Here is a 60,948-nt window from a genome sequence, read left to right on the forward strand (position 1 = left end):
CAGGCCGTGGAGATCTCACTGGACCGGCTCCTTCTCTGGTCCTTTGCATGGGAAACACTGGGCCCAGGTGTTTATGGGACATACTGCTGAATATGCTGAATATTCCATTCCCTGCAGAAAGAAAATACAGTAGCAGCAAAGAAGGGAAGCAGAACATTGTGTATATCAGTATATTCTAATTCAGTCCACTGTTACCTTGTTTTTATACAATTTATCAGGGGAGAGCGCGAACGCAGTCCCCCACTATCACAAATTATGCAGTCGAGATTTCTACATTTGAGAAATTCGCAGAGGTCAGCTCAGCCAGAATGTGCAATGGCTAAGCCTCGCCCTGGGTGAACCACCTTTTTGATCATGGTATCTCCCCTGCCAGGTAAGTATGAGTTGTACAGATCCGAGGCAGGAGAGTCTTTCACAGACATACCATGCTGACTGCTGGTGCTGACAACATAGATATTACCAAAAAACAGATACTCTAAGAACCTACAGGAATTTAATATATAGAGGAACGTCATGTGTAATAGGGTTGATGAAGAATATTTACATTTTACTTGAAACATAATAGTCACATTTCCCATCATGCGATGCTGTATTTTCACATCAAAAGCCAACCTAAAATCACCAACTGTGTCTATTTATCTCCAACAAATCAGAAACAGCTCAACAGAAAGTTTAGATGAGACGAAGCTAAATCAAACTGCAATCAAAAGTAGTTTGATCCACATTTGAAATTCAGAATAAAGAATAAAATCACACAAATGTTTTCTCCATTGACTGTAGGTTCCCTCACATTCCAACCACTTCCTGTTTCTTTGTTTACTGCTGGTGCTAATGACATACTGACATCTACTGGTCTGGAGTGTGAACAACACTAGTCTTTTAACAAATATAAACAATATTGTACAACAAAAAACTCATGATTACCTTCATGAAGGAAGGATTTATTACTTCATTAGGTTTAGCTAGGCCAACTTCATGAACTGACAACTGGTATTATATACACCAGGTTTCCCTGTGTATGGCTAACAGCAAAATCATAATAATAATTATAATGGTTCAGATACTGAGATAAAGAATATATACACACACACACACACACACCCACACACCGTTTCTCTGAGACCACACTAGATACAACTGTACAAATGAGCAGTACTATGAAGCCTAACAACAGATTCAATGAATGTAAATATATAAATTAATGTTTCTAAATTAGTTCTCACATAGCTGTGAATTCAGCCATTTCTATGTCCTTTTCACACTCACCAGTGAAATGTCTTTAACAGACACATACATGTAACGTCACAACGACCGCACATATAATCACTACACTTTAACATAATCACTCCACTTTAACACTGCGACATTAGTTATTAATTCATCTTGTTGACATATTGTCTCCATATTATTTCTTTTGAACAACATTAGGGGGTGCACCGTTCCTGGAGGTTCTGCAATACCAGGTCGATGCGTGGAGTGGACGGAGCAAGCCCCTATTCCATCTCCCTATTCCAAAAATCAATTTAATATATGGTCCCCGGGTAGGGGACGTATCAGATATTAAACTGATAAGAACAGATACTACACTTGATCTTAGCCAAAAGGCCGAGAAGCGATACCGTTACAGAGTCGGAGGTGAGCAACTGATTATCCGCACAGTCAACCTCACTGACGGGTCGGGAACTGAACTACAACGTTGGAATCACATATGAAACAAGAACAATGTACAATAGTAACAATGTCTCACTGGTGCTGTTTCGTTTGAGATGTTTACAGTTAACTTGTGTTCGCAAATGCGTCTTCTTGTTTCTTTCCGGACACGTGGTGCGCTGTAGTCCAATCAGGAAGTAGCAAACCCATAAATATAGTTTCTAATTTGCAGACACGCTGGAATAAATATGATGTATATACAAGTATATTATTTCTTAAATAGCGTGTAACGAACTTGTTCCGTTGATAAAAGTTATGTTTCTACGCTTCAAAACTCACTTCACGAGAACAAACACAGCTGTGTCTCTAGTGGAGAGCTAACAGCACATTTCACCTCTTCAGCCTCACACACAGAGTTAGATGAAAACCCAGCAACGCAATCGATCATCAGTTACTGAAGTTACCGAAGACGTCCCGTTAACGTAACTCACAGAGTAGAATATAAACAGTGAGGTCATAGTAGAGGATGCTAGCGGCTCTAATGTGTACTGTTAGCTTCATAGTGAGGTCTACGTAACATGTACAGACCTGGCTGAAGTTTAAGACCCTGTAATAGCAGAATAAGCTGGAGTAATAATTATAATGTGTCCCACAACCTAGAAACAAATACAACGCTGTCAACTGCACTGGTCTGTTAGTTCAATACGCTGAATTAACTCGTGTTCTAATACCGTAGTGACTAACATGGACGTGTCATTGAGGAGCGTTAACTGTTATTAACTTGTTACCGGCTGTAATGGCGGCTTGAAACAAGTCTGGACTTCCGGTAAGATAGAACTAACATGTCACCCTGACGATGAAGTATTGACACGACTTAATTATTACAATGTAGAGTTAATAATGTAGCATGAAGACAAAACATACTTAATTTGTACATGATAGCTAGGAGCTATCATTACTTAGCTAACAGCTAGCTAGCTTTGTCAAAATACATGCTGCGGTGAAACACCCTAAATAGCCGACAACTGTTTGTCTTCCTTATAATAGTTATGGGAACAGTGCACGCGCTATTAATTCTATAATAAATGTCGAGTTACTTAGTCAAAATGAACTCACTGAAGGTTGTCTTCAACAAATGCTAATTGTCGAGTTATTCCTGAGGCAAACAGCAGCGGTGTGTGAGGTGCGCTTGACCGTGCAAAATGACGTCATCTTTAGCCCAAACATTTAGTGCTAGCTAACGTTAGCTACCTCACAATAAGATATTTAAACAATATTCCAACAACTGTACTATTTTCAAACAATGTGCAAATAACACGTTGATAACAGAATATTTGTTTGTGAGTGTTTTAGAGAAAATGATCAGGACCAGCTTGTGAACAAGAACAGGTTTAATCCAGCTAATCTGTTCACATTCAGATTTTATATTGAGTGGTATTTAATGTTAGTTTAACCAAATGTGTGTATTGTGTGTATGAATATCACTATGAGCTATACATTATTGAGTCACGTGTTATGATTGGTCAGTTTGACTACGGACTGCTAATTGGATCTGAGGAACCGACTACTGACCACCAATCACAAGTCGTAAATATATGAATATATAGTATAACGCTAAAGATATATGAATTTAGAGTTGTGAATCTACCTACAACAGTTACTTTACAGTATTTCTGGTAAAACTGAAATATTTTATTTTTTAGAATTATTTATAACAATCACTGTTTATACTGCCCAATTGTCTTTTGGTCATTTGGAAAAATCACTTTAACGGGTATATATTATCCATCTATATTATCAAAGACCAGAGAATTTAAGAACTACAATGACTTCTGTCTGCGTGTTTTTTGTCTCCGTTGTTATCTGTAAGGCAGCGCTGCTTCCCAGGCTGTGGTTATGACGGGTATACGGAATATGGAATAATAGAAGATCCATATTTCTGATGTCTTACTGGCGCGATGACATGTGATCTTGAGTTTTGCCATGAGTAAAAACATGAAACTTATCCAAAGGGAAGCTGAACAGTTGATAAAATATCAGAGGAATCAGTCAGTGTTGTAGGCTCAGGAGTTATGAGATATGAGATATGAGTTAACGTTATAAGAACTCTGCCTCAGAGATCTCTAATCTAATCTGTAATCAGGGTTTAGCAGTTGTCCTCCTGCTCTGCACTTACTCCTCTTCTTCCTCTTCCTCTTCCTCCTTGGGTGCTAAAAGGATATCAATGGCCTGTTGTACATTCATTGTTACATTAGTAATGTATTATTATAAAAGAACAATATCTAATTTAATAACATTTTGTTGTTGTGGTGTTACTCTACAAGTGTATGTGTGACCCTCATGATCTGCATCATTAACCCAGATGCCCCTGGGAATCGTCAGCAGGCCGTAGTGAGATTGACCAAAGAGGCCGGTGACTACACGAACAAGAGAACGGTCTTCCCCAAACCTCCACAGGAGCTGCTGGACCAGACCTCTTCTCTGGCCCACGCAGAGAAGCTCCTTCAAGCAGAGAGTGTCCCTGAACCATCACATCAGTTGTGTCTGGGAAAGCTGGTGGTTCCATTTGGCCAATATGAAAATGCTCCATTCCACTGGTTTGTAGTGAACGATGTGGGCTACATGAAGCAGTAAGCATGTTATATTATCATTATTATAGCAATACCATTGTAGGCTATGCAGTTTAAATACAATGTTTATGGGCCTGAATATCTGTTTGCACAAAAACTTTCATCAGTGTTTATTATTCATCTTTGCAAAGTTTCTTTACTCGATATCTCAAGTGCAGTGATATTAATGATATAAGTACAAAGTTGATGTGTAAGATTCCAGCATGCTCGACAAACACAGATCAGAGGTAACAAACCCACAGAGAAAGAGAAAGGTGGAGAACCAGTGGGTGGAGGACTACCTCACCTTTGGGGAAGGTCGAGGCTCAGCTGAGTGGTTCACCATCATCGGGAACGAACACTCACAAATAGTTAAATTTGTGCTGACCTGTCTGGTGAAGCTGGAACCGATGTGCCGTGGAGTCATGGAGAGGTTCCGGCTGGCCGATCAACCCATCCCCAAGATCCTCTATGTGGACCGTGGGTGTTGCCGGGCTCAGGGCCCAACAGCAGTGGAGACTTTGTTCCAGCCTTGGGTGGACAATGTGATGGTTGTGCGTCTGGACATCTTGGAGTCTCACTGTAAGTACACTGTGTTCTAAGTCTGCTGTAGCTGGTGCAGTGCTGGCCTACAACCGCTCAGACCTGGAGCTGCTCATCAAAGCCGTCAGAGCCAAGGACCCGGCAACTCTGAAGTCGGTCTCATACGAGGATGTTGTCTGCTGCTACATATCCAGGGAGCAGCTCAAACACCACGTGAGGAGGGTCACGCTCGGGGCTCAGGAGACATTTGGACTCATCCAGCTGACCATTGACGAGCTGAAAGGTCCCGCTGGGCTGGACGAGAGTGGAGTGAGCCTCTTCAAAACACCCGTTATAAAAGACCTCATAGAAAATAGTTATTACAACATTAATACAGATAGTCTAGCATACAAAGTGAACACAACATACTTTATGCATGTGTATCTCCAGAGGTGTGGGCAGGCCAGCAGCGACACCTGGAGTGCATTCAGGATCCACCAGACATGAACATGTATAGGGTGGCACGTACCACAACCATCAACACTGTGGATGTGCCCGATTACAAATGCCTGCGTGGAAGCAACAGCCTGGAGGGACTCCATACATGACTGCCACACATGATTCCAGGTGATTCCAAGTGCTGTCTGTATACTTGTAACAAAAATAATAAAATAATATGTGCTTAAGTACAGTACTCAATCAAATGTACTTAGTTACAGTCCACCACAGCCAGTACCCTAAACACAGTTTCATTTGCTCACCTCAAGGTGAAGGTTTTATAGTTTAGATCTTCATGCACATATTGTAGTCTTCTTTTTTACGACATGTACTGTTTTTTCTGATTGTTCTACATTTCATGCACTGTATTCAATAAAGTTCTAAGTGTTACAGTAACATCGTGTTGTGGAATATCAATTATTGAATGCAACAACAGGGGTGTGTTTGTTTTCATCAACAATAGGGACATGGATATATAGAGTTCCAGATTACTTGCATGTCAGTGCATATGCCTCTATTACAATGACATCAGATCATTTTACAATAGAAACATTAAACAGCCTCAGAAAATATAAAACTACTTCTAATTAGCCTCAAAGGTGTCATAGGGGAATTTGAAAAGACAGAAGTGACAAATGTAAACAAACATCATTCTCTCACATGAATAATTTTGATTTGAAATAAGACGTATTTCATTGAAAAGTACAGTAACCTGAATAAATGACATGAATTATGTAGCATTTGCTGACACAAATATACTTGAGATTCTCTATTTATAGCGTCATTCTATTATAACTTAAACAGGTATCACAATAAATAGCTAATTACAATCTGATGACAACAGTGTCTGCAACATCTACTTTGAAAGTAGGTGAGGCGTGTTCTAGACTCCTCCTGTGACTCCTTCATATTCCACACATGTGGGAATCTTGTGTGCATATTTTCCGGTGGTGGGGAGTCTGTTGACGCTCTCTCCTGTAAACACAAAGAAAGTCTTAAAGATCTTCAGGTATGAAGGGACACGTCTAGCAGCTGCTGCACCAATGTGCAGATTTCTGTTTCCAGATCTTATGTATTGTGGTGCATGTATGAAAATAATCCTGAAAGAAGTCATTGTGATGCACAAACTAACATGTGCTTGGAGTAAATAGTGGTACATGATTTACCAACACATTGAGAATCCGGTGAGGAATAACACATTATAATCTATAAACTGATTTCTTTAATAATAACATTCTGCTGCTGATACCACAGTTTGACAACTTGGGGGAGCCAATATCCATTCTACCTTCTTTGATTCCTCCGCTGCAGATTGACCACTTGATGCGCCATTACACATTCACAATACACAGACTGTCCACACGAGGGCGCCACTGATTCATTCTTAACTGTGATCAAAGACGCTCCGGGTGGCTTAGACAAGACGAAGCTAAATACAACTGATATCAAAGGTTGTTTGATCCACATTTGAAATTCAGAATAAAGAATAAAATCACACAAATGTTTTCTCCATTGACTGTAGGTTCCCTCACATTCCAACCACTTCCTGTTTCTTTGTTTACTGCTGGTGCACTACTGACATCTACTGGTCTGGAGTGTGAACAACACTTGTCTTTTAACAAATATAAACAATGTTGTACAACAAAAAAATCATGATTACCTTCATGAAGGAAGGATTTATTACAACATTAGGTTTAGCTAGGCCAACTTAATGAACTGACAACTGGTTGTAGATACACTAGGTTTCCCTGTGTATGGCTAACAGCAAAATATTAAGAATGATAATAATGGTTCAGATACTGAGATAAAGAATATATATATATATACACAGCGTTTCTGTGAGACCACACTAGAGATTAATGTTGAATGAATTAATGTTTCTAAATTCTTTCTCACATAGCTGTGAATTCAGCCATTTCAATAACAATCTTCTTGTCTCACTCACCAATTAAATGTCTTTAACGGACACATACATGTAGCGTCATAGCTATAGCACACATATTCAATAAACTGTATTACTGTCACTTTCGTTGTTAAACCATCTTGTTGACTTATCTCCATATTATTTCTTTTGAACAACATTAGGGGGTGCACCGTTCCTGGAGGTTCTGCAATACCAGGTCGATGCGTGGAGTGGACGGAGCAAGCCCCTATTCCATCTCCCTATTCCAAAAATCAATTTAATATATGGTCCCCGGGTAGGGGACGTATCAGATATTAAACTGATAAGAACAGATACTACACTTGATCTTAGCCAAAAGGCCGAGAAGCGATACCGTTACAGAGTCGGAGGTGAGGAACTGATTATCCGCACAGTCAACCTCACTGACGGGTCGAGAACTGAACTACAACGTTAGAATCACATATGAAACAATAACAATGTACAATAGTAATAATGTCCCACTGGTGCTGTTTAGTTTGAGATGTTTACATTTAACTTGTGTTCGCAAATGCGTCTTCTTGTTTCTTTCCGGACACGTGGTACGCTGTAGTCCAATCAGGGAGTAGCAAACCCATAAATATAATTTTCGATTTGCAGACACGCTGGAATAAATATTATGTTTCTACAAGTATATTCTTTATTAAATAGCGTGTAACGAACTTGTTCCGTTGATAAAAGTTATGTTTTTACGCTTCAAAACACTTCTTTACAACAAACACAGCTGTGTCTCTAGTGGAGGAGAGCTAACAGCACATTTCACCTCTTCAGCCTCACACACAGTTAGTGATGAAAACACAGCAATGCAATCGATCATCGTTAACGTAACTCACAGAGTAGAATATAAACAGTGAGGTCATAATAGAGGACGCTAGCGGCTCTAATGTGTACTTTTAGCTTCATAGTGAGGTCATCATAACATTTACAGACCTGACTGAAGTTTAATACCCTGTAATAGCAGAATAAGCGTGGAGTAATAATTATAATGTGTCCCACAACCTAGAAACAAATACAACGCTGTCAACTGCACTGGTCTGTTAGTATAATACGCTGAATTAACGCGTGTTATAATACTGTGATAGTGACAAACATGGACGTATCATTAAGTAACGTTAACTGTTTGTAACTTAATTGTCATGATTCGTTCATTTAGGTGAAGTTAATCGGCTGTAATGGTTATGTTATTACTAATGTGGAGCTAAAGCCAGCATGCCACCCTAACGAAAACAAAGTATTGACACGACTCAGTTTTTACTATGCAGTTAAAATGTAGCATAAATACATGACAGCTAGGAGCTAGCATTACATAGCTAACAGTTAGCTAGCATTAATAAAACATTGTTGCTGCAGTGAAACACCCGAAATAGCCGATAACAATTTGGCTTCCTTATAATAGTTATCGGAACAGTGCACGCACTATTAATTCTAAAAGAAATCGAGTTATTTAGTCAAAATGAACTTACTGAAGGTTGTCTTCGACAAATGCTAATTGTTGAGTTATTCCCGAGGCAAACAGCAGCGGTGTGTGAGGTGCGCTTGACCGTGTGCAAAATGACGTCATCTTTAGCCCAAACATTTAGTGTTAGCTAACGTTAGCTACCTCGACATTGTGATATTATATTGGCGAACAAAAAGATAGTTTGAAGGCAGTTTGCATTCTTTTAAACCATTTAAGTAATGAACAGTACTTTTTTTTAACAAACCTTTATTTTCAACCACGTTCAACATTTGGCATATGATGTTTTGTTATTACGGAATCCTATAAAATATTTTATTAATATAGCAAATGTTGTGAAAAATAACAAAAATACAGACACGATAATACATGAAAAAAAATAGTCAGGAAAGTCTACATTTGTATACCCAGCATACCTAATTCAGACCAGACAGCACTGTGTGACAAGAGATCTGGACAGAGTGACATATTTTCGAGTTTAGTGATGATGATGGAAGTCTTCTTTCATATCAACAGGTCCTAGTTTGAGTCCCCACAAATGTAGCCCAGGGTTGTGCATTTTTTTAATGGGAATAACAAATTATGGGAAACACAATGACACTTATGACAGTCTGAAATTATTTAAAATAATTTTCAAAAAATGAGTTTCTCTGATCCCATCCAGGATGATCAAAGTTATTAAAAAAATAAGTCAGTAATGAAAATGTCATAACACACATATAGCACATAATCAAGCACCTCCCAAATTGAATTGTCTGTTGTTTATGTTCCTTGATGCATTCGTGTGAACTCGCACTTCCTGTTTGACATGTTTTACCAGGTGTGTCACAACATGAATACCAGGTGACTCAACCTTTCCCAGTTTCATTTTGCAATAGGCTAGTGTGTCTGCGTATACAGGTGAGTTTTTTTTCTTTGGGCGGTGGTGGTAGGTAGTAAGTAAATTGAGAAGGATATGTGTGTGTCTGCCAGAGTATCTGTAAGTGTGTGGGTGTGTGTGAGATCACAGTACGCAGAGTACATGTTTGCTCAGTAATCTCTGGCTGAACCTGTCTGTTAGGTGTGGGCTGGCTGGCACTGACTTGCAAAGGTATGACGAGAAAGCACAGTCCTGAGAGAGGAGGGGAACTCTAACGCTTCTGTGACGGGAACTCTTCATTTCTCACAAAAATAAGCGGGGAAAGGCACACACAGAAAGACCTGTACAAAGGACAGTGGAAGAGGAAACCCGTGGGAACGAGGAAAAGCTTTTTTGGAAGGACAAAGACAGAGACAAGAACACTTCAGAATGTGAAATAACCCAGAGGAGATTCTTCTACTGCAGTTCGATCAATGGGTCTGGGATTCCAATGTGGCATTTCAGGCTCTGGGATGTACAAGATGTTGCTGTGTTTCTCAGCATCACATTATATATGTGTTACCTAGGTAAGCATTCCAACACATGTACATAATTTGGACTTCTCCATAGAGCTCATGTATTGGATTATTGTTTAGCGAGCATGCCTATATGCCAATCCTATATTTGTTTAGAGCTAAATAGTCAATTCTGTACACATGACATCTACTGCACTTCTGTCCTGGGAGAGGGATCGCTACTCTGTTGCTCTCCCTACGGTTTCTTCCTTTTTTTTCCTTCCTGGTAAAAGTTGTTTTTGGAGGAGTTTTTCCTGTACCGATGTGAGGGTCCCGGGACAAAGGATGTCGTATGTGTACAGACTGTAAACCCCTCTGAAGCAAAGTTGTGATTTTGGGCTATAAAAAATAAATTGAATTGAAAATAGGGTGAGGGTCCAGCCCTTTCAAAAGGATTTTTAAATTGAGAACCTGGCAGGAGTGCAAACTGGAGATGGAACTTATAATATTTTCTCACTCTCTTCGCCCTACCAGGGGTAAGTAGATGAGCAAAGCACAAGTCATGTACACATGACTGTGCACATGTAAACACCAGATTGTCCTGGTTCGCACCCGAGTACCAAGTACACCAAAAGAAATCTGAATCCCAAAGAAAATAAGAAGCAATAGTGCAAAAGAGCAGTAACTCATGTCCTTGCAAATGGAAGTCCAGCTGCTCAGAATAACCACGAAGAAGCATCTTTTGCTTTAAAAAAATGAAAGGGGAAAAAAACCGTTCTTAAAATTAGATTTAAATATAGATTTTCCCACACAGAACCCTGGTAAGAATTATATGTCTGAAAAAAAAAGCTTTGGTATTGTCAGGTGGAATTCTTTACCTTAAGCAAACACACCACAAGCACAACCAGACCCCCCTCCCCCGAAAACTCCTGTGGAAATATTTGATGAGGGGCGGCCAGAACAGACAGGAGGCCAACTCAAATTCAAATTGGTGAGCCTCAGCTTGTTTGACCAGTTTTATTCCTTCATTCCAGGCATACAATTTGAAAATGAAACTCACATAGCAGCACATTTCTGGGTTTAATGCAAATGAGCCACTGCGTTGGCCAGGAAAGGTAAAGGTGTGACCGATAACAATCATCTATCCATCTATCATATCTTGATATGTATTTATCTGTTTTTCTTCTTCGCACTTTGGAAGCCGGAGCCATCTCCATCCACTCTCCCCAGAGGAGCCTGACCAGGTCGGTGCAGGACGATGTGTTTTTCTCAGTGGACGTTACCTGCAGTGAGGTACCCACCATACAATGGACCTTTATGTCGGGAGCGGTGAGCCGCACCATTGGGACTTGGCAGCCGAGGGTGTACACCAACATAACGGTGGATTACGTGAGCAGAGTGCAGCCCTTCGACAATGGCTCGATGGGCCTGTCGGACTTGCGGCTGCAGGATGCCGGATACTACGTGATCACCGTCACGGAAAGCGCTGGAAGCAGCAAGGATACAGGCTTTGTCCTGAAAGTGAACGGTGAGTGGGTCTGGGCTTCTGCGAATGTCATTCTTTAAGCAAATAGATAAGAGTGCAACGTTTGAAAAAAACTAATTTGACTGCATTTTCTTTCGCAGCCTAGAGTCACAGGTTTAAAGAGCCAGCATGTAGCTTTTGGCAACAGTGGAATATAATATTCCCTATTATTTTGTCATACGTGTATAATTACCTGAAACTAAACATTGTAATGTTTTCTTCAGCTTAGAATAAGCCCTTCATATCTAAATAGAGTGCTTCAGGAAGTCCTGTCAAGCTGGACAAGCCGTGTTTCTACAGAAGCCCAGAACGGACAAACCAAACACTGGCTCATTTTATGTGGCCCGCGAATCCACCAGCAAAAAATAAATTAAAAGTTTAAAAAAAATAAAAAATACATTTAAAGTTAGACTTGATAATACAAATATCCCCATAGTCGAAATTATGAGATAGAAAGTCAAAATGATGAGATACTTAGTCACAGAAAAAGCTCTTTGGCTGGTTACCCTACATTTGACATGGAAATGTATTGTGAGTAGCCTACATTGAAGACTACTTTAAACGTGGCTTTACAACACATGAAATACTTCACGTGGGATTGTGCAAACGCACCCTTGAAAGGATTTTAAGCTTTGAACAAAGTTATTAATAACTCGTTTGACATTTGCTATTTTCTTTAAAAGTTTGATAGAGTAATGTGGGTTTCTTAACCCTAAATTATAAATTATAAAATTAAATTTATACAACTGCATGTACAATATTTTAACACTTGAATAAACAATAATCACATGCAGAGAGTTATTTACCAATATGTTAGGAGTAGTTACATTACACAGTCTTACATTTACAACCGGCCCTTTGAGGGCGACCATGATGCTGATGTGGCCCAGAGTGAAAATGAGTTTGACACCCCTGCTCTCAAGAGTTTCCTTTTGCGTTTTTTACGTAACACGAAGGCCGCCGTAGTTTCAGTTGCTCCTAAAAGTAGTGTTACTACGGTGAGGGCGGCCTCTGAGAGAGGCGAACGGCGTTACCTCGGCTTTGCCCTCAGTCCGCTCACGTTTACCGCAGTCTTGGAAAGGGGAGTGAGCGGAGGACACATTCATGATGATACTCCGGTATCTGTGGCGGTAGTTAAAGTCCAGAGTCACATTTTGAATATTATATGTGCCTTTGAGATCTTCAGCTCAAGCAAGTTAATCATTAGTAAACAACCTGAGCAGGATTTTAGTTCACAGTGTTAAAAGGATGACACATGGAAATAGCTATATGTGTACTGACTGTAAGGTTTTGTTATTGGTGAGCATGACATAAGAATCAGGATGCTTTTATTTCTTTTGACATCAAACACAGTCTCCTGTGCCTCCTCTCTCCTCGCACAAACTGGATTCCCAAACGTGTGTTTTGTGTTTGCATCTCTGGAAAGTAGTGTTGTGCACACGCTTTTTTTTTTGTCACAAAAAGTGACTCCTGTGTCCCTGTCCTCCAGAGGTGCTGTATGAAGATCTTCAGTACCTGTCCGTCTCTGCCTTGGCACTGGCCTGTTTGGCCGGCCTTCTCATGCTGGCCATGTGGCTGCTGGACAAGGCCTACAGGAAGATAGTGGCATGGAGACGCAGGAAACAGATGCCAGGTAAGACCAGGATGAAAACAATCAGCCTGTAAAGTGCATGGCCGTTTGTGACCGACCAGTTTGTACGAGACACTATGTTTGCACATAGGGCCAGAAACTTAAGGCAAAAAAACACTTTTCATTTTGATGTTTTGAGCTATTTTGCTTCCGTTAACATTTACTCTTTGACTGGTGTAAAGAAAACATGCAAAATACACATTTAGTTGTTTCACATATTTAAACATACAATTTCAAAAAATGATTGTCTTAATGTAAGTAATAAACTGGGGAAGTTTCATGGTCATATCTAGAAGTTCAAAATGTTACCCTATAGATTTGTCTCCCCATGAATAGAAGCACCTCCGATTGTCTGGTATCGCGAGACTTTCCCATTAAGATCAAACGCTCACAAGTAAACGTCCCCTCACTACTCGACTAACTTATTACAGCAGCTTGGGTAAATAAAAAAGGTAGGAAAGTATATGGTGGCAAGTACTGCTACTTTTCTAGACAGTAGCAAAATGCTTTTTTAAATGAGGACATTCTATGCTGGATCTTGGTTTTAAATCATATAAACTTGTACATACGAGAGGTTTGTTTGCCCTGGAGTTTACTTTCTCACTGCTGCATCGTTGTGTGAAATGCACAGACGTGGCTTGACGGGCGTGAATGTGGGTTGTGGTTATAAATTGCATCTCAAAGTATGGGTGTGTCTGAGTACAAAGGTCTCACAGTTCTATTATAGCTTTGTTACATCAGCGTGTTGTGTTAAGTTAAATCCTCCTTTCATGCAGAAACCGACGCGACAGAGCTGCAGCGTCTTTGATGGACGCCTCGCTGAGCTTTGGACCGGACAGGAAAACAAACCGGAGACTGTTCATCCATTTTTTTTTTAAGTTAGGTGTGTATGTGAGGCTACATGTCTTATTTCCTTTTTTTTTAGCTGCCCAAGTTACTGACAGACAGGAAGATGGTATGCCACTTATGAAAGCGTGTACCCAAGATGTTTACATTTGTATTGAACACGCATGCTTTTACTGCGCACTGCAGAGGACACTGGATTGAATGTAAATATATCCCTCATCATGACACTGGAAAACAATACATACTGTATTTATTGTCAAAGCAAAGGAATTGTGTGATTTTGTTTTTAAGCATATGGCCTCTTCACTACAATCATCCAAACTTGAATCTGGCATTTTACAGTAGGTGGCCTGTATCAGATGTCTGATGCAGCGATAAAAGATGGAGAATCATACGACTACTTTTTGGGCTTTCAGGGTGAAAGAATAAACACAAAGACGACCGTTACTCATTTTAAGAAAGTTGAGCTAAAACCTCAAATGGTTCTTTCTTCAGACTATGAGGAAAGTCACGTTTCTCCAAAATGCTGATGTTTAAATAAGACATTTGATAAAAAAATAAAGCAAGACTACAGAAACACATTCCTCACAATAAAAATACCTGGAAGTCCTTAGAAAACCTCTAATTCAAATCCTTAATGTTATGATGATATGACAAATCGGCATACAGTAAATACATACAGACTTAACGTTTTATTTTGTATCTAATTAGTTGGACACACTCTACAACATCGCATTATCAAAAACAGAGCAGACAACAGACACACAGGTGGAGGTGGAGAGGGGATTATGGCAGTATTCAAAAAGTCCATGAATTGTATGGAAAAAGGTGTAAGGGATGGAAATGTCACATTTGACAAAGAGGCCTTTGTCATGGCTGCAAAACTCTGTCCAAATATCTCTCTAGATGCTCTGTGTTTGGTTATCCAGTTTGCCGCTCCGCTGAATACAAACCATGGCTGTGTGTGTGTGTGTGTGGGGAAAGGAGTCCGCGGACTGGCCGGATCTAAGGACAGGGAGTCAGCGCGGCCATGAGGAGCTCCATCTTGTAGACAAAGTTTCGTCCCTCCATCTTGCTCCAGTGGACCTCTTTGCTCGGCCCCCTGAGGTGGCTCCACTTGGCGTCCTGGATGACGTCGCTCTTCGGCAGCTCTTTGGTCTGGCTGCGAGGGAACTGGACCAGGACTTTGCACCCGCTCTCTGGGCCGTTACGCACTGAACAGACAGAATGGATACACACAGGCGATACATCGGTGATCCGCTTATGTTAACACATCCATACTTAGTCGTCTTGGTACATTGAGTCCATGAGGATATTCTGTATTACCGCAGTAGGATATTATCTCAAGGCTACGTTAATTCATAATGTTGATGTAATGCATTCCAGGAGTTGTATTTGTGGGGAAGTGTTCGCTTTCTTAATAATCCCTCAACTTGTATGGACCTCTTTTTGATCGAGTGATGTCATAGCTGAGACTGGGTGTTGCAATGCATGAGTTGCTACCCTTGTTTTTGAAAAAAAAAAGGGGAAAGTTGGGCCTGAAAAAGCAACAGTTCTCATCTCTGCTGCGATGCATTTTGGTCAACTAGGGCTAACGGTGGTGGCGAAAATTGCATCACTTCCAATTCTCATGCGTTTCTCCCCGTGACTGTTGAATGTCAGTGCACTCTGTTGAGTCTAGAAGGAAATCCCTGTTGTTTGTAAAAGAAAATACACCATAATAGCCACAATAAAGCTTCAAAAGTAGCTGATTTTTAACACCTTTCAAGATGGATTCTCTGCAGGACTTTCTTAAGCTAGAGGAGAACTTCCTATTTGGATGTTTGCGACACTCGTCTCACCTGAGATGGCGTACTCTCCATTGGGAGAGGCGACGGTGACGGCGGAGGCATTCCCAATGCTCTCCACTGGGCCCAGGCCCACATGGTTACTGAAGCTCAGGACATGCCAGCCCATCACTTTGGCCAGCTGCTGGACAGCGTGCACCTGATGCTGCGACATCTATGAACGTAGAAATACCATTGTGGGAAAATACTGTAATAAATACTGCATTCAAAACCTCGAAATAAAACTATGCAAGTATTATCAGCTAAATGTACTTTGAAGTATGACGAGTAAAAGAATATATTGTACAGTAAAATGTTCCCCGTCAGTGTTTTACTATTATATATATGATGTTTCTGGATTAATATTACTGCTGCATTCATGTGTATGTTGCATTTTACTGCATGTGTTTTAACTCCTCTATCCACTGTTAGTTTAATCTACATCAATGCATCATATTCTATAAGATCATCATATGTTTCTAGCGTCTGTCCTGTGAGAACCTCGTATCTCTAACAAAGATAAACAGTCCTGTTTTCAGCTTTGTGACGATGCATTTTCCAGCTGATCCAAGAGGCTTTTTAAAGAGTTCTCATTAAGGAACACTTCATCCTTCAGTATAACACAAACATTTACACATCAGGAGATACGTGGTTTTCACTGGACAGGACGGGGATGAAAAACTGTCATCTGAAAATAAATTATTTACCTCTGAGATGTAGTGGAGTAAGAGTATAAGTAGCTTCAAATGGAAATACTCAAGTTAAGTACAAGTACCTTGAATGTGTATTTAAGTACAGCACTGGTTACATTCCACCACTATTTATAACCAGTACTGGGCAACATTTAACAACCAAATCAATTGTGCCTCACTGTTTTAGGCCCAATACGCAACAGGTCCACACACACACACACACACACACACACACACACACACACACACACACACACACACACACACACACACACACACACACACACACACACACACACACACACACACACACACACACACACACACACACACACACACACACACCTTCCAGTGAATACAGATACAGCCAGCCTCCACCAGTGTGGAAAGTTTGCTGTACGGGAACTGATACCTGTGAGAGGAGAAAGTCCTGCAGTTCCTGTTCCTGGTGTGACAGCGTGACGACGCGTCCATCTCTGTGCACCACCCTGATCTGCTCAACGCCGATGTTCAGCTGCAGCTGGATGGACCTGAAGGCGCAAAACATGTCAAGCCAAAAATGCGCCAGAATGAAGGACTAACAAAAAAATCCAGAATATCATACTATTTTGTTGTCTGAATTTCACGTCTATGTAAGACTCTTAGTGCTATTTCTAGTTTCATAATGGCAGCAAAACTAAAAGCATGCTGAAAAAATTATTTGCCTCAGATTACAATCCATAGCTTTCAATTTACAGCATTTGAAACGTTGCTAAAGGGCCTGCAGACGTCCACAACGGCTCAGAAATACATTAGCAGGTTCACCCCTGTATTTCTCACATTGTGTCCCACTTCCTGCTCTGGTTGTCCCTTTATACTGCCCTCGCCTCCTCCACTTACTTGCAGATCTGCTCGTAGCCCTGAGAGGTGATGAGCACCTTGACGCTGGACTCGAACACGTCGTTGATATTGGACCAGTGAGCCTGGATCTGGGGGTCCTCTATGCGGCTGGCCAGGCTGTCGATGGTCCGCGCCGTCCTGGTGATCGCAATCATGAAGCAAGTAGACATTACATCCTCAACACCGCCTTAACAAAATAGTTCAAATATTGTAAATTACTGGGTTTTTTTTGGGCAAATAACTTTATTTTCTGGAGATCAAACTATGAGGAGCGAAGACAAAGTGTGCCGCCTTCTGGCCAAACGTGGCATTGTGAAGACTGAGGGTCATGTTTGGAAGTTTCATATCATGTGGATGGAGCTCACTGCAACTGAGCAAATATGACTCATTGGCAAAACATTCATTCATTCATTCAATTCCACTGCAAACAGTGGCATGATAGTTGTGACACCCCCGCCTGGATTTACATACAGTACTTCCACTGGTACTTGCATAGTTGAAAGTGTGTCTGCTCCTAATGTTACTGTAATGTATGTGACACAATGCCATGACTGCCGCTGATCGGTTTTGTGATCATATCAGTCCTCGAATAAAAACCATAGCTGGCACAGCTAAAGGTACCTGCTGCGTAGGAAGATGTGTTTGGCCTGTTTGATGATCTTCTCCAGAAGCCCCTCATTGTGCTGCAGGCTGGAGATTTCGGCCTTGTCGTAGGCCATCGGCCCCGCTAGGCGCATGCGTTTGTGGCCGAAGGGGGCGCTGGCGGGATGCGGCATCACTACGGAGCTCAGCTGCTGTTTGTGGAACTGTAACAGAAACCAGGGATGAATTGATACAATTCAATTGTGAATGGAAAGACTTGTTGGTGGGGGTATTTATCATGGTCAGAATGTGTTACAGGATGTCTTCGAGCCCGACGACGACAAACCAAATAAAAGAAATAAATCATTAAAACATGAGCTCACAGATTCTTCTGGTTCCCAGGTGGGGCTGTCACAACATCAGATTTTCTCTACACGGTTATCGTGGCCAAAAGAATTCACGCTAACGAGAACATTTGACGATAAAATAATAATAATAACACTAACACTTCCTTGTAAGTTTCGTCTCGTTTATGGCAAATGATTTAAACTCAAAATATGAGTGTGGGGATGTAGAGAGATATATAAAAATGATTTAAGAGGCGCTGGATCATTTACACGCTATTATAATATGTGTGTTATTAACATGATATCAATACTACACCCTTATTCCCAGGCAAGATGAACTGAAGTAAACTGTGCTCTAAAATTTGGTTAGATTATTTAGATAATCGTTTTTTTACAAAAACATTTTGCAGTTGAAAAATAAACTACTCTCACTGTGTTGGACAAACTACAGAATGTTGACCCGGTTTCAAAACATATCTTTGGCCTCTCTGTTCTTCTCCTAGATCTGCAATGAGCTAACATCTGTGCTAGGCGGCGGCTTCAGGCGACATGCAGAGTGACTTCGCGCAGCGTTTCACCTCTCTCATCATCTGGTGCAGATTGTGTTCCAGTACGTAAAGGTGGTCGTCTGGTTTGGGTTTCTCTGGAGACGCCCGGTTGTTCTTCTTCTCCCCCGTGGAGTGGCACAGTGAGATGGACAGCTGCAGACCTGGAAGGAAACAAACAATGCGTGAGTACATTTGTTTTATGTCTCCATATAGAAATATAAATCAAAGCCGACTCCAGAGACCAGATGATAAAGTCTTTTTCCCCCAAAGTGATTAAAACGCATATATTAGGAATAATATCTGTACCGGGGAGCAACTGAACTGTGGATGAACTACGAGGATAAAAACAGCTCTTCCAATAAGTTGTTTTATCGTCTTCCTTTGTGTTTGGGTATATTATTTTCATTAAAGAGCAAAAGCTTGTAAACAGCTGTAGGTTGACAATATATGTTTCGGTCCGTTGACCTTTATCGGGTTACCTGACGAATAAGCAGTCTTGTTGTTCTGGAATAATCTTTCGTTCCATCACTTTTCTATTTCCAACAAATACACATGTCATTTGTCCACTTTTAAAATATTGTGTACTAATGTAGAACTATTAGATAGGAGCACAGGCGTATAGCGATGCACTTTCATGTTAAATATGCAACAAACATTCAACTAAAACCCGTCATGAGCGTTCTGACCTGGGAAGGGCTGTGAGATGATCTGATTCTTCACAACAATGTGAGGGATCTGGGATTTAATCTGGACAGCCTCCCTGGACAGCTGGGCGAAGATCTCCTTACACAGCAGAACGTTCTGAGCCGCCTCCAGCTTCACATGCCACTGCTGGGTACCTGGAGAGAAACAAAGGAAGAAAAGACAGAGAAGAGATGAAATGTGAGGAGAGAGGAAATTTCAGGGACATTTCAGGTAAGACATACAATTACATTTCTACAGGCAGAGAAAAGTTCAACGCCTATCGGAAGATGAGCAATGTCATGTCTGTGAATATTGAACCTTACCAGCTTTGGTTTTCGGCGGCCTCCTGAACAAGCTGACGGTTCCCAGATCACCGATGTCTGGAGCTTGTTTCTGGATGGACACCTGAAGACATAAACAGTATTCTACTATTACAACTTTTCCTCTCATGCAATTCACACAAAAATATAGAAGCGAGTGAAAAAAGGGCAATTAATGAACTCCAGCTGCTGATCACCATGAAGTGGACAAATCACAAGTATTACATCAAAACACACATACCTTTCTTCCTATTCACAGGAAAGACTGTATATTGATGGAACATGCCTTCGTGGTTTCCCTCTCACCTTGATATAAGCAGATCCCTCCAAATCACAGGGGATCTGGACATTGAGGGGGCAGTAGTCCTCTGCGATCTTTTTGTCCAGATCAATGTCCGTGTTCTTGATCACCTCAAACGTGCCATGGTGTGGAAAAAGGGAGCCTGCACGGGTAAACGGTCAAAACATGTTTAGCTTGGGAGTTAAAAGTGAATAAGATTAGAATGCTTTCGAGACCTTCTCACCTGCGCTCCGGTAGCTCAGGTCTCCCAGGATCTTGTCTCCCACTTTGCGGAGCTTCCACTGGGAGCGGAGTCGCAGCAGCTCCGAGTTGAAGTCTCTCTGCCTCCTGTTCTCCTGGTTCTCTGCTACTGACTTGCTGAGCTTCTCTGCTCCCTTCAGCAGGAGCTGAGCTGCTGTGCCCAATGATTTCTTTTTACTGATCAGCTGGAACACCTGGGTGGTCTGCTCGAGGGCAAGAAAATAAAGCATTGTGAATGGAAGTAAATATGCGCGTAAAAAAGAGACGGTGCACAGATCCCTTTGAGAAATACAAACATCAGAACATCAGCGTTCTTGAACATTTCGTCAGTGTTGCAATAACACTTGTGTATCATCTGTAGGATCTCTACTCATCCTACTTTAGGGGTTAAAGGGACAGTTCACCCCAAAATCCAAAAGACACATTTTTCCTCTTACCTGTCGTGCTATTTATCAATCTAGATTGTTTTAGTGCGAGTTGCCTGGTTTTGGCGATATCTGCGTTAGACATGTCTGCCGTCTCTCCAACATAAATAGGACTACATCACAATCTGCAAAAAAACACATTTGAAAAACTCAACAGAAATGTCTCTTCCCAGAAATCATGACCCCGTTACTCAAGATAATCCACACAAATTGTTGTGAGCAGTTTCATGTTGGAACTATTTCCTTCCTACCGAACCCGCCAACTCTATCACCGTGCAGAAGGAAGCGTGCGTCTACTCGTGGACAAGAAGATCGTGCTCACTCATTGGCTGGTGTAGTTCGGAAGAAGGAGAATAGTTCCTACATGAACTGCTCACAACAAGGTCTGTGGATTATCTTGAGGAGCCTGGTCATGATTTCTGGAAAGAGACATTGCTGATGAGTTTTCCAGATAGTAGACAGTATTTTTATGCCGCATGTAACACCTCAAGCTGAGTGCCATATAGTCCCATTATATTAGAGAGAAGGCAGACATCTCTACGGCCGATACCTCCAACACTCTGCGACTCGCACCAAATCAATCCAGATTGATAAACAGCACTACAGGTAAGAGGAAAAATAAGTCTTCTTGATTTTGTGGCGTACTGCCCCTTTAAGTGATAGTAGCGACAGTGCTATTCTTCAGCAGTTTACCTTGCCAGCTGTTGGATCCTGAGACACTGGGTCTAAGGCCATGTACTTCTTCTCCTTCACCACGCTGAGCACGTCGTGGAGCACACACATCTCTGTGAGGGCACTGCGCAGGTTGTTACGCACTGAATCCCAGGGCCAAAGAGATGGCTGAAACTTCACCGTGCCTGCGTGACAAAACCGCAAATCAGATTTGATTCTAACTGAGAGGACAAAATCCATATGACTCGTATTATATACACAAGTATATTTTATTTTTAATCCATCCACCTGGTGCAGGGTCATGGGGACTGGAGCATTCTTTATTGAAGACAGGGAAGGTGTTTCAGAAAGATGTGCTATTTTACTTTAATGTGTTTTATTATGTTAATTCTTTATTATAAGATGGTTTGACTTGATAATGATGTGAAAGTCCTTAACTTTCTGGCTGTTACTTTTTTTTCATTAGTTAAATTGCCAAGTTAATGCACCACCTTGATGAGGCCATGCAGCTGAAAACATCAGGGAATAAATAGTTTGTTTGTTCTCATCTGAAATACATTTATCTAAATAGTGAATCAGTGGTGGATCATTCATAGCTGGTGCCAGTCAGCTTTACATAACTTGGCTCAGACTCTAGACACTCCCTCCTCTCCTGAGCACATGTTACCTTCCTCTTCCTCTGGCTCCTGCTTGGTCCACTCCCTGGGTTCGCCCTCGATCCCATCCTCCTCGGAGTCAGATCCCTGACTGAAGTCAATTCTTTGTGCCAACTTTGCCAAGTTCTGGGACATGGACAGAGGGGGGACGTATGTTTCTGTTCCATCCAAGGCCACTTCCTGCACCTGCTTCTCACTGGAAGACTCGATGCTGACCCTCACCGCTGGACCACCAGACATGATGACAAGGCTGATAAGAGGAAGACAAGCAGCGAGATTAAATCATCAAACTGAGACACAGTGGAGCACAAAGCACTTCAGCTCAGTGGTCTGCAGTTGACATATTTTACAGACAATTTGAATAAGAGTAGACCACACACAAATCCACTTGACAAAATGTTGACAATAAGTAAAGAAAAGACCCAAACTAGAAAAACAGCAACATCATACATAACGTTGCATATTTTTAGGTTTTGAATACAGGTATTTTACTTGTGGTGGAGTATTTCCACAGTGTGGCATTGACACTTTTACTTCAGTAAAGGATATACACATGTATTCCACCACTGCTGGCTTGTTTTCTGGCTTTCTTTCCTAAATAACTGCATAAATAACTGTTAATACCGGCTTCACTAGCTGCATTTAATTGTGTATGTCTGCGTCTAGCTAGCGAGACTAGCTAGCGTTAGCCCCTTGCTAATCTCACAGGTTGAATGGAAGAACCGGAGCTTGAAAGAAACGACAACAACATATTTGTTTGTGTATCTATATCTTACCTCAAGTATGCACTAATCTCCCCTTGTATAAACGGTTATTCACTGGAGTTGTGGAAAGTATTCCACGAAGTGTGTCTCTTCTCTCTCCACACAGAAACAACTGCACTCTGCTGCCCCCTAGCGTGATGCTAACGGGTTTAGGCGTCTAGCAGCTGTAGGTGCTTCATGTTATTTACTTTAATTTCGTTTTGATTTGAAAATATAAAACATTTTTTTGTTTAATACAATATAGCCAGGACTATTTATTTTAAACCCACATAATATGGGTAGGAACTATGTTTAGTCAATGGTAAGAAACAAGGGGAATTGTTATCATCACGGAACGGGACGGCGGGCAGTTTAAACCACCGGATATGACGTAGGGGACAAAACCGTTCACGTTTTGTTTTTTTGTCAGGTTGGCATGGATTTCTGTTCATAAACAAAACTCATGAGGTTGATTTCGTCTTTGTTCGGTAACGTCACCATTCCCATAATATATTCGAATACGTTTAACGATTTAGCTAAACCAGGATGTCCATGGTAGTGAATCCTACAGCACAATGAAGCTACATCTAACGAGCCAATATTAACTAGCGTTAGCACTGCTAACGGAGCTGCTAACATTACCTGCTTTTGGTAAAATGGCCACTAGCAATATTTGAGGAAAATGAAGCGAAAAGTGGCCAAATTAAGACTCAGTCCGAACGAAGAAGCTCGGATAATACGAGAGGAACATGAACGGAGGAGAAAATTACGAATACAGCAGGTAAGCTAATGTTAGTGGTGTTACTAACCGAACAAGTTAATTTCAGTGATGTCTCTGCTTTCTGCTTCACTTCATGTCCACGATTTCTGCATGAATACAGCTTCTTACTGTATAATGGGAAGGATGTTTCATTAATAAAAATTGCCTATGACTTAAGCCAGGCTAATAAAATAGAAAACAATGTAAACACCCGTAGTGGTTACTGACAGAGAAACCCACAGTACATAACTAAAAATCTGAATTATAACCAGCTTTATTTGTATGTTTGTGTATATATCAGAATCATAAGCATATGTTCTCTCTTCATATGTCACTTAGCACAAAAAAAGAAGAAGAAAGAAACAGAAATACAGAAATCTGACCGTAAAAAGAGATCAAAAGATCAATTCAAATGTATAATATGTGAGTGGATTACAGTTTGCCAGAAGTTCTCTTCTGTTATGGTTCTGGTACTGGTGTAGGTCATTTGTGCTGTGATATGTTGCAACATGCATTCTGTGGCAGTGAACATCACAGATTTGTCCTACCATTATCTTCACTAGTTCTTAAAGCAGGCTTGACTGAGGCTGCTGTGATGAAACAGCTTTGTCCTGGTTCAATATGTTGGACTCATTTAAGACAGACTTTCTAAAATACGTTTGCCGTTTTTGACTTACCTTTATAAAATGACACCCCTCTGCGTAGATTTCAAAATCGTCTATTTTTTTAAGACTGAGTATGTATGTATATATATATATATCTTTGTGCATTGACTTCCAGGTGCGGGAGCAGCATAGGTGCATCTCGCTGCAGATCCGCCGAGAGGTTGAGCAGAGACGGCAACGTGAGCTGGAGCAGCTGGAGCAGCAGCTGAGGGAGGACTGGAAGCGACAGCAGAGGGAGAAACTCCACGCACTGCAGACGCTCTACCAGGAGAGCCTCCAGCTTGTCGGTCAGGGACACAGGAGTGCAAAAGAAAACGTAAGATGAATTTGGAGACACCGAAAGAGAGATTAACACCCGACCACAGAACGGCTGAAACCAAAATGTGAACAGAACAACACAATATAACAACCTCACAATAAGGGAAAGACTCTCAATCATTTAATTTTTGTTTAATTTTCATTTATCTGCACAAGGAACCTGACTTGGAAGCCATAGCTCAGAGGAAGGAGGAAAATCACGTGAAAGCAGAGGAGCGTTATCGGGAAGCCCTGAAGGAGCTTAAATCACAGAGGCTTCAAGATGACGAGAGGCAAAACCGGTACGCAGCCTTCACAAACTTTTACCCAAAAGACGTTTACATGTCGGGATTTAGTCAGCACTGACTGAACATTAAGTCTGTTCATTTGCTTGTCTGTAGACCCATCAATGCCAGGAAGAAGGCGCTACACGCAGAAAAGGAAAGATCAGCAAAAGTGGCCAGCCTCCCACCGCCTCTCCCCAACCCCATTCAGGTGCCGATCGGTGATGATAATGTTACTATTTTCCCGTTGACCCGACAAGCCAGCTGGACTTGCTGGCTGACTTTTAGACGTCACAGTAATAATTAATGTGCCAAATTGGAGTATGGATGTCACAGAATTAAGTTTGGGCAAAGTGATTCAGTACAGAAATGTGTCAGGTGACTTCATAATACCTGTTCACTTATCACGTATGTTTTGGATCAGGCTTGATATCTCTCTCTCCATCCTCCCAACACACAACTAAGCATTGCTACCAATCTGTCCTGTCCCGTTTACATAGTAAAAACACAAACTGTTCAAGTTGCACAGTTTAGGTTCTGGAAGGAGTCGAGGTAACATCGGCTTCTCTTGTTCCAGCAGAGCATCGATTCCAAGAAGCCGTGTGTAGTGAAGAAATCTGACGTGAGTGCCTTCGCCACCACGCATTACCACATGCCTGAGGGCACAGTGGACAGAGAGGCCGACACGAAGCAGGTGATACCTCCGATTATTGCACTTAACCCCATGGTTTGCTTGTCCTCCCTCCTGTCAAGAGTTGTCTAATCTGTGCATGTGCCTACAGCCTAATGCCCACCAGGGAGCTGAGCTGGAGGTGAGGAGACTGCAGGACTTACAGAGGGAGGAAAAGGGGAGGAGAGAGGAGCAGCTCGAGAAGGCTCGCCTTAGAGGGAAGGAGGCTCTGAGGAGGGAACATCTCGTCCAGGTACAACTTACCGGTTACTGAAATGAGCAGATACACACCAAAATGTGTATCAGAGAGATTATTTGCTCTCATGTAACTTAGCCTAACTTTTGCAAACACGGTTGACCGGCAGCAGGACAATAGCATTCACCACAGGAAGAAGACAAACCGCTTCATGTACAGCTTGTAGTGGTGTATATTACTGTGTTGACACGTTTGTCATCCAAAGTCCACGTGCAGTTCATCCTAAGAAAATGAGTCGATACTATGATAAAACATTTCCCCATAAACATGTTCAGTAGTCTTGCATCAGAGTGCAAGAATTGTTTAGGCTGTAAATATTAAGTGTGGGATTCTTTTCTTTTTTTTCTTCTTTTTTTTTGGAGCTGTAATTGAAATTGCAAAACATACATCAGCACAGGGGCAATCATACTTTATATGTTCTGCCGTCGACAGATTTTGAAAGTTGGTAACTTTGATCATTTTGGGAGAGGTAAAGAGTGCACGCAAGAGCAATGAAAAATATGTCAGGGGGAGACCCGAAAGAAAAGAAAAGAAAAATTTGCTCAGTTAAAACCACATGACAGGTTCAGTCACTTGACACCTCCACAAAATCTGTCCGTAAAAGGGTCTTACATATTTGACCCACTTGGTCCAGAATTGAGCGCTTTTTAAAAAACTGAATCTGGTTTTGATGGTCCCCTTCAGGATCGCGAGCGCTTGCTCGTTGAACTGGAGCACATGCAGCAGACGGACCTGCTGAGGAGGAGACAGCAGGTGTCCCAGATGCCCGCTCAGATCTTCCAGCCTCTCCTAAAGAGACAGGAGATGAGGGAGGACTTCCAGAGGGAGATGGAGTTTGCCTTTGAGGACATGTACACCGGAGAGAGGAGTAAGGACAGTTCAGTAGTATTTAGCTTTGAATGTGTTTTGTAGCAAATAGTCACAAAACTAACTACGTCATCGGATTCCAGTGAATCATTCTGATGTCGCCAGAAGGTGTCACTCTTGTTAATACAGTTTCTTAAATCGTCATTGCATTGAGCTTTATTTGTATATTCGCGCAGCAAAATAGCCTCTGTGCTTTGGTGGGCGATACCGCGTACAGGTACAGTTATACTGGAGCCTTGTTGAACCTCGCCTGTGTCTGATCCCAGGGGTCAAAGGTGACCTGGTGGTCCAGCTGGTACCCGAGCCTCTGCCAGCTCTGTCCACAGGCAGCCAGGACCAAGAGCTGGACGTCTCAATGGATGGAATCGCCACACAAGGAGCAGCAACAACACAACATGGTGCTGAGCTGGAATTATCTGATCACAGTGAGGAGAAGCACCAGATACACATGAAACATTTATTCATTTTGAAGGGTTGTTACCAAATTGTTAAAAAAGGCTGTTTACACAAAATCAATACATAGATCTTGGTTTACTGCAATAGATGATAAGAATTATGTAAATTGTCCAGTCAAGGACAAGCATCTTGAACAAGACCAGGAGGTTACCCAGCCAGAACTGCATTCAGAGGTTTTTCTGTACTTGCAGCAGAGTCCTCCAAACCTGCTCCCAGACAGGGTTTGAAGAAACTCCTGGATCGCATCAGGGGCCAGAGGAACCAGAGGAACCAGTGGACTGACCACGACAGTCGCGGCCCTGCAGCCGATTCACCGATCGCCGTCACCGACCAGATCCCCGAGCGGGACACGACCATCGACACGGGCTCTCTGTCCAGCGAGGAGAAAAGCCTCCCGCTGCCCACGGAGCTCCCTGAGCCCGTCCACTCACCGCCAGGTAGGTCATTCACTGTCAACTGTAGCAAGGTGCATCTAGAAGACCGAGCACAATGTGATGAAAACATTCTATTTTGATATTTAAAGAACTTGAGATTTCTTCTTTCATTGTTTTTATATTTTTCCCCTATTTACACTCATTTATTTGGGCGAGCTCTTAATTAATAGTGATTTGTATTATACGAGGTAATTGTCTTGATAAACGAGCTTTATTTGATGTGCTCTATGCTCACATTTTTTATCTAATACATTAAAAAAAACTTTCATTTAATGTATTAATGTTAACATTGGTGGAATGTAATTAAGTACATTTACTCAAGTATTTCCATTTTCTGCTACTTTATCTCAGCGGGAAAATATTGTAGTTTTTACTACATTTATTTTAATAACTTATGTTACTTTGCTGATTCCAATAATACAAAATAGAATCAACTAATACATTCATATGTATTATAATAGATTAAACTACCCAGCGGTATACAAAGTAATTAAAATGAGCCACAGCTTTACCAGCTGCAACATTAAAGCATGAATAATTAACTAAATAACTTATTCTGTATGATGAGTCGCACTACTTTTATAGTTGGAAGCCTGCTTTAAAGTGTTGATGCTAATACTTTTGTACTTCTACTAGAGTAATATTGAACTTCAACTTCAACTTCAACTATTTTAAAATTTGAATTCTATGTTCAAAGTGCCGTCTACTACTGGGCTCCAGAGTTCTAGCACCTGTTTTTGTCTTTTAGGTTTTTCATTCATTCTTCTCAAATTTGAGATCTGCTCCTGTTTAGTTTTCCAAATATAAATCCCACTACAGCCAAACAATTCACAGTATTAAGTTGTTGTGAGATAATAATCATTTAGTGTTTTTCTTCTATTTAATTCGCCCAGCGCTGGAGACAACGGAGAGGTCATCTGCAGCGGATCCTCCACTTCCTGATGTACTTACAAGCAGAGTCCAAGAGTTTGAAGAAGAACGAAAGAGACGGGTACATGTTGATTCCTATTTAATATGATACAATGCAGGAAGTGCCTCTAAACTCTGCACACGTAGGCAGGAGCAGGTGATCCGACAGGTTTAAAAGCTTCTCCTCATGTGACAGTTGTTAGATCACATTTAAGTTGATCACATCTCATATTGATAGAAGTCAGTCTGTGTTCACTGTTTAAAATAATCCAAAATCTGGTTCTGTAAATGTAAAAGTAAATGCAGTTGAGCATAATGGAGGCTGGTGGACGTTGCATCTCCACCCAGCAGAGGAACACACGATCTGGGTTGGCTGGCAATTCCTGCGGAGAAGGGTGATCCTCTGAAGACTGCGTTTTACTATTCGGTCAACTGCAAAGTCTCAACTTGCTAGCTGATGCCTCAAATCTTATATTCCCCTCTACTTTCACTGGATATCCGGTCAATATCCAGTGAAAGTTTGCTGTTTTTAAACCTTGTTTTTTTGTTTTTCTTCAGGAAGAGGAGCTCGACAGGGAGAAGCAGCAGCAGGTGGTTTTGCTCCAGGAGCTGGAAGAGCAGAAAGCCAAATTGGAGCAAATGCTGCTCGAGGCCCAGCAGGAGAGAGAAGACCTGAAGGCTGTTGTGACCCAGGACAAACCCATCAACCAACCAGAAGTACATGTCCATGACCAGGAAGTCACCTCACTCACTCCTGGTGCAGCCACTGAGGTAGGCCTCTCGATATTCCTGTCAACTTCCAGTTTTTACAGGTGTTGGGGGACTTCCTTTAAGATACCCTTTGTAAAGTGTGGTCAGTGTAGTACAGTTACTTCAATGAGGAATAATTGCTGCCTCTGCACTCTACAGCTGGTGCCCCCTGCAGGTGAAGAACACACCAGACGGATTAAAGAGTACCAACAGCGGCTGCTGGAACAAACCCGGTGTGTTTTAAAGCCTGAAATTAAGCCACTTTATTGTGGTAACACACGTCTTCAGAGGATCTAAGTATACATTGTGAAAGCCTCTTGAGGCCGTGATAAAATTGACTTTTATTCCTCTGACCACATTTTCATTTTTAGGATTCACCAGAGGTCCGTGGAGGTGGCTCGCCAGCGCCTGGAGGAATACCAGCGAGCTCTACGGATACGTTACAACATGACCGCCACGTCGCCGGCCGTCGTGCCTTTGGGCCTCGTTCATCCTCCTCTGCACAGTTCTCATTCTGCTCATCTCCCAGCTCCCCCGCAGCTCCCTACGACCCCTGCTGCGCCCGCATACATCCACGCCAAACGGCAAACCCCTGCGGAGGTTCCCACAGGAGAGTCCGACGTGTCGGCTCTACCCTCACGACTTCCGGGCGTGAGTGTTGGCTCCAGGCTGGTGCTGCCGGATGAAGTTGGATCTTTTTCGAGCGATCCGAGGAACCGGAGACCGGATGTCACCGCTTGGCTGACCGACAACATAATGGAGAGAGTGACGGAGCACCTTCCAGAAAGAGTGAGACCCTCCTCCGAGCCACCGTCTTACAAACGGTTCCCAGCGCCTCATTCAGCCAGCGTCTCGCCTCAGCCGGCCTCTGATCCCATCCAAGCCACAAGCCCGCGCATCACAGATGGAGCACCGTCGGGTGAGCGAGGGCCCACGCCACATGGCTCCCTGCGGACCGGGTCCCCGAGCTCCGGGGAGGACGATGACGACATGGAGAGGCAGAGACGAGAGTTGTTAGAGGTCCAGAGACGGGTGCTGGAGCAGAGGGAGGCTGTGGCTCTTCAGCAGAGGCGGCAAGAAGACGAGCGGCAGAGACAGGAAGAGCAGCGACGGAGACAGGAAGCGGAGATGGAGCAGATGAGGCGGCAAAAAGAGACGCTGCAGGCTCTGATTCATACTGAAGAACAAGTAAGTCGGGGAACATTTACCGCCCTGGTGTTCTTGTTGCAGTGTAGTAGACAAATCAGTTTTTCTACACAAATTTAATCAAAATAATTTTTTTTACACTGAGCGATGATGTGAAATTACCATAACCTGAAGTGTATTTATTATAAAATACCCTTTGTGATGGTTTCTACACTTGAACTGAGCTCAGTGAGGTAAAACAACGTTCCTGATGCATTTTCCTCACCCACAGCTGGTTCCAGAAGCTGCTGGTGAAGTGTTGGTTTCAGAGGACATCGGTCAGACCCGCCTCAAATTACTGGCGTCCCTGCTGAGAGCTATAGAGGAGTCTAACGGAGGAACTTTAGCTCACTTAGAAGACCCTAAGGAGAAAGACGGCTCCCCTTCACAACCGCCATCTAACAGTGGTGAGACGGGTAAATTAGACGGCAGACAGTTTTGTTTTTTCACATATTTTCCATTTAACTGCAGGATGGAAACATTTTTGCACTTAATTTATTTATTTGTCCCTTTCTGTTTTGATAGGTATTAATTATCAAAATCTATTGGATGGATTTACACATTTTCCATTAAATTCCAACTCATTAAACATATCTTGTTTTTAATTAAAGATGATTTTAAAATTTTCCATTTAGATCTCATCGGTCAGAGCGACGTTCCTGCCGGACCTGCCCCGGCGCCAGTCTTCCCCTCGGGACTCTTCCCCCCTCCTCCTCGAGCAGCGAAGCCCCCGGTGACCCGTGTCAGGCTGGGCGCCATGGAGATGATGACGGAGCAACACGAGCTCAGTGCCATTCAAGAGGTGGAGACACCGGTCAACTCCAGCCAAGTCGCCGGTGAGCTCAGCCCCAGAAACGCAAGACTGTTTTCATCACAGGCCCACGCCACGTGACAAGCTATTGAGAGGTGATTATCATTCGATTGGTTTGTCGATGTTTCCCACCCACAGGCCCGGAGGATCGTGTGACAGTCCCCTCTCCCGCTCTGGGCTGGGATCGGCTGGAGGATTCTGGATCGTCCATGTCCTCTGACAGGACCCCGCAGGCACCCTCTTGGTCCAGCAGTGGCCAGCGGACGGCTGAACGATCAACCAGCTCTGGGACAAGCTCGGGAGGAGTCTGGAGAAAGAGGCTGCTGATGGGAGCAGAGACGTCTCCAGAATCCTCAGGGTCTGGTATGTAGAGGACAGGTGAAGAATGATGAGATGAAGACTACGGATGGGAGGAACAATTTTTAGTATTTGATCAGAAAATAAAGCCATTTCCTCTCGGGTTGGAACGCTGTTTTCCAGATTCAGTCCTGAGGATGACCTCACCGTTTTCCTCTGACTCTGGGAGAGGAGCCGACTACTCTGGTCCTGCGGTCACAAGCAACAGACCCTCCACAGAGGTAACCGATCCTGCTGAAGATGTACGCAACTTGGCACTGGCTCTTTATTCTCTTTCAAGTCATAAACCTCGTGGCAAACATTTTGCAGCAGACACTGATGAGAAAGTTACAAGGTGAAGGAACAGTTTTGATCAGAATGCAGTGAAAAAGCATCTGCCTGACATTTCTGTCAGTGTCACGCACCTGGGACGTTGCGGTTATACGGCGTGCGCTGTAACCACTCGGCTACCGAGGCGCTCCGTTTACCGCATTCCTAATACACTCTGAGGTTCACGTGCTGTGGATCGATGATGAAAGATAGCCAAATCTGAATGCTAGAGACATATCTGCCTCAGCTTCTGATTATGCTTGAGAAGCTTTTACTTTGTGTGTCAACCTTTGTCTTTTATGGAGTGAATGTGTATGTAAGTGTGTGTGTGTCTAGATGTTGTGTGTTGTTTGTGTTCACAGAGCGATGATGTGAATTTTACCTGGACCTAAAGTGTATTTAATGTAAATACATTTCATGAGGGCTTCTACACTTGAACTGAGCTCAGTGTGTTTGTGTGTCTTTGCGCGTGTGTGTGTGCGTGTGTGTGTGTGTGCGTGTGTGCGTGTGTGTGTGTGTCTAGATGTTGTGTGTTGTTTCTGTACACCGAGCGATGATGTGAATTTTACCTGGACCTAAAGTGTATTTAATGTAAATACATTTCATGAGGGCTTCTACACTTGAACTGAGCTCAGTGAGTCTGTGTGCATGTACGTGTGTCTCAAATCGTTCTTTTTTTTATCTCCTTTTAACACATTTATTTTGTCTGCACGTGTCAGTCTGCACATAGGACTCCAGATTCTGACTGCCTCTCCTCCACCACCATCTCCACCGGCAGCTACATCACCACCGATCCTGAGCTCAACGTGGACGCCGGTGAGGGACAGCATGTGGCTTGTTGGGATGTTTTTGTAACGGTTGTATGAGGTACTTAACCGTAGTCAGTGTATTCTACAGTAGAAACAGACAGGAGTACCAACACGGGAGCAAGGCAATGTACCGCTGTTGACTGCAGCAGCAGCAAAACGTATTTTAAACGCCTAGAAACAGAGAGACTGGTAGACCAGTAGTTCCTGTGTTTTTGTCAAAGGGAGTCTGGTGGCTTTGAAGAAAGCATAGCTGGACTTAACGGCTTCAGTTCCCCGTCCTACAGGGCCGTCTGACGATGAGGTAAAGCGGAGAAAATATTCTAAATACAGTGTACACAAAAGCTTTTTTTTTTTTTTTTAAGGTTTGTAAAATACATTTAGCTGTTTGTCCAGTCCACAGCAGTACATTGCTTTGCTCCCGTGCTGGTACTCTGTCTGTTTCTACTGTAGGTATACTGCACTGCCTATGGATAAGTGCCTTACTCGTATAACCCCACTGTCCCTTTTTTAAGTTCTCTTTATAATCCAGACAACATGCTGGTTGTGTTTCTAACTCTATGACAGCCTAAATCTGTTTTCCTCTCTCTCCCCCCTCTTCTTCATTAGATAAATCCTCGCCACTCAGACATTTTGCAAAACCCGGACAAGGAGCAGATTCACTCGACATCTCCTCCTCGCCGTCCGCTCAAAGCTCCTGTATCAAGGACAGCTTGGCTGCAGGCCGTCCCGGTCTGGCTGCGGACTCTCTGTTTAACGACAGCAGCATCCAGAACATTATAGACAGATACACGAGGGAGCTTAACATCTCCCTCGGCGCCGCTGGCAAAACCACAGGTATGCTACAAATGTATTTCAAGAATATCGTCTCGCTCTCTCTTTCTTTTTCTTTTGGATTTGAATGAAAGCAACCCAAGGCACACTTCATCCTGCTGTGTCTCCTGTCTTTTTTTTATGCCGAGGGGCAAGACAAAGTGTCTGTGTTTGACATGAGAATGGGCAGCAGACCCTGCTTATTGGTGGGGAAATAAACAGCTAAATAAATAAAAGAGAAAACACAAGCGGGGGCAGGATCTGTTTACATCCCGACACCGCTACACACTTCTAGTGGGTAACGCGTGATTATTTTTAGATTAGTCTATAAATTGTTTTTTTAAGGTTGAGCAATATAAGTTAAAGGGATAGCGACCATCCAAATCTGAATTTTTCAATTGCCACAAACCTGTTTTAGTTTGAACAGGCCAAACTCAGTGATAGCACATGAATCATTATTTCGTCTCAGGACGCTGCTTCACGTTAGTCTTGTTTCCTCTCTTGTCGGTCCGCAGACAGCGAAGGCTCATTCGTGGAGGAACCCGGCTCTTCGGTTTCCCAGCAGGCTTCGGTTCGAGTCCCGGAGAGGAGCGGGGAGGATGAAAGCTCTACGGCTCTTCCCTCGGACACAGGAGCACAGAGGAGTGGCCTGGTCAGTGACTCACAATCCACAATAGCTATTTTGCAGTATAAATATTTTGCTGTAAAAAAAATAAAAATACCCACCAATTCACTGATTTGTTTTTCCTACAGGATTGGCACAATACAGTCAATCCGATCCCGGATCACTTCTCAGGAGAGGACCCGTCATTGGCCGAGGACCAGGACCAGGACTCCTTCAGACCTCTGATCGGCCAGCTGGCGGACCAGTCGTCCTGTCTCGCCGATGACCAGAGGGCCTCGGCCATGGAGCAGCTGGTCGGTCAACCGTCCGCTCACTCGTCCATGATCGGTCAGCTGCCAGGCCCGCCGGTTTCGGTGAGCTTTGATCACGGCGGATGGGATTCCACTCTGAGTCGGATGATCGGTCGACTCTCCCATCAGTCCAGCTCTCACTGGCTGAGCGGCGGGCAGGACTTTTACGCCGGCCAGCTGACGGGTCGGATGGAGTCAGAGCAGTCGACCACGTGGCTGGATGGAGGTCTGGAGGAGAGCCGGATGAGGCCGCTGGTTGCGGAGCTGGATGAGTCCGCTGGCCAGCACAGTGGAAGCTCAGGTAGGAGTGTGTGGGGTAACTGGAACGGGTTGTAAGGTTTTCAATTGACTTGACGACTTCCATAATATTTATTTGTAATGGCTATTTGTCATCTTTGCAATGTTTTATTGTTAAACAATTAATGCTAAATAGAAATTAATGAACAATCTTACATTTTTTTTATTTAAAAAAACCATTTGGTGTCGGAATGACTTCAGACACCAAATGTTTTGTTTGCATTTGACATAGTTTTGACCCCATAATAATGTTGGGCAATAATTTAATATGATTTATTGTCTTTTAATGAAATCGTATAACGACATATAGTGATTCGCAATTACATATTCTAAATTGATAACATTCTGATTAAACCTTTTCAGAAAATCTAATCTGTTGAAATCTGTTAAATCAAACTATTTCCTTAATCTGATTACTCTGTGATTGTGTGCATATATGTACACGTATTCAGATTCAAACTTCCATTTAGCTGACGTCCCCTCAGTGTTACATGACAGGAGAGAATACTGTTGAACTTGGATGTAGTCTTCAGTGATCCTCCGTCATTACTGAACTCTATGTACTAAACAAAACATCTCAGTAAAGAACGTTCTACAAGATAAAAGCATGAAAGACCATTCAGACATATAGTCGTCCTCTCAGACAGCTGACTGGACACAATCAAACATCTGTATCAGGAGATTCGTAGCTTCTTTTTTTTTTGCAGTGTATGTCTGTGCTCATCCATTTCCTCTTGGTACGAAAAAAAAAGTAGTTTGTCATCAACTCATCTGCTGTTTTGCAGATGAGAGAACCCACGTGGATCTTGGTGTCTCTACTGAAGCCAGTGTGCCGTCGTTGCCTCCAGAAGCCTCGTCACACGGGGCCTCGGTCCCTGGTGTGAATCCACATCACCAGCCAGAGCAGAACCAAACCCGTCCAATGAACCTGGACCCAGAGAGGACTGAAGGTGAGGTTCAACATGTTCAAGCAGTTACAGTGAGTTGTAAAACAATCTTCTGGTGTGTTTTTGTTGGTGTATTACGATCACGCACATTATGTATATTATAGTCTGTTTGTAGCTCAAGTCAAAGTTTGAGTTCGGAAACTTGAGGCAAAAAGAGTATAATGAGTTCCTTCTACTGCTGATTTTTTTAAGCAACTTCAGCCATTTCTATTAATTATTTTACATATTTGCTGTTATTGTTCAGCGTTTTACTTATTTTTTTATGAGCAGCGTCTTTTTCAATTGTTCCCGATAAGGAGAAGGCGTATGTGGCTGCCCAGCACCTTTTTTTTTTTTTTTTTTCAAAGTACATTCTTTAAACTTTTTAGAAAGCCTTGCGTAGTTAGAAACATGGTGTGCTTAATGTTCATGTTTATCTCCATCTTCAGTGTTTTCAGACTCATTCCACCCGTTGCTGGCTGAGGTCACCCACAACGAAACGGCAGACCCCTCCATGACCTTTCACCTGCCCGAACACGAAGTGCCTACGTCCCCTGAGGGCCAGCAACACGGTGTTTCCACATCTTCCGAGGAGTTTGAAACGGATGAGTCCGAGCCGTCCCCTGAGCACCTCAGAGCGGAGGAGCCGTCCAGCTGCGCGGCAGCTTCCCCCGCCTCGCACGAATCCTTCTCCCAGCTCATCACCTCCCACTGCCGCCCCCATGAATCCATCCTCGTGCTGTCTCCCGACACGAGGACGGACGAGGAGCCAACAGCTCTGAGCTTGTCACGTTTAACAATGTGTGACGACATGCCAGAGGGAGCTCGAGCAGACAGAAACCGCGTCTGTCCTTTCTCAGATAGGATATTGGTACGATTGGTTTTTTTGTTCACTAAAGCATCATCCTTCAGACATTAACTGACTATTGCAGTGCCCATAAAGGCAACACCTGCCCAGTCAGAGCTTCGGCTGCAGGATGTTAATTGTATAGTAGAAGGTCAGATTATTTTGGAAAATGTCAGTTTCTGTTATGTTGTTAAACCTTGTTATCCTTATTTCTTTAGAATCTGTGTGCAATGTCATGGGCTGAGTTGCGTGCTTGTCATCCCTCCCTGTCCACCAGGAAGCTGCCGGTGAGAAGGGGATCCTGGAGCAGTCGGAGATAACACTAGTGAGCCTGACCGACACCACGCTGCAGGACCAAGACACGACCGTCGCTGAGGAAGAGCGAACGTGGGAAGATGAACATCCTGACGGAGTGAGGGAAGAGGGACAGCAAGCCCAAGAGACAGAGGTGACTGTCTACACATGTCTTTGACTTCAGCAGGCATGAGTCTTTCTGATCTCTGAACACAAACCTCGTCTCTTCTAGCGGTCTGAATCCACGTTGTCACAGGATGGGACTGCAGAGGACGAGAACCACACACACCCAGGTACAGTTACAGTCTGAACGTTAGATGTTACTTACAGTCGTAAAATATATATATATATATATATATATATATATATATATATATATATATATATATATTTTTTTTTTAGCATCCTTATTTCAGTGAGAACATTGTAAATTTGGGAAACACTTCCTGTCCCTAGATCCAGTGCCGCTCCTGGAGTTTCAGTGGGGTCCCAGCAGAGACCTGCAGGAGGTCCACCAGCAGAGGCGCAGAGCGCTGCTCCAGAGATCGTCCCGCAGGGTGGAGGAAATCAAGGCCAAGGGGGCTCTTGCCAAGGTTCAACCTGAGATCTTGGCTCCATCTGAAGCCAGAGAGCCGTCTATAGCTAAGGAATCTAAACCGGTCCCCAGTAAGGCAAAGACCAAGTCAGAAACTCAACATAAGACTAATACCAAGTCAAAGGGGGGACAGGCTGAGCCGCATCAAACCACTGAGAAATCTGGCTCCATTGAGCAGAAAAAGCCCCAGCTTCTCCCTCCAGGTATCTTAACTTTATTCCATTTCACACTTCTATTATATATATATAATTTTTTACTATTATCTTAAGTAAGTCCTTAGGTTGTATGGAGGCAAACAGACATGCATCCTGAGAGTGCATTGAAACCCATAGAAAATAATGGAGAATGTTTTCACTGTGGAGAGCAGGGTCGTCCTTCAATCAGAAGATCCCCGGCTCCGCTGGTCGCATGTCGATGTGTCCTTGAGCAAGACACTTAACCCCAAAATTGCTCCCGTAGCTGTGCCTACGGTGTGTGTGTGTGTGTGAATGAGTTAGTCTGATAGGCAGGTGTCACTTAGCACCTGCCATCAGTGTGTGAATGATGACAAGTAGTGTGAAAGTGCTTTGAGTGGTCGGAAAGACTAGAAACACAAGTACAGTCCATTTACCATCCATAGGAGCCCTTTGCATGTGTGCACTGACAATAATACTACAAGGAGCAAAATCAAGTATTTGGGTTCTATGAACTTCAACGGGATCATTATCAAAGTTAATAATCCCTCACCCGTCACCTACATGCCCGGCCTGGTGACATATTAGAAGGTTAATCATTGGGATGGCTTTTTTGAGTGAAATTACCCCTTACGTTTAATCTGAAGTCCTTTTGTAAAGTGGTCTGCAGTAATCTGTGTAAAGACTTTAATTTGTCTGTGTTCCCTCAGTGAGGGATCCCAGGGTTCAACAGGTGGTCGAGGTGAAGAGCTGCACACCGGAGCAAAGGAAACGGGATGTTTCTGAAATGCACCAGAGAACTCTGAGGTACCGCTGCAATGTTATCAACTCTGAACCTTTACACACAGCCTGTGGAGTAAATGTTGCTTATACTACTCTTACAATTTATTTGAAGGGTTAAATGTATAATTAATATGCAACAATTTCCTCAACACTATGGATAGACTAATGTGTATCTACAGAGACCCTGCTCTCTGCCCCTCTCTCCCACTCGGAGAGGACTTAACTTTGAACGCTGTGTTTCCAAACAGCAACCGACAATGAGACTACATATATCTGTGAAAACCTAATATGTGATTACTTGCAAAAACAAACGACGCCGTGTCTCTGTTTGTGCAGACTGTATGAGCAGCTGGAGGAGGTGAAGCGTCAGAAAGCCATCAGGAGCAGACAGCAAGCTTCTGCAACCAACAGACTGAAGGCCAAAGAGTTCCACAAGGTAACTCTTGAATTCTGAGCGTTTGAGAAAATATGTTTTTAAACACTATGTGCTTCTTCAGAACTGCGAGCACAGTGTTGCTGTTCGCTGCCTGAATACTTTCTACAAATCTCTTCACAGAAAACCTTACAGAAGCTCCGGGCCAAGCAGACTTTGAATGTGTCCTAGTTCTACTTTTGTAAATACATTTGTAAAGTTGTTTTATCAATAAAGCCTTTTTAAGTTATTTGAATCCACTTTTTGCACCTGTTATTTTATGAATTGATATTTTAATCACATTTTAAATCACAGCCAACTCACAACTTTCAGATGAGTTTCTTTAATAAGATTAAACATTCTTGAAGTCGATTACAGAATTAGAAAAACTTGCTGTTACTACTTTTCTTTTTTACTGACAAGCTGAGAGTCACTTCTCATATTTCAGTTTTGTCACCTGTGGGACAAACTGAAATACTCAAAATAACGTTATGATTTCACACAAATGTGATGGAAAGTAATATCCTGTTGTTTCAGAGGCTTTCCCACCTAAACAATACAGATCTTTGGAAACCAATCATCTCATCAACCGTCTCTTCCTATCAGAGTTGGGTATATAGTGGGAAAATGCCTGCGGCTGTTCTGTGGGGGCGCAGTTGCAAAAATCTGTTCTTCCTCATCCCAGTGATGCACTTGGTGTAGACGGAAAAAACTACAGAGTTCTACACTCAACTTCGGTAGCTGTGAGGCGCACTGCTGCTCAAAATGTGCACATGTCACTTTTCCAACAGTAAACAAATGACAAGAGTACAGAATGTTATTGGGTGTATTAGGATGAGTGAACAGAGCACGTAAGCCCGTCTTAGTTTAGTGTAAGAAACTTGAATTCTGAAGGTGTAATGTTGTATTTTATCCAGTTCAGTTATTTTTCTTTGTCAGACATGGAAAATCACTGCTCGCAATGCATCCTGGTACATGTAGGCACAGCTAACATGGCTCCTTAGCAGGAGAGTCACTATAGCTCGCACTGGAGGATTTATTTCTTCATTTACCATCAGCACTGATTGGAAAGCCACATAAAAGCTGGTGAACTCTCCCTTTAAAGTCTCATGAGATCATCCTCATATGGCCACATATTTAGAAAGACACACTCCCCCTTTTCCCACAGAGGACACAGCGAGGGAATAAAACGGCATCTCTTGAGTTTAGAGTTTGGAGAAGGCGATCGTCTTTGGACTCTTCTTCTCCATGGAGGCCTGAGCTGACTTCATCACATCCTGAGTCTGAAGCATGCTCATGTTCCAGGTAGCCTGGAAAGGGACAAACAAGGTGCTCAGTGTTGACTAATATACAGGCATTGTGGTGATGAGGAGAAAATAAAGGCGGTGTTCTCACCATGTAGTCCAGTCCCTCGGCCACACTGTGGTCTCTGGAGTAGATCAGGTTGACTTTGGTGCCCTGCACGGCTACGGGGCTGCGGCCAGCGATCTCCCCGGCCATCTCCAGAGCTGCAGCCATCATGGCCTCCTTATCTGCAAACACTCGGCTGGAGAGGAAACGTGTGGAAAAATGTGCAACAAATAAGTGCTTAAAATAGGTGATGGTTGCTCTATGATGTATAATTGATATACTATATTTAAAATCTCCAAAATAGCATTTCTCCTAGTCAGAATGGTAAATATATCCACAAAGACAAGCAACCAAAACTCAAAGCAGCACCTCACAGAGACACAGCATGTACGCTGCACCACCCCTGGTGGGGCTGACTCCATCAATTTACCAATAAACGTTGATGCAGCTGGTTCACTGACTGAGATGATGGTGCAAACACGTTCCTCAGTAATACTACTGAGGAAAAGAAACCACCTCCTGTATGTAGGTGTTATTCTGTAGAGGATGCGTTTACCTGACTAGTCCGCTGCTCTTCGCTTCATCTGCAAACATCTTCCTGGCGGTCAGAGCCAACTCGTTCACCAGGCTGGAGAAAGTGACAACAATATGGACGTCATACGCAACTTTAAAAACTACAGGAAATGCTAAATCGTGAATTTGTAGCTTAATAGGTGTTAATTATGTATGTTGTCTTTCCATTAGACTTTTTGTTATCTTCATTTCCTGGATCAGACGCCGTGTTTTAAGCCCACTCGGCTCCGTTTGATCACAGAAAGACGTATCCAGACGTCGGTGTCTCCTTTGTGTATTTGACATACAGATTCAGTGTTGATAATATACCTATTATTAATGATGTTATTATTATTGGAGCTGAGGTTGAACTTCTAAAAATAAAAAACTCAAAACCATGCCAAACTTTATGCCATATGCATTAATAAAGATAAAATGATAAAAAAAATGAAAAACACTAAAATGTCCCTTGTCTTTTAGTGTTAGTGTGACTTTAGTGTTTTAAAAAGGGTGAGTTCAGATTTACCAAAGTCACAAAAATCCGCAATGGACATTTATTTTATTTGCAACTAATTGAAACACCACGTCCGTACCGGCGTTAAACTTTCACAAGAAAAATCATTACAAAGTTTTCAGTTATTTGTATTGTTTTGTCATAATTGTACTGATGCTTTCTGTCGCCTTGCACACTACATCACATGTATTTCTACATATATCCTGTGACTTTAAGAGTGAGCAAAAGATGATAATGTATGATAATATTGATAAAGATGTTAATTAAAATAGTCCGTTTACCTGCGGCTGCCGATGACTTTCGGAAGTCTCTGGAGAGTTCCAACGTCTGCTGCAAGTCCAATATCAACTTCCTGTAACGACGACCACAAAGGCAGACACAGACTGTGGTAACGTCATCCACAAGTATCCTATCAGAACATCTACGGTGTGTGTGGAGACAATCTACTCAGGTATTCACTGTGTAAAACTAACTATGTGCTTTATGAATGAAAATGCTATATCCATGTTTATATTGTTACATTCTTTAAAACTGTCTTCACCTTATTGTTTGTTTTCTTATAACTAGACACCGTTGTGATTGATAAATACGACTGATTCATTCTTATGTTTGTTTTATATGGAGCCCCAAAACGAAAATATAACAGAATTCTCAGTAAAGAAATATTGTTAATTAAATAACTGTATATAAAGCCTTTTCTTTTACCGTCACACGGTTGATACAATTAATTCAAACTGGTCTCTGTTTTCCCCGAGAGTCATTTCCCATTTTTCCTCAGCACGTCATGATAATTAGATGTAGATGTACCTTTATCTGGAACCAGGCGTCCTGAGTACACAGACGAATGTCACAGGCTGTGATCAGATCAACACCTGCAGCAGAGCAAAACATCCACAGTGAACACTCACTGAGGCCTCTCTTCTCTTTTCTCTGCCAGTTTAAATCACACACACACACACACACTCCTCTGATAGGATCCCTGCAGCACACAGGGTAATTGTAATATTTTTGTATTTCTATTTTTTGGTGAAAGGGTAGTAATATAGTATATACAGTAATATACTATATCAAATATAAAAACGGTATAGTATGGGTATATTATATAATGTAAAATATATTTCTTAAAAGTGTGGCAGCTACCTGACACCAGAAAACCAGAGTAAAGGACAAAGCTAGCCAGCTAACCCACTAATGGAACTTTGTGATACCTGGTCTTTAACATCTGAATTCATGGAAACACTGTGACGGTGTGATGATGATGATGATGATGATGAAGTCCTACCTCCCCCAACACAGGCTCCGTGGACGGCCACGACAACAGGCTTTGGACACTAGAAGAAAAAGAAAACGTACACAGACAATGCAACAGTTTAAATGGTGTCCATCCAAATACATAATCATGTGTGTGAGCGGTCCGAGCTCATAACTCCTCAGTGAGATGAAGAGCAGCACTCTTCAGGTCTGACCTTCTCTATGACGGAGAACGTCTCTTGATACTTGGCGATTACTTTTCTCATGTTCCAGGCTATTCTGGCCGCGTCGTCGCCCTCTGGACTGAGTATGTCGCCGGCCATGTCCATCAGGTCGATACCTGGACGGCAGCACAGCAGAGTGCAAATACAACGTTACCATGGAGATAATGTCGTTAAACAGAAATGTGAGCGGTCAGATGCTCACCAGCTGTGAAGACCTTCCCAGCTCCAGAGACCACCACCACTCTGCAGCCCGGGTCCCCGGCTATCTCATTAAAGCAGTCCACCATCTCACTGAAAACAACAACAGGGACCATCAGGGCTGGATATCCTGTTATGTAAATACTTCAATCATGATATAAAGTAGTTTACTTTTTAATAATATCCTGTAATTTGTGCCTTCACAGTGAGATTTGCTCACTGACTCAACTCAGTCGCCTTCTGTTAAGTTATTAAATATCTTTCAAATCTATTTCAAGTCATTTTATAGGCTAGCTGCTCTTTATCCTCTCAGCCAGGAGGATCATGTGATCGGTCGCCTCTTTGTGAGTGTGTGTCCACGGCTAATCTCGCATTCTGCAGGATCAGACTGCGTGATGTTACAGCTGTGTGCTCAATGACCTCTTGTGGTTGCGATGACCCAGTTTCTCAAAACACAGCTGAGTGCATCACTGACCCCCCCGCCGCTACTCTGCAGCCTGAGACACAGTAGAAGAAGACAGTTGGCTCACTTTTATTGTTCTGTGCGGTTTGTTTTGCTAACTGCTAACAGCTAACGGAACCACCAGTACACACACTGTTGTGGAGATTGCTGCCACTCGGCCACTGCTACACGGAGAGATTTTGATTTGGCAGCATTGTATGAAATGTCTTATACGACGGCTTTTCTTAATTTGAATGAAGTGCGTGTTATGACGGGGGGGGGGGGGGGGGTCTTTATTCACTCACACAATACGGCAGTGGTCATTTCAGAAACACCTGGCGGAGATCTGCACCTTTTTATTTAAAATATGTTATGTGTTACTTTGCCAATTACAAAATACAACTACCGGACAACCTCTCGGGCATTCATTTTCTCTTTAAGCAAGTTTGTAGACAAAAGAACAGTTTACAGTGTTTCTTATTTGTGGAATAAAAATACATTTAAAGTTACCGAGATCAATTCTTATAAGTGCTCCCACATTTATGGAAAATGGGTATTTTATATGTTGTAACCGATTCTTCATATGTCAAAGCATTTTCAATTGAATTGGGAGATGAGTGCCGACATCCAGCCCCAACATCTTCTTGTCTATCAGTACAACACTGCTTATTTGAAGACGGATTAAAACATTAACGGTGTACTTCAGTCCCAAAATGACCATTTGTAGATCAATTACTCACTCCGTGTTACATTGAATTCTTGAAGAAAAATGTTCGGCTTGAAGAATAAAAAAACATTTAAATTCCTCAAGTATTTTGTCTGTTTTTTTCTATTCTTTATTCACCGTTGAATCATGCGGAAAAATGTAAGTTTACTTCAAGAACTCAAGGTAAGACGGGGTGAGTAACTAATATACAAACCATCATTTTGGGGGTGAAGTCTTTCTTTTCATTTCATATGTAAAAAAATGAATTGTCTCATCATCATTTAGTTGTTGGTGTCTCAAATGATTGCATATGAATAGAAACGTATTCCTGCCTCCAGAAAGCTCTGTTCATGGCGTTGCGTTTCTCCGGGCGGTGCAGCTCTACGTGTGTGACGGACTCTGCCGGGTGACTGATGGCCAGGGTGGTGTAAGGAGAGACGGCACCACCTGAGGACGACATGGCCCGGACCACAGCCTGACCGGGCAGCCAGGACCTCCTGTCTGAGAGGACAGAGACACGACAACACAGGATGAGACTGAAATCCTCTGTGGCCGACAAACAGCAACTTACATTCAGCGATCCATACAGAGAGCAAAGGACGCTAATCAGAAGATCATCACACAACTAACCTGCTATCATTATAATCGATTCATCACTTTGTCTTTACCAAATATTCTGCTTCCAGCATATTAAATGAGTATTTGATTAAACATCATAAGGTTGATGTACTGCTAGTTGGACTAAAGAAGTTTTGGGCTTTTTTCTGGTGTTTTCACAAGTAAAGAAATCCTTTAAAGAAAAGAATAATCAACAGTGAGTCAATAATGAAGATAATCCAGGGTGTTTTTCTTTCCACTGCAGTAAATCACCATTCTGACACAGAATCTAACGATCCATATTATTGTATTTGTTAATAGACACAAGTGAAGTGCAAAGCGCCATACGGGAGAAATGGGAGTAGATGAGATGGTAAATAATCAGAAGGCAACGGTCAAACAAAAAGGTAAAAGTGGAATAAAGTAGAGGTGAAACAACTTGATTCATGTGTCAAGCCGATCCATTTGAAATTAATCAGCAACCATTGTGATGATCAATACATCTTTAAGATCATTTTCAAGCAACATCTCTTCTCGGTTCTCATCTATGAAGATTTGATGCCTTTTTTTGTGTTGTGTGATTAATATTTGTATGCTTAGGCTTTTTGCAAATTGTGATTTTGTTTTCACAATTTTCCAACATTTTATACCAGTATGCACAGAAGTTACCATTCTGGTAACTTCTGTGCAAAAACTTCTTTTTGAAACTTACAACCATTTTTCAAACTTTTTGTCTGTCTGTCTGTATGCACATGTAAAACACATGCGTTTGTAGAGTAACTTATTATCCTGGGCTGTGGATAGTAGTAATAGTAGTAATAGATGTGATGTAATGCAGGTCACGTAGTTTCTTTCACCAATAAGATGTGCAAAATTGCACCGCTAGACTCATTAATGTGTATAAGCTATTTACACAATGCACACAGTTTTTGTGCAAGAGTACTTTTACTTTTAAAACTTTATGTACACTTTCCTGATTATACTTATATACTTTTACTTAAAGTTACTACAAGGAACTTCCATTTGTATGGATTGTGGAGGTCCCTGTGGACAGCACCAGACTCCCTGTAGAAAACCTCATTTTACTGCAGCAGAGTCTGACAGTCTGCTGCACACAGTCCTGGTCCTGGTCCTGGTCCTGGTCCTGGTCCTGGTCCTGGTTCTCCCGTGCCCCCCCTTCCCTCCAGCAGGGCTGAATTAAGAATAACTATAGAAATAGCCGACCTTCCTGCTGATGGTCTCATGTACTTATGAAGGTCATTCAGGGGCATCACAAATAAAATGAGACTGTTTCATAACCAGTTAAAAGTTCCTCACAGTAACTTTACTTCCAATGCAGGACTTTTATTTGTATTTTTAAAAAGGTGTTAGTACTTCTACTAAAGGATCTGAATACTACCTCCACTACTGAGCCCAGATGAGCTCGACATGAACCTTGCATGTTGCATGAAAACAAGAATGCTGCTGACCTTTCACCTACATAGTCCTATGAAGCTTTTTCACGCACTTTAATAATACTTTATGTTCAAACTAACAGACCTGTATATCAGGTACATTGTGAAGTTGTATGACATTACAACACATGTTCATTAATATCACGATAACACAGCAAACGAGCAGAACATTGTGACTTACATTTGGTGAGAGCTGACCTGACGAACACTGACAACATCGCCCTGTGACCGTTGGACTCTTCAGTGATAACTGCAGCAGACCGGGATCAATAATTCACTTCACCTGCTCCTCCTGTCTGCGTGTCTGTAGCTCAGTGTGCCGTCAACTAGCGTTAGCATGTAGCTACACTGACGCTAAGTAGTTACCTGTATTATATAGTCTATAATAGTTACTGGGCTCGTTCCATAAGAGCCACACCTGCGCCGAATGGAACACCGGCGACTGCCACACAATGTATGCCCGTTACTTGTGTGTCCGACTGTGCGTTACAATACCCATACCACCATGCTATTTAGTATGCCAAAACAAACATGAAGTATGTCCCAAATAAGTCCACAGTAAGAGCGCCGGGCGGTGAAGCAGATTATAGGTAGTGGACAATCGTGGAATTACAATTTCCGGGTTCGTCACGTGATACCGTGGGGCTCAAACCGTCTTCTCACAAACCTTTAACCTTTTAACCTCTAAGCCTATTTTTAGGCAAAATACATACATTCAAACTAACATGTCAGAGAGGCAACCGCAGAGGATAAGATAAGCTAGACAGAAATAAAGGCATAAATAATGAAATCGAAAAACGTAAAGAAATTATATAAAGACATTCTAATCGTCTAATGACATAAATATCACAGGCAATGCCATTACTGTTTTTAATGGTACAGCAAATTTTTTTAATATAAAATTAAAAACTCTCTGGCTTGTAAACTTACACTTATGTATGTAGAATTTGGCAAGAATAATCAATAGATGAAACTTTCTGTCATAGGTAAAGAATCCAAAAATAACACGTCTCTTTGTACAAAACATCGCTAATACATTTTGAAATATGTTCCCATTATTTTTTAGATTACTGACAATGCCAAAAAAGATGAGGCACCGTTTCAGGTTGAGCTGTGCAAAAGGTACAATTTATATCTAAATCATTCTTAGATTTCTTCCCACAGACTTGCGTTGGGAAAGAGATGTCTGCAGCTCAGCGGATATTGTGTTTAGGTTAATCAACTTCCTATAACGAAGACATGAATATTCATTAAAATTACTAGGTCATATTTCTTCTACTTCTTCTTTCAGATAAATAGTGGGATGCAACCGATGCTTATAAAGTGCATACTGCCACCTACTGGACCGGAGTACGTAGTGTGAGACGTTGACCCTACATATAAAAAAGGTTTTTATGACGTATGACTTTTTACTGTAGACATTACTGACATTTTGAATTACATACTGTACTGTGATTTTTTAATTACATTTTTATGATACACCATATAACATATGACTATTTAATGGGATTTTTATGACGTACCGTACACATTTGTATGTCACTTTTTATGACATACTGTGTTATGACTGTTTTTATGATTATGCCATTCTATACTATGTCATTTTGTATGACACAATATAATACCTTTACTATGTCAATGTTTATGACACACTACTACTACTTTTATGATGTTTTTATGACATACTATACTTTGAGTTTTTAATGGGACACTTTTCGATGACATGACTTTTTTTATGGCATACTAAAGTAAAAATATTTTTATTAAATTAATTGACATAATATACTGTGACATTTTATTGGCAATCAATACTGTGACATGTTTTATATTTTTTTACATATTATACTATCACATTTAATGGATTTTTTTATGACATTCTATACTATGACTTTTTAATCAAATGTGTATAGTATAATATATTATGACTTTTCAATAAAATGTCATATTCAAATCCAAACAATGTCAGGTTTAACTTCAACTGAATCTGTCAAAGACATTGTTTTTTGGCTTGGCTTGATATACTATGACTTTTTATGACAAGTTAAACTATGAAATTATTGTATTACTTTTTTTATACAAACAATACTATGACTATTTAAAGGAAATCTTCATCATGCTATACTATAACTTTTTCACGGCATACTATATTGCCTTTTTATTTTTTTTATGCAGCTATGACTTTTATTGACATTTTGTACGACATACTATACAATTACTTTTAAAAGAAATGTTTGATGCACTATACTATGATTTTTCTTATATTTTTGAAATACTTTTTTATGACATTCTATACTCCCGTTTCCTTTATTTTCAGGCTCTTCTTTGTCTTGTAGGATCTTGGTCAACAGCTTCATGAGCCACACCTGGTCCCCATGTGTTTCCTAAAATAAACTCTCGCCACCATCCCACGGAGTCCTTCTCTCCTCCTTTGCTGGCTCCTGTTTAGTTTAGTTCGCTGTAGACATTTTCCCACATCCATTCATGTTCTCTCTGCTCCGTTTCCCTCCTTGCCCTTTGTTCACCTCCCTGATGAGGAGATCAGGATCAGGTGTGTCTCTTCCTTTAGTTTTGGAAAACTTTATCTAATTTATACCAGATCTAGAGTTCCACAAATACATACATGATTCACAAGTATACAAACATAACAACACAAAGACAGATACAAAAGGTCAGTGACTATATGTTTTACCACCATGTTGCCGTCCATTACAGTCTGTTCTATTATCATTATACATCTGGTTTTCCATAATTTAAAACATGTGATGCTGACAATGAGCTTTCCTCCTTTTCTTTTAATACAGTTCGATAATTTATTGCTTTGACGTGTGACGATACATAAATTCTGTTTTTTGGGTCCGAGGAGGTGCATGTCCCGGCCTCAGGGCTGATGGATGGAACAGGGGCCGTAGCTGGTGGATATCCGGCTGTCTTACCAGGCAGCTGACGGGCTGGAGGAGGATCCGGTTGAGGCTTGGGGGGGTGGAGGAGGATTGGTACAAGATGTATGGGCGGATCACCGTCACCAGTGTATTTCAGACGGACCCAAAAGTGCCCAAATTTTGAGGAGTATTGAGGAATGACTGTGCATAGCAGCAGCCCAGCCGGGGCGCTGAGAGCAGAGGGACACACTCTACTTTCAACTGTGTCTATTCCCACACCTGATCTCAATGCTCTCCTGAAGGAGTGGGTGGAACCTTCTGGCTGGAATTTAGATTCCAGCAACTCCCTGCCCCTCAGGCCCTTACACAGACATACTTTAATATTACTTTTTTTCAGACATGCCACTCTATGATTTTTTTTTTTTATGACATTCTTTGAGAAATACTACACTATGATTTCTTTGATATTCTATACGACATTGTTTTATAAAATTCTATAACTTTTATAAGGAAATATTCTTTGGTGGTATGTACTTATTGCATTTGAATACTTCTTTCTTTATTACATTATTTCTTAGATATTGTACATGAAATATGTAAATTATTAAATTACTCTAGATTGACCGGTTTGTTTCCTGAAGTAACAAATGCCCTAAAATGACAGTAAAAAACCTGAAAGTGTTTTGTTTTTGGTGTATTTTATCTCAATGTCAGTTTTCCCAAGGTTTAATGAACATGTATTAACAATATACTTTAATAAAATTAACCATAAAACCTGCTCTGTATTCTTTCTTTTTTTTACAGTTAAATACATTTTTGTTGCAAAATCTGCACTTATCACCTGTTTCCTGTGCTTAATGTGATGAAGTACTTTAAACCAAGATCATCTAATTTACTCATCTTAACCAACTGTGATCACAAAAGCATATGTAATTACACATTAATAAATGAATGGAAATCACTTCAACATTTTCTTTATTAATTGAACACTCAACAATAAAAATCAAAGAATAAAAAGTAAAGTCACAACAGATTCATACTGACTACTAGCTCAGTAATTGGTAAGAAATCAATAGTAGTTGAATAAAACTTAATAGCATCAAAACTAAATGAGTCAAAAATAAAAGAAAACAATACTTTGAAATAAGACTTTCTAGGCTCTAGGGCTAAAGGTTATTTTGGTTGTTTTATTCTCTTTAAAGTTTCATTCCTTGATAAGTAACATCTTTCCTGTTATTGAGCTAAGAATGTTTTGATCTCAGATATCAATATATTCGTTACATATCATTTTATGTGTTTTTCTATCATTTATCAACATGTAATCAACTGATTTAAACATAACAGTAATAAAACCTTAGTTTATATACAAAACAGTATTCTGCACCAAATAAATAATAGATAATTAAATAAATGACATTCTGCTAAAATGCCAATATACAGTAACAGTATACTCTATATCCAAAATATATATAAAAAACTTCAGTTGTGCAGGCAAAAAACACACAAAAAATCTGTTCTGCAGCACTTAATAGGCTATAAATGAAGTGCTTTCCTCCTTTATGCAATTATTAGTAGTGCTGGGCAACGATTAACATTTCTAATCTCGATTAATCGCATGGATTTTTTGCGATTAATCGCATTGTTATGGCAAAGTTCAATAATGAATTCAAAAGTAGTGTATTACGCACTTTTATTTTAAAGTACTGCTATATGAACAAAAGTGCAATAACATTTGGTTTGCAAACACTTTAAACAAATCATATCATTATAACATGTTTTGTCTTCATGTGTGCTGTATTTACTGTCAACACATGTGATTCTTGCAGCCAAAAGCACTATTTGCTGGTATTTCTCAATATGAAGGGAAATTGCATCTCAATTGTGGATTTCTGGACATAGCTAGCTTTGGGATGACATCGGTCTCTTATTTAGAATATATAATATCCATAGTATTTAAAAAGGTAACTCTATACCTGTTTTACTCCCTCCCTTATCTGTCTAAATTACAACTAAACACATACTCTCAAAAGTGTTCCCTAATAGAAAAGAAACAACCACATGAACCAAATGAACAACTTTTATTTAAAATGAAAAAAAAAACATTAACAACTAAAATAAAACTAAAACAAAAATATATAAAACTAAATACAATTTAAGAACTGCAGCTCTCCAGCACCATCTCCTCCTCAATCACCTCCTTCTCCGTCTGACTACTGGCGTCAACCACATCTGCACATATGTCCAACAAAATACAAACATATTAAATATGGCGTTGCTTTTTTCATGTTAATTATTTAATAATGCAATCAAACAGAAAGATATATATTGAGACAAACCATCTTATCAGCCCAATTCACACACCCAATGTGCAAAATTGAGAGCCAATGTTATTCACTTGTGTTTATAATGTGCATTCCTGTTCATCGTCACTTTTTTTTACTGCTCCCATATTCATTTCTTGTTACAGACTGCTGAAGTAACATATCATATGACATGGTTAAGCCAGCTTTGAGTTCAATACTTGAAGGCTGCTTCAATTTACTATCCTAAGAATTCTAAAACTAACATCCAGAGTGGAAAATCCTGCCAAATGGTGTACTTTATTAGTCATTCCCTCAGTGACTGTCATACTGTGACAACAATCAAAGTACAGCAAAAAGATTAACACTTACCATCTGCTTTAAAGCAGGCGAGGCTCTCCTCGATGTCCTGCTGGTGGAGGAAGCTGGTCATCTTCTCCTTGAGAGGTGTCGGCTCCGCCTTGCAGGTTTCCAGCTTTCCTTCGGTAGCTGACAGCTCTCCCTTTTCCCTGGCCAGCTCCCTCCGCAGCAGGACCACCTTCTGCTCCTCCGCCCGGCTTTTGCGGACGTGCCGCACCAGGACGCCCATCATCTGGCCTCCGACCTGGACCAGACCAGTGTGGACGTCCTGGCGTGACACCACTGGATCATTAGTTTTGTACTGCAATTACAAAACAACAAATGTACACATCAATCGAAGAACATGAATGAGGACTTTATAAAAGTACAACTAGAGGCATGGGAAAAAACACATCAAACAACGTAGGTTTGTTAAAAAAAACATACAGGTAACAATAACATGATACAAATATGTTGCATATACTGTAGCACAGGGGTCGCCAATAGGCGGACCGCGGTCCGGATCCGGACCCAGACGCTGTCCTATCCGGACCCGGACGAATAACTGATGGATAATTGAGAATTATACATTTTGGCGGAGCGCTTCTATTTAAACCTGCACAGCTTTTCCAGCCTTTACAGCACTCGTTCAGCAGTCCAGGAAATACACCGACCAATCACATACGTTGTAAATCATCTCACGTGACGCTACTCAGCCAATCGAATATCTGTATTCTGAAACGCATCGTGAGCCGAGTGAGATTTGCACACAGACAGGAGAGACGGAGAGAGCAGTGGGAGAAGTAAGTCAGAGAACTTTACATGGCGTGCTCTAAAAAGAGAAGTGGACCACGAAAACAGAGCTTTTAATAAAGAAAGGACGAATTCTTATTTGTTCATTCTTCCTGCTGGCGCTACTAAACGACTCGTATGTTCAGATACCGCGGCCATTATTAAATGCGCCGATGTGAAACGCCACTACGAGATCAAACACACATCTTTAGACTAAACACTCCAGTCTGAACTGAGGGCAAGATGTTGAAATGTGTAGAGATTGTTTATTATAAAGTTCACTGAGACAGTTATGATGTGAAATGGATTTAACAAAAGAGAAGAAAAGAGTTCACTCCAGCCACACTTTCCTTTTTTCCTTTTCATTAATTTTTCAAAAATCAAGCAATTTCTTTTAAGATGCAAGTTTTTCAAAAATTCATTTGTGTATTTTATTTTTAGATGGATCCCTTATTTTACTTGAAACGAGAGAACATTTATTTTTGTATTTCTATGTATTATTTATAATCCATCCAGTTACATTTTAAAACGTAATAATATATTATATTTTAAAATATAATTGATGTGTACTTTCTTTATTTGATTTGACAGTTGTTGACGACACAGAGACTTTGTTACTACTACTACTAGGCTTCTTGAATATATATATTGCACTAAATAGAGCAAGTTAGATATTATAATGTTCCGGACCTTTGCACGAGGAGATTTTCTCAATCTGGACCTTTCGGAATTTTAATTGAAGACCCCTGCTGTAGCATTTCTAGCCAGGTTCATTTTTTTATATTAAATTAATAAGTAATTTCCCTGTCCCTGGTTGGGCTTCTCTGCTTAAAAAGTTAATAAGATAATTACCACTCTGTAGCTACATAACTTAATATGAACACAATGACTATTAGCATTGTCATACATGTGACATGAGGATATGAAATTCCAACATTTACATTGCATTACAATTATTTAAATTGTGCACAACTGCAGAACAATCAGATGAATACTAACAACACAAACACCACCACCTTTAAAACTTACAGTGAGCAGCTGTATGGTCTGCCTAACGGCCTCCACCTCTGGGTGGTTGATGGTGGCCCACTTACTTGGACTTTGCATTTTCTAATAAACATTAGAGAATAAACCACAAATCAACAACACACAACATTAATGATTATACTTTATCAACACGGATTTCAGGCACTGGATACCAATTCTTCAACAAACATGTGCGTCGACGTAGCTTTCCAACAGATTAAAAGGATGGCTGCTAATGCATGTTAAGGATTAGCTATTAACTATCAATTCAAACACTTAATTTGTCACAATATCTGGAAAAATTACACACCAATGCAAGATAAAACTAAAAGATAACAAGTAAATGAAAAACATAGCTATTAACAATATCATTCATTACAACATCAATATGAACTCCTGCATACTTACGATGTTGGCTGTATGGTAGCGAATGCATCCAGGTCTGCTGCTCTGCTACTCTGTATGTTACAAAAACAAAAGCTCGTCTATCATAAGTAAAACAACGGCAAAATGGTTACGAGTTTAACACAAGGTACCCAAAATGGCAGTAAATGTAATGTATTATAATTGCAGAAATAAACTAAAAAGAACACAAATCAACGTCCGGTGTTGTCATGGCAACGTTTATACGCCGGTCAGCGTCAGAATCGGAGTCCTGTTCCATTATTCCTAGCTGCAGTATTCAGGCGACCGGGCCTGCTTTGAACATTCAAACATCTCCGTGACTTATTGAGTGGCGTAATAATCTTCAGAAAGTGCACAAACAGGTTGCTCGAACATCCCTGAGCTGTTAAAGTAATAATTAAAAAAAAAGAAATGGACTAATATCATGAGTGGGGTTCAGAGGGTTACCCACGCCTCTCGGCGTAGGGTAGACACACGCTGATCCACTCAGTGTGGAGCGCGTGCAGCCCCAGACATCTAAGGGCATCACAGACCTGTTGTTGCTCAATCTCGTGTGGCTGAACGCCACTTGTCCCTCTAAGAAGATGGATTTTAATCAGAAAAATTTAAATAGATATGATTGAGATGCTTAATAAAACTCACCACTCTTCTTCAGCTGAGAGTTGGAGGATCTTTAAGGCAGTCCTCAAAATGCTCCACTTCCTCCATTGAGTTAATGGAAACTAATGGCTCAGTCACTTCGACTTCTTGGCCAGTTGTGTGTAGCTTGTTGGTGAGATAGTTTACTCTGGCAATTAATTGGTCTTGCTGGTGTTTAATGTTCTCCAGTAAGCTCATAATATGAACTTCAGCAGCTGAAAGTACATTAGAATTAGGTTTAAAAATTCTTTGGACAACCGATTAAGACAGATTTCAGAACAGCAAGTTCTTTTTTTTAAGGTGACTCAAACAACACAATAAGATATGCATGCAAGAAGCCAACTCGACCATCCCACTTCGGCACAGCACAAAGCCCCACAAGAAATTAAACAGAAAATGGCCCAGTCTATTGATTTGTTTAAAAAATACACAATCTAATAAGCAGTGGTTGGCTCCTCTAGTGTCTTTGTTTAATAAAACTAAAAAGAAACAATACATTATACAAAAAGGAACCTTTACACAAACATTTGATAGAACATGCAATGTAAAAGTAATTATCTACCTTTCTAGACCACCGTCCCCTCAAGCAGATAACACATTTTTAATAACCACTATCTCGCACACCTTTGATTTAATGCTATGACCTAAAAAGAATACATCATGTTTCTACAATTTCACTCTTAAAATCATGCTTTTAAACATATTTAAAAAAGGAAAGAAAGAGAGCCTACCAAATCAGTCACCAAACAAAGGCTGGCCTTGAGGTTAATCAGCTGCTCACTCAGGTTTGTCTGAGTTCAGGAGGAAAGGCCCAGGTGAACGTCCCACCCCCCTCCTAATGGTAGGCTGCCTGCTGCCTGCAGTATTTGAATTGGGGAAAAGCATTCGATGTGCGGATCCGCCTGGTGTCCGCAGCGAGTCTGCTATCCGTGGGCGGCCCGTATCCTGTGCCATGGCCGAACTGAGTGTGACAGTACGGTGGATCTGTGCAACTGAGCAACATCATGAATATTGAAACACAAAATTATACTATAATAATAAAAAATAATATATTATCAGGGTGATTAAAATATGAGCCTGTTTCATGAACAACATTAATCCGATACAGGAGAACATTCCTGCCCACTGCAATAAGACTCTATAATAAAACACAGCTGGCCAGATCATCCTTCAAATGACTAAAACACCGCTACACTGTTTGCTATTGGTGATCCCTGCACTACCGTTTTTTACCTAGTTAGTTAATACCATTCTATTTTATTGTATATACTGTGCATTTTTTTAATTTTTTTAAATGTATTATATGCTGCTGTTATTTTATTGTATATATTGAGCATCTTTCATAATTAATATTTTTATGTTTACTCTAACTTCGTTTGCTGCTGCTACAAACAAATTTGATCCATCTATCTAATGATTAGTAACACATATAAAACAAGGTGATGAGAGAAACTGTGTCTAGAACCAAAAACAAGAGTCCACTAGAGTTCAGATTATTATAGCTCAATCAAACAGACAGACAGATGAACAGACAGACAGACGTACCTGTGCGATGTGGGGATGTTGCAGGTTGATGACTCGAGACACGGACATCTGCATGCTGCCGAACACGGCCACCACCTCCAGGATCTTATCACCAAAGGAGGGAGCTGTGAACGTCTGAGAGACAGACAGGTAACACGATCATTAAATAGACAGACGGCTAAACAGTGGAAGACATCAGATAACAGAGAGACAGACAGGTTTCAGGTCTCACATTGTCTTTTTTGGTTCCTCCCCAGAAGTTGGTTTCCCCCTGCGTAACTGGGGATGTTCAACACAACGATGCCTTGAAGACTGGGGAGAGGGATCGGACGCCCATCACAATGTCCACAGAAACGCACAGACACGTTAGACTTGTGATGATGACGATGTTTGGACCAGCACCGGTTGGTTGTGGGTCTCACCTCCAATAGAACCTTCTGCTCCAGGTTCTTGTAGGTTCTGTGCAGCAGCTCTTTGGTTCCAAGAACTCTGTACCGCATCATGTTCTTAGTCCGGCTCCTAAACACAAACCTCACTCATATAAACTAGTGCCTTGGTCGCACTGGATTTGACGGACTGCACCGTGAACTGCAATGAAACATCGCAAGCCGTTGATGAAAGCATGACAAATCTTCCAACATCTTGATGTGAATGGCCCGTGAGCAGAAACAGGTAGAGTAGGCCGTATTGTTGATAACGTTTCCTTCCCTCTGTAGTGCCAAAAGGACCAAAGCAGTCCATACCACAATATGTGAAGGGTGGGGAGGACTCAACATGCTCTACAAGAAGGTCACTCATTTTTTTGCCTTCTGGAGGTCTCCTGAGTCTGCGACAAGTCACACACTGGCGAACATATGACGCAACTGCTCGGCTCATTCCAGGAATCCAATAGCCATTGGATCTGATTTTGTTAATGGTGAAGCCTTTTCCCTGATGCTTTGTCCTTTCATGGTTGTGAGCTATTATCAGCTTTGTCACATGGTGCTCCTTGGGCATGACAATTGGATGCTTGAATGAGTCGGCGAGGGATGAGTGGCGGAGTCTTCCTCCCATCTTGAGGATACCGTCTGTGTATAGAAACACATCGAGGTGGTCCAGTTTGTGGCAACGCTGTAGTTGACTTCCTTTGTTTAACAGCTTGATTTCTTTATACGTTTACTTTGCAGATCTTGGATTATGACATGTTTAGCACTTTCCTGTTCACTCACTGTAGAAGGTGCACATGACTTGATTTTCTTAGTTCGTCGCAGAAGGCGAGCCACACCCTTGGTGGCTTGTGACCAAGACGAGAACTTGGACAGGTGGTCGGCAAGACTCAATGATTCTGTGGTCTTTGTTTGCAGAGTCTGTGTCTTTTTGACTTCTGGATCTCCTATGGGTAAATCCAGTACTACGTCTTTAGGTGTAGTTATTTTGTTTTCCCAGAGGAATGTGGGTTTGGTTCCTAACTTCTATGAGGGCTATTGTAAACCGACAATTCCAACTTGATGCTAACCAGTCAGGGACCTTTTGTATTGGCTTTAGGTTTTCTTCACAGTCACTTCATATTTCTAGACCCTTCACATGGGGCATAGCTTGCAGACAGGCATTTAGGAAGTCAGAATGTTCTTAAGCCTTCAGCATCCCTGGGCTGAATTTTTGGCCATTTTGACAGCTTGTCCCTGAAAGCTCTTTGGATGACAAAAGGCTGACCGTAGCATTGGTTGAGCTTATTCCATGCATCTCTATATGCCTCATTATAATTTCGATAAAATGTGCCGTCGAGACATTTATGAGCAGGGCCACTGACGTATTTCTTTAGGTAATACAGTTTATCAGCTGAAGAAATACCCTTTCGGTCAACAAGTGACAAACGAAACCCTCGTACAGGATTGGGTCTCCACTAAACACCGTGGGCGTTGGCACTGCAAGTCTATGTTTATGGCTATGCTGTCTTGGATTGCTTTGGCAAGACAGGACATGTCATTAGCGGGCGCTGGTATCACAACGTGAGGGTTTTGATGGTATATAGAAGGGTTGTTATGCTGAATGGACTGTCTTATCAGTTTCTTGTCCGATTTCTCTATCGTAGACCTCCAGTCTAGCACGAGCAACCTCCATGTCTTTCTGCTTGTAGACGCTCTAATTCAGACTTTCTAATTCCTTCCTATGGTTTTCCTCCATTATCCTTATTTTTTCCTTTTGCTTTCTTTCTTCTTCCAGTATTTTATACTGAGCCTCCTTTGCGGCGAGCTCTGTGGCGAGCTCTGCGGCTCCATCAGCCCTTTTTACAGCTATGATCGTTAACTCAGAGTCAGTGACAGCTGGTCAATAGAGGGCACTAGGGCGACAACCCCCCTCGAGCCACAAATAATAAAAAATAAAAATAATTAAAGCTGCGAGCAGCGATGAACGGGCCCTCGCATCCTCCGGCACGTCGGGGGTGCCGGCGGGACTCCGGCCAGGGCGGGCAAGAACGTCCGCGACCGCCGGACAGCGCGTCCGCGAGTGAGCAGTCATTAATCCCGCGCTGATGCTGGAAATTATGCTTTGCAAATAGTCCAATGCTATGGAAAATTGACACCAAAATCAAAATGGCCGACTTCGGTAGGTTTAAGAGCATGGTGCCAGGACACTTATTTTTAAGTCTCCATAGAAACGTAGCGCTGGGGCTGGTCTTTTGAAATATTGTAGGGGGCGCTACAGAGGCAATTTAAAACGGCCAAGGCCAAAAATCATACAGAATATTTCTTCCAATGCCTTTGACACATCTGCAAAGTGCCATGAATATTTTAGCATCCCTGCCCACTAAACCATATTTCCTTTAGCCAGTAGGCGGTGCTATGAGTTATTGAAATTTTTTCAATTGATGTATGCTCAGGCTTGAAGTGGCATCATGCATAAGAAGTTTTGTGCAGATTGGATAATGTACCTTGGAGTTATAACTTCCTTTTTCATGGTGAACGATGCGTCGCCACGGCAACAGCGTTCAACGAAAACTCACAATATTTATGGCGATTCTTCATCAATGTCTTAAGGCTATCCTTATTAAATTTGAGACTAATGGGTTTACCTGGCTAGGAGGAATAAATAAAAGAATAAAATAAAACATTGCCTTTAACCAGTAGGCGGCGCTATGTGTTATTTAATTTTTTTCAATTTAAGTATGTTCACGCTTGAAGTAGCATCATGCATAAGAAGTTTTGTGCGGATCGGATAATGTCCCTTGGAGTTAAAACAACTTGTTTTTTCATGCCCAATGAGGTAAAATGGCCGTCACGCCACGTCAAGGTTCTTCGACGAAAACTCTAGCTTTTAATAATTTTTAACCACAAAGGTCTTAAGAGCATCCTAACCAAATTTGAAGTGGATCGCATAAATTAACTGTGGTTTATCACATCTTTGGAAAGCTGAGTTCAATTTCTCTAGGCACACCCAGGCCTGATTATTGCCACACCTGTTCTCAATCAAGAAATCACTTAAATAGGGCCTGCCTGACAAAGTGAGGTAGACCAAAAGATCCTCAAAAGCTAGACATCATGCTGCGATCCAAAGAAATTCAGGAACAAATGAGAAACAAAGTAATTGAGATCTATCAGTCTGGAAAAGGTTACAAAGCCATTTCTAAAGCGTTGGGACTCCAGCGAACCACAGTAAGAGCCATTATCCACAAATGGCGAAAACATGGAACAGTGGTGAACCTTCCCAGGAGTGGCCGGCCGACCAGAATTACCCCAAGAGCGCAGCGACGACTCATCCAAGAGGTCACAAAAGACCCCAGAACAACATCCAAAGAACTGCAGGCCTCACTTGCCTCAATTAAGGTCAGTGTTCATGACTCCACCATAAGAAAGAGACTGGGCAAAAATGGCCTGCATGGCAGAGTTCCAAGACGAAAACCACTGCTGAGCAAAAAGAACATAAAGGCTCGTCTCAGTTTTGCCAGAAAACATTTTGATGATCCCCAAGACTTTTGGGAAAATACTCTGTGGACTGACGAGACAAAAGTTGAACTTTTTGGAAGGTGTATGTCCCATTACATCTGGCGTAAAAGTAACACGGCATTTCAGAAAAGGAACATCATACCAACAGAAAAATATGGTGGTGGTAGTGTGATGGTCTGGGGCTGTTTTGCTGCTTCAGGACCTGGAAGACTAGCTATAGCCTATGCTAACAGCCGTGAGGCTATAGTGCTGCTCCAAAAGTATGACGTTTTCATAAATGGAGCTATCTACACGTATCTCCTAAATATGAAACTTGGTTGAAACTAACTGGGCAGCCTCAGTGACACTGGGAGCAGTATGTGATGTTGAAGACTGGATTTGTAAACCCCTCTTATGGGTCGGACTTGGTATCGACCATAGTACGTTCTATTATAGATTTATAGTTATATTATAGAGTTGTTCAGAACAAAAAATGTATGTGACTTTGTACGTATTAGTTGATAACAATATTAAAAATGGAGAGGTTGTTTTTAAACCGCAATAGCGTAGTAATAGTAACAGAAAAATCCACGATGGATGAATCAGTCGCGCAAAGGATGTTGGGTTGCGTGATCAGCGCATGGCTTCAAAGCAAATGCTGCCTTGGCGCCTGAATGCCAGGTGCAGACGATACAGAGTAGCAGAGCAGCAGACCTGGATGCATTCGCTACCATACAGCCAACATCGTAAGTATGCAGGAGTTCATATTGATGTTGTAATGAATGATATTGTTAATAGCTATGTTTTTCATTTACTTGTTATCTTTTAGTTTTATCTTGCATTGGTGTGTAATTTTTCCAGATATTGTGACAAATTAAGTGTTTGAATTGATAGTTAATAGCTAATCCTTAACATGCATTAGCAGCCATCCTTTTAATCTGTTGGAACGCTACGTCGACGCACATGTTTGTTGAAGAATTGGTATCCAGTGCCTGAAATCCGTGTTGATAAAATATAATCATTAATGTTCTGTGTTATTG

The 60,948-nt window shown here is 41.5% G+C and overlaps 4 protein-coding genes and 1 long non-coding RNA gene across 8 annotated transcripts; 2 read left to right on the forward strand and 3 right to left on the reverse strand.

The window, feature by feature from the left end:
- Nucleotides 1-9,601: 9,601 nt before the first annotated feature.
- Nucleotides 9,602-15,804, forward strand: vstm5 (V-set and transmembrane domain containing 5). 2 transcript variants are annotated; one of them, XR_013767220.1, is made up of 5 exons: nucleotides 9,602-10,099; nucleotides 11,229-11,555; nucleotides 13,042-13,185; nucleotides 13,959-14,065; nucleotides 15,013-15,804. XR_013767220.1 is itself a non-coding variant. In XM_079166165.1 (4 exons), exons 1-4 carry the CDS (start codon nucleotides 10,024-10,026, stop codon nucleotides 13,988-13,990), a joined length of 579 nt encoding a protein of 192 aa, XP_079022291.1. In that variant the 5' UTR covers nucleotides 9,603-10,023; the 3' UTR covers nucleotides 13,991-14,294. The 2 variants fall into 2 exon arrangements, 1 of the variants encoding a protein (XP_079022291.1); XM_079166165.1 differs by lacking the exon at nucleotides 15,013-15,804 and having other exon boundaries at nucleotides 9,603-10,099; nucleotides 13,959-14,294.
- med17 (mediator complex subunit 17) lies at nucleotides 14,442-23,064 on the reverse strand. Its single transcript, XM_079166164.1, has 13 exons — nucleotides 22,977-23,064; nucleotides 22,212-22,450; nucleotides 21,566-21,729; nucleotides 20,431-20,650; nucleotides 20,213-20,349; nucleotides 19,910-19,991; nucleotides 19,589-19,741; nucleotides 18,933-19,063; nucleotides 18,047-18,231; nucleotides 17,426-17,563; nucleotides 16,959-17,076; nucleotides 15,870-16,029; nucleotides 14,442-15,242 (listed from the first exon to the last, which is right to left on the reverse strand). The coding sequence occupies exons 2-13, from the start codon at nucleotides 22,438-22,440 to the stop codon at nucleotides 15,034-15,036; spliced, it is 1,926 nt and encodes a 641-aa protein (XP_079022290.1). The 5' UTR covers nucleotides 22,441-22,450; nucleotides 22,977-23,064; the 3' UTR covers nucleotides 14,442-15,033.
- Nucleotides 23,065-23,492: 428 nt separating this feature from the next.
- Nucleotides 23,493-39,073, forward strand: cep295 (centrosomal protein 295). Of its 3 annotated transcripts, none has more exons than XM_079166826.1 (29): nucleotides 23,493-23,724; nucleotides 24,484-24,684; nucleotides 24,843-24,967; nucleotides 25,067-25,160; nucleotides 25,527-25,643; nucleotides 25,732-25,872; nucleotides 26,560-26,743; nucleotides 27,009-27,167; nucleotides 27,390-27,635; nucleotides 28,526-28,623; nucleotides 29,100-29,312; nucleotides 29,451-29,524; nucleotides 29,663-30,479; nucleotides 30,709-30,892; nucleotides 31,112-31,312; nucleotides 31,426-31,650; nucleotides 31,768-31,865; nucleotides 32,673-32,769; nucleotides 33,369-33,596; nucleotides 34,088-34,224; nucleotides 34,326-34,788; nucleotides 35,570-35,734; nucleotides 36,160-36,581; nucleotides 36,835-37,005; nucleotides 37,084-37,144; nucleotides 37,308-37,649; nucleotides 38,330-38,426; nucleotides 38,739-38,838; nucleotides 38,959-39,073. In XM_079166826.1, exons 1-29 carry the CDS (start codon nucleotides 23,626-23,628, stop codon nucleotides 39,004-39,006), a joined length of 5,607 nt encoding a protein of 1,868 aa, XP_079022952.1. In that variant the 5' UTR covers nucleotides 23,493-23,625; the 3' UTR covers nucleotides 39,007-39,073. The 3 variants fall into 3 exon arrangements, with proteins under 3 accessions (XP_079022952.1, XP_079022954.1, XP_079022953.1); XM_079166828.1 differs by having other exon boundaries at nucleotides 30,709-30,883; XM_079166827.1 differs by having other exon boundaries at nucleotides 25,530-25,643.
- A 57-nt stretch (nucleotides 39,074-39,130) lies between these two features.
- ech1 (enoyl CoA hydratase 1, peroxisomal) lies at nucleotides 39,131-46,645 on the reverse strand. The gene is made up of 10 exons (XM_079166055.1): nucleotides 46,284-46,645; nucleotides 44,384-44,552; nucleotides 42,908-42,996; nucleotides 42,697-42,821; nucleotides 42,513-42,561; nucleotides 42,038-42,102; nucleotides 41,512-41,582; nucleotides 40,721-40,792; nucleotides 40,210-40,360; nucleotides 39,131-40,124 (listed from the first exon to the last, which is right to left on the reverse strand). Exons 1-10 carry the CDS (start codon nucleotides 46,318-46,320, stop codon nucleotides 40,020-40,022), a joined length of 933 nt encoding a protein of 310 aa, XP_079022181.1. The 5' UTR covers nucleotides 46,321-46,645; the 3' UTR covers nucleotides 39,131-40,019.
- A 7,204-nt stretch (nucleotides 46,646-53,849) lies between these two features.
- On the reverse strand, nucleotides 53,850-55,363 carry LOC306701265. Its single transcript, XR_013767229.1, has 3 exons — nucleotides 55,214-55,363; nucleotides 54,486-54,697; nucleotides 53,850-53,896 (listed from the first exon to the last, which is right to left on the reverse strand). It is a non-coding gene; the product is annotated as an uncharacterized lncRNA (long non-coding RNA).
- Between the last annotated feature and the right edge of the window lie 5,585 nt (nucleotides 55,364-60,948).

The sequence above is a fragment of the Pholis gunnellus genome, assembly GCF_910591455.1.
Source record: "Pholis gunnellus genome assembly, chromosome: 9".
Classification (NCBI taxonomy): Eukaryota; Metazoa; Chordata; class Actinopteri; order Perciformes; family Pholidae; genus Pholis; species Pholis gunnellus.

What these genes read in the sequence shown, in the direction of transcription:
- vstm5 (XM_079166165.1), top strand. Translation starts at nt 10,024, where the DNA reads ATGTGGCATTTCAGGCTCTGGGATGTACAAGATGTTGCTGTGTTTCTC. An exon ending in ATTATATATGTGTTACCTAG is followed by an intron (nt 10,100 to 11,228) that starts GTAAGCATTCCA and finishes GCACTTTGGAAG; the next exon opens with CCGGAGCCATCTCCATCCAC. An exon ending in ACGCAGGAAACAGATGCCAG is followed by an intron (nt 13,186 to 13,958) that starts GTAAGACCAGGA and finishes CCTTTCATGCAG; the next exon opens with AAACCGACGCGACAGAGCTG.
- med17 (XM_079166164.1), bottom strand. Translation starts at nt 22,440, where the DNA reads ATGTCTGGTGGTCCAGCGGTGAGGGTCAGCATCGAGTCTTCCAGTGAG. An exon ending in CCTGAGCTACCGGAGCGCAG is followed by an intron (nt 20,350 to 20,430) that starts GTGAGAAGGTCT and finishes TTACCCGTGCAG; the next exon opens with GCTCCCTTTTTCCACACCAT. An exon ending in GGCTACGAGCAGATCTGCAA is followed by an intron (nt 17,077 to 17,425) that starts GTAAGTGGAGGA and finishes TTGCGCCTTCAG; the next exon opens with GTCCATCCAGCTGCAGCTGA.
- cep295 (XM_079166826.1), top strand. Translation starts at nt 23,626, where the DNA reads ATGAAGCGAAAAGTGGCCAAATTAAGACTCAGTCCGAACGAAGAAGCT. An exon ending in TGAGCTCAACGTGGACGCCG is followed by an intron (nt 32,770 to 33,368) that starts GTGAGGGACAGC and finishes CTTCTTCATTAG; the next exon opens with ATAAATCCTCGCCACTCAGA. An exon ending in GCCCCAGCTTCTCCCTCCAG is followed by an intron (nt 37,650 to 38,329) that starts GTATCTTAACTT and finishes GTGTTCCCTCAG; the next exon opens with TGAGGGATCCCAGGGTTCAA.
- ech1 (XM_079166055.1), bottom strand. Translation starts at nt 46,320, where the DNA reads ATGTTGTCAGTGTTCGTCAGGTCAGCTCTCACCAAAT. An exon ending in TGGGAAGGTCTTCACAGCTG is followed by an intron (nt 42,822 to 42,907) that starts GTGAGCATCTGA and finishes GCTGCCGTCCAG; the next exon opens with GTATCGACCTGATGGACATG. An exon ending in ACGCCTGGTTCCAGATAAAG is followed by an intron (nt 41,583 to 42,037) that starts GTACATCTACAT and finishes TCGTCGTTACAG; the next exon opens with GAAGTTGATATTGGACTTGC.